General features: G+C 51.3%; 2 protein-coding genes and 1 non-coding gene across 3 annotated transcripts; 2 read left to right on the top strand and 1 right to left on the bottom strand.

The window, feature by feature from the left end:
- Positions 1-10,328: 10,328 nt before the first annotated feature.
- Positions 10,329-22,662, top strand: LOC115338021 (deleted in malignant brain tumors 1 protein-like). The gene is made up of 14 exons (XM_041121675.1): positions 10,329-10,395; positions 11,402-11,716; positions 13,168-13,473; positions 16,435-16,752; positions 17,342-17,668; positions 17,755-18,069; positions 18,427-18,741; positions 19,230-19,280; positions 19,369-19,683; positions 20,104-20,139; positions 20,427-20,564; positions 21,297-21,392; positions 22,113-22,265; positions 22,478-22,662. Exons 1-14 carry the CDS (start codon positions 10,329-10,331, stop codon positions 22,660-22,662), a joined length of 2,937 nt encoding a protein of 978 aa, XP_040977609.1.
- Positions 22,663-23,048: 386 nt separating this feature from the next.
- On the bottom strand, positions 23,049-23,121 carry TRNAF-GAA. The gene has a single exon. It is a non-coding gene; the product is annotated as a tRNA-Phe (tRNA).
- Positions 23,122-45,136: 22,015 nt separating this feature from the next.
- Positions 45,137-45,925, top strand: LOC115338025 (olfactory receptor 14A16-like). Its single transcript, XM_030006429.1, has one exon. It carries the CDS (start codon positions 45,137-45,139, stop codon positions 45,923-45,925), a length of 789 nt encoding a protein of 262 aa, XP_029862289.1.
- The last annotated feature ends 18,705 nt before the right edge of the window (positions 45,926-64,630 follow it).

Raw genomic sequence — 64,630 nt, forward strand, 5'->3', positions numbered from 1 at the left:
TGGGAGTCCATGGAGAGCAACATAAGTAATCCCCAAGTATGGAAAACAGTGGGAAAGGATAATAGGAAACAACAATAGGTGCTTCAAATGAGTATAATTGGGAAGAGTTGTTGGCAAAACCTAAGGGATGATGGAAGGCAAGTAGGTAACCTGGAGTGTGAAGGAGGTTTTCTATGGAATGAAACACAGAATAATTGGGATAGGTGGGGAAACCCACTGGAAATAAATAATCAATTTAAAAATTGGACAAATGGAACGAATATACCAAATGGTTGGCCAACCCCTAAAGGACATTATTGGATTTGTGGCAGATTAGCTTATGCATATTTGCCAAAGAATTGGACAGGGTCCTGTGTATTAGGAACTATAAGACCCAGTTTCTTCCTATTACCCATAAATCAAGGAGAGCGACTAGGAGTTCAAATATATGCAGAGGCCAATGAGTTAGGAAAAAGACGTCAGAAACGAAACCTACAAATTGGGAATTGGAAAGATAACGAATGGCCTCCTGAGAGAATTATTGCCTATTATGATCCAGCTACATGGGCAGAAGACGGATCTTGGGGCTATAGGACCCCAATATATATGCTTAATAGAATAATAAGGTTACAAGCTGTAGTGGAAATAATCGTAAATAAAACTGGAGATGCACTTGGATTAATTGCCAAACAAAATACCAAGATGAGAACGGCTTTGTATCAAAATCGCTTAGCTTTGGATTATTTGTTAGTACAGGAAGGGGGTGTTTGTGGAAAATTTAATCTTAGTAATTGTTGTTTAGAAATTGATGATGAAGGAAAAGCTGTGAATGAACTTGTAATGGAAATGAAGAAAATTGCACATGTCCCAGTTCAGACTTGGAATGGAATTAACCTAGGGGGATTATGGGGAGACTTTATGAATGGTGATTGGCTCAATAAAATTGGGATAGTTGTATTAGGAATATGTGGAGGATTGTTAATAATTCCATGTTTAATACCTTGTTTTACTAGACTAATACATTCGGTTATACAAGGAATACAGATATCTGCTGTACCTGTTGATCCAGAATCTGGAAGAGAAAAGGCCGATTCCCTAATGATAATAAAAACAAAAGAAGATCCAAGATTGATACCAATTCAGCAAGTGTTAACACGATTGGAAATGAAAACACAAATCAATACCAGAAAAAAGGAAATGGGGGATTGTGAAATATATTAACCTGATTCGTGTCAATATAAAACAACGATAGGGCCGCATGGTGAAATGTGACCCTCTCTGCATATGTAATTTTTAACCATTTTGCTTGATCTTGTATAACCATAGGCCTAAGGGAAGTAGGAGAGCATGTATATAGTTCTTGCTTCCTGCAAAAGCCATATAACAATAGGAAATGACGAAAGTTAGAAACGAAATAAAATCAGACATCAAGTAGAAATCGAAAAATACTTTACACGGTCTCTCGGAGGTAGTGGAATCCTATAGTTGCAAAAGAATTTGCAAAGGTGTAAAGAAAAAAGGGGGGGGATTGATATAGCGAACAAACTGCTTATTGCTTAATGATTGTCTCTCTGTAACTTTACATACCAAGGACTGGTGTTTGTCAAGGATTAAGCTTGTCAGAGACTGGTGCTTGGGAATGATGAGCAAGAAGGAACCAAGAGCGATCACAAGACTTAATTAAGTGTTCGATGAATTTACGATCTTGTTAAGAAGGCACAAGTAGAGGCCTTGCTTGAATAGATAAGGCCGGAAAAGATAAGAACTCCTGCCTTTGTTCCCATCCTTGTAGATAATTTAGCTTAAACTACCCATATGGTTCTATACCACTAATGAGAACTTAGATAATAAGAACACTAACAAGCACTAAAGTATCAAAACATGTAAAGGACCATACTGCGCAGAATCACCTGAGGAGGGTCAAATAGCGGACAAGTGAGGAAGACTATGGAAGGCCACCAGAGGACTCCTGAAGACCACCAGAGACCTTCAATGCGCCTGCGTAAAGGACATTTGCATATGCTAATAGTTTCCCGGAAAACTAATGAATATGTATACACATTTCTCAGGAATCTAGTGAATATGTATGTAGAACCTGTACTTAACCTGCACAATTAGACCCGACGGGGTGTGCCTTGGTAGAGCAGAGGCTCCCAGTGCACCTAGCGCTGTTTACTTGCCTATATTCATGTAATAAATCGTAAACTTTAATTAAAATCCTGTTTTGGATATGATAATTTTTCACACCGGCAATCCAAAAGAACCTGTACTATTGGTTTAATAAACTGTGCCGCTCATTAATCTAGCCTTGATAGTTCGTTAATGCGACCAAACTCCCTAAGTCTAGTAATTCTCATGTGTTGAACGTGGCTAAGCCAAGAGTGCAGTGTGCTATAAGTACATCCGTCTTTGTGACAGTTATATGACCGGGCTTATAGTGCTGAATTGGACATTACTCAGAAACTAAACCTAGCCACCCCCAGTGCCTCTGACATCTGAGGATAAGCTGGAACACAAGGGGGTTTATTTTCTGCCAAATTCCTTTGCCCTTTACCGCAACAGTGACTCCAGGACCAACCACCACTATCCCAGTGAGATTCATCTCACTTGTCTTGGAAAGGCTCATTGCCAGTTCCTCTGTCTGCTGTGATACTCATCCTTGGCTTTCTGGCCTGTGCCTTCAAATACACAGTATGGAAGAAGCATGCCTGTGGAACATCTCACCTGTGTAGTCAGAAGGGGTTCTGCAAGCATCAGCGTCATTGCCCTCTAGAAGAAGGCATTTCTCCCCTTTCAGAAGGCACAGAGCACATCTAGGAACTCTTAATACTCAGAAGCACACCCCTCCATGTTTCACCTCTCTGAACTTCCTTCACCATTTCTTTCAGCAATGACCAAAGAAGAAAAAGGTTCTTCCTCACAGGTGTTCTACTAGGAGAGAGTGGACAAGAAGGACCTTAGCCTCCCACAGTGTCACAGAAGAGCGGAATGCACCTCATTCAAAAGAGAGCAGCAGCAGTACGTTGTATTGAGGTAAAATAATAATTTGGCAAAGTTCAGAAAGTTCAATGGAATTTAACAAAGTTTTAACACTGGTTTGACAAGGTTCAGTAAGTTTGATGGCAAGGTTCACCTTACTATTTTTATATATATATATATATATATATATATATATATAACATTTATAAAGCTATAGAAACCAAATTAATATAGCCACAAAAGCATAGGTATGAAATGGATAAAACCTTCTTTAATAAGACCTAATGGACTGAAGAATTATAAGTGTGAATAGAAACAAAAGGAAAAGGGCAGGCTGGGGCCGCCCACTTCACCAGGCTGCAGAATGAGCCCTGACTGGTCTGGTGTGTGCGTGGGGGGACTTCAAGAGTGTGGAAGGGTGCCTGAAAGGTGGTGGGGCATGGACAAGCTGGAACATGCCCAAAGACTATGGCCCCTTTCTAGGACGCCTCCAGGTGGCCCCCATAACAAATCCTGTCACGTGCAAAGAAGGGCCCAGTCCTGTGAGCCAGACTGGGAGGCTGCCACATCCCAGCCCAGCCCTGCAGGGTGGCCATACAGGGTTACTGGGGCAGATTCTGGGCTTTGCACAGTGCAGCAAACACAGGCCTTGTGAGCTATGAAAATAGAAAACCAGGACCAAATGCCAACCTCAGAAGAACATGTGCATGGGGACAAAGAGGAAAAGACCCGAAGGAATCCCCAGAAAGAACCACATGAACGAGAAAAAAACAGTTAAACCAGTTTAACCCCCCAGTTGGCTGGGATTAAACCACGACAGGTGTCCTGTGCTGACCCTCACAGTATTGGTGCTGGTGCTGGTTCCTCATGCTGTAAATAAGGGGATTCACTGCTGAAGTCACCACTGAGCATAGCACTGCTTCCACCAGGTACAGAGATGGGGAGGAGATGGAGGGGGGCTTCTAGTAGGCAAACACAGCAGTGCTAACAAACAAGGAGACCACGGCCAGGTGAAGGAGGCACATGGAAAAGGCTTGGTCCCTGTTCAGAAGGGAACTTCAGCACAGCCCTGAAGATCCGTGCATAGGATACCAAAATGAAAACAAAACACACACTGTCCCGCACGACATCCTTGTCTCTAAATTGGAGAAACATGTATTTGACAGACAGACCACTCGGTGCATAAGGAACTGGCAGGATGGTCACACTCAAAGAGTTGCGGTCAACAGCTGGATGTCCAAGTGGAGAGCAGTGACGAGTGGCATTCCTCAGGGGCTGGTAGTGGGACAGGCCCTGTTTAACATCTTTCTTGGCTACATGGACAGTGGGATTGAGCACACCCTCAGCAGGTTTGCCAACGACACCAAGCTGTGTGGTGTAGTTGCCATGCTGGAGGGAAGGGATGCCATCCAGAGGGACCTTGACAGGCTTGAGAGGTGGGCCCGTGTGAACCTCATGAAGTTCACACAGGCCAAGTGCGAGGTGCTACACATGGGTCAAGGCAATCCCAAGCATAAATCCAGGCTTGGCAATGAGCAGATTGAGAGAAGCCCTGCAGAGAAGTACTTGGGGGTACTGCTTGATGAGGAGCTCAACGTGACCCAGCAATGTGCTCAGTGTGTCAAGGGAGGTGATTCTCCCCCTCTACCCAGCTCTCATGAGACCCCACCTGGAGAACCGCCTTCACCTCTGGGGCCCCCAACACAAGAAGGACATGGACCTGTTGGAGTGAGTCCAGAGGAGGGCCATGAAGATGATGAGAGGGCTTGAGCACCTCCCCGATGAAGACAGGCTGAGACAGTTGGGGTTGTTCATCCTGGAGAAGGGAAGGCTCTGGGGAGACCTTATAGCAGCCTTCCAGTACTTAAGGGAAAGTGACAAGGGGTAATGGCTTTAAACCGAAAGAGGGTAGATTTAGATTAGAGGTAAGGAAGAATTTCTTCATTGGGAGGGTGGTGAGGCACTGGAACAGGTTGCCCACTGAAGTTGTGGATGCCTGTGGCAGTACACTCCCCCCCCCCCACCATCCCGCAAGCAGAAAACAAAACTACTCCAGGCAGGGAGAAAGGGAAGGAAAAAAACCACCAAACTAAACCCTGGAGGTCTCAGGTTGAAATTTGAACTGGCCAATCGAGATGTGCCAGGTACACTGAGGTGACCCTCTTGGCCAATAGGGATTAAATGACCACAGGTCAGATTCAACAAGGCTATAAACAGGGTCCCGCCGGAGGACATGTTGGAATCAGTCCTCCTCGGAGCAGCGGGTCTGCAGTCGGGGACTCCCCCTTGGGTCGCGGCACTGCCCGAGGTAACTCCTCAAGGGAGAGAGCCCTCAGCTTTGAGGTGAGTGATATGCGCATTTTGCGTCATCACTTTTAAATCTCAAGGATTCTTTAAAAAAACAAAAACTGGTAGGAAAACACTACCTGTGCTCCCAATCCTTCCACTAATTGCCCCAGTGCCCTGAAGTCCCTTTTGATTGCCTTTGGACTTCTCTCTGCAATCTCATCACTGCCAACCTGCACAACCAGCAATGGGCAATAATCAGAGGTCCAAACCAGACCAGGGAGCTCCCTGGTAATGTCTTTTACCTGGGCCCCAGGGAGGCAGCAGACTTCCCTGTGGGATGGGTCAGCTCTGCATATTGGGCCCTCTGTCCCCCTCAGAAGGGAGTCACCTACGACAATTACCCTCCTTTTTCTTTTTTCAGAGGCTGTGAGAATGCGTGGGGCTGCCCGAGTGAGCCTAGGCACCTCCCTAGATAGGGCTTCATCTACACCCTCATCTTCATTGACCTGGTCCTCAAGTTCCAGAGCCCCATACCTGTTGTGAAGGGGCAACTGGGAACGTGAGGGAGACCGGGAGCAGATTCGCCTGCCTCCCAGAGGAGAGACCTGTATCCATTCCCCTCCATCTCTTAGATGCCTTCCTGCCTGGTGGCAAGAGGGCAGGGGAGCCTCCACCTCTTGCAGAGCCTCTATCTGCTGCCTCTGCCTCAGGGATGGCAGAGTGTGGGCCCACCAATCTGCCTCCCTCTCACACTCCCTGATACTCCTCAACCTTTCCACTTCCTCCTTCAGCTCTACCACCAGGCTGAGCAGATCATCCACCTGGTCACACCTCACACAAGAGCTGTCCCCGCTGCCCTCCATCATCAGTGATAGACTCAGGCACTCCCTGCAGCCAGAGACCTGGACAGCTGCACGTTTCCATGGGAGCTCTGTCTGCGTCACCACATTTTTCCTAGCAATGGCTTTCACCCGAGTGGCAACCATACCTGAGTCTCCCTCTGGGCCAATGCCCACCACTTGAGTAGCCTTCTCGAGCTGGGAAAGGCAGGGGGGGCTACACCCTACCTGCATGCCCTGCCTATGCGAACTGCGGTGCCACTCCCTTTCTGACGCACCACGCCCTGTTTGCCCACCCTGTTCACTGCGCTCCTGGTCGCTGGCGCTCCTCAGGGCCATTCAGATCTCTCGCAGTTCCCAATGGCAATGCCCACGCTGCGTCAGACTCTCTCGTGAGGGCTGCCTGCTCTCGACAGGTCCCTCTGCTCTTCCCCGGCGCTCCTGGGCCTCGGGAACCTCCCAGTCCGCCTCAATCTAGCACTTAGCCACCGACTTACCTTTGCCTCTGGTGACCTCGCCGCTGACTGAATGCTGCTGACGGTTACGCCAGTATCCTGTGAACCGGTCTGGGAGGCCCCCACATCCCAGCCCAGCCCAGCAGGATGGCCATGCAGGGTTACTGGGGAAGACTCTGAGCTTTCCTCGGTGCTGCAAGACACAGGCAACGCCATCTGCAAACATGGAAAAGCAGGACTAAGTGCCAACTTCAGAAGAATACGTGCATGGGGACAATACGGAAAAGACCCAAAGAGGATCTCAAAAAAGACCATGTGAACGAGAGGAACTAGCCAGTGAGCCCAGGAACTGCAAAGCGGCTTTTGAGGTTCCAAGCAGAGAGATAGGATGGTAGTAGGGAACTCCCTTTCCCCATGGAGTTATGGGGGATCTCACAGCTACCTGTAAGACCACTATGGGGTGCAGACTGGTGCTATATACATTTCCTTGTCCTTAGGTTGATAACCTGATTGAATGTTTCAAACAGCTCTGGCTGACTGAGAGAGGGGAGAGGTCAGGAGTGTGCTGGCACTTGTGAAGGTCCACCTGAGCCACACCAGCCAAATCCAGCATGCTGTGTGTACGTCCTGTCAAAGGATGGGGAAGGGGGTGGTGATGGTGGATGTAAATGTATTGAATCCTGTAGGAGCTGAGCAGGATGTAAACGGGAGGGAGCAAGGTGTGAAGATTGTACTGGGTCTGGCTGGGATGGCGTTAGTTTTCTTGTTAGCAGCCCCTATGGTGCCGAGCTTTGCCTTGGTGGTCAAACGAGTGTTGACTGATAACGCACTGACATTGTAGCTACTGCTGAGCAGCGCTTGCACAGCATCAAGGCCTTCTCTGTTGCTCACTCTGCCCCGACAGCGAGGAGGCTGGGGTGGCAAGAGGCTGGGAGGGGACAAAATCAGGACAGCTGACACCAATGGTCCAAAGGGATATTCCACACCATATGACATCATAGTCAGCAATAGAACTAGGGGAGTGCTGGGCGTTCTTCAAAGTAGAAGAAGTAATCCACTTATTAAACTCTTTTTATCTCAACCATTGAGATTTTTTTTCTCGCTTCTGTCCTTCCATTTTCCTCTGCCATCCCACCGGTGGGGAGTGAGCAAGTGACTGGGTGGGGGCTGCCACATGGGGTCACCCCACCAGACAAGAACATACACCATAGGTTGGTATGTGCTTGGGAGGTCACTGGTGCCTGAGTAGATCATAGGCTGGGAGCTGGCACGTGGCTTGTGTAAGTGGTTGTGAGATTACTGATACCTGAGTAGCTGATAGGCCAAGAGTAGGGGCGTGGCTTGTGTCAGAGCTTGTGAGGTCACTTGTGCCTTTGCATCTCACAAGCAAGCAGATAGCAAGTAGGTGGAGATGCGGTGGCCAGCTCACTGGTGCCTGAGTAGCTGATAGGCAAGAGGGAGTGTTGTGGTTTAACCCCAGCCAGCAACTAAGCACCACGCAGCCGCTCACTCACTCTGCCCCCACCCAGTGGGATGGGGAAGAAAATCGGGAAAACTAATAAAACTCCTGGGTTGAGATAAGAATGGATTAATAGAACAAAAAAGAAGAGACTAATAATGATAATAATGATAAAAGGATTGGAATATAGAAATGATGCACAGTGCAATTGCTCACCACCTGCTGATCGACGCCTAGTTAGTCCCCCAGCAGCGATCGCCCGCTCCCACTCCCCCCAGTTTATATACGAAATGTGACATCACATGGTATGGAATACCCTGTTGGCCACTTTGGGTCAGCTGGCCTGGCTGTGTCCTGTGCCAACCTCTTGTGCCCCTCCAGCTTTGTCACTGGCTGGACATGAGAAGCTGAAAAATCCTTGACTTGAGACGAAACATTCTTAGCAACAACTGAAAATATCAGTGTTATCAACATTCTTCCCATACTGAACTCAAAACATAGCACCGTACCAGCTACTAGGAAGACAATTAACTCTATCCCAGCTGAAACCAGGACAGGGAGACACATGGCTTGGGTATGTACTTGTGTTGTCACTCTGGGCTGAAGGGCTGATAGGCCAGGACCAGGTTCATGGCCCTTATAGGTTCTTGTAAGGTCACCGGAGGCAGACTAGTCCACCAGCAAGTACCTGGCAAATGGGTGTACACGTATGTGGGAGGTCACTGGTGCCTGAGTAGCTGATAGAGCAGGAGGTGGCCCATGGCTTGTGTCTGTGCTCATGAGGTCACTCCTGCCTGAGTAGCTCATAGGCCTGGAGTAGGCCAACGGCACGTGTAGGTGCTTCTAATGTCACTGCTGCCTGAGTAGCTGATAGGGCAGGAGCAGGCCCCTGGTTTGTGTCGGTGGTTTTGAGGTCATTGCTGTCTGAATAGCCAATAGGCCAGGAACAGGCCCATGTCAGATGCAGATACTATGACGTCACCTGTGGCTGAGTAGCAGATAGGCTAGGAATATGCACGTGGCTGTGTATGGATGAACTTGTGATGTCACCGGTGCCTGGAGAGCTGATAGGCCGGGAGCTGGCACATAACTTGGGCAGGTGCTTCTGGTGTCACCAAAATACTATTCAGACCACGACCAAAGACAGCTTTTTGGAAGAACCATCGTTAGCAGAAGTCCATCCACCGCGCCCACACGTGTGGCACTGTAACTCAGGCACACGCAGTGGTGGCAGTAGGAGGGGTGTGAGGTCACTGTCAGTATAAATCATGAGCACACAGCAGTGGCCGTGGGAGGACGGCAGTGTTCACATCACCGATGGCACCCCATGGCTGCGGGGCTCGGTGCAGAGCGGCCGTGTGCTGTCACAAGGGCATCAGAGGGGACGGGATCCGCCCGGCCCCATCTGTGCGAGGCCGAAGGAGCAGCCCCTCCAGCCCTGGCTGGAGCAGTCGGGGTAGGGGTGGCTCGGGGGCACCGCAGGGATGTGCCTGGGCACGGCGCCAGGAGGAAACCACAGACTTCCTCCGGAGCGCGGGGAGCGCTGCGAGGCCACGTGGGCTGTGGTTTGTGCACCTGCAGGCTGCAGCTCCCGAGCCACCCGCGGGGAATAACGGCCCCTCGGTGACATGCCGAGAGTCAGGGATATGTCTGAGCCTCTGGGCTGCATGTCTGCTGCCGGGACAGAGACATGTCCCAGCTCCAGCTCATTGGAAGGGACCTTCCGTGGGGCTCTCCAGGGAGGGACGGGCGAGCCGGCACTCGTGGAATGGAGCTCTTCCCCTGGCCAAGGCCCTTTCCCAGCTGCTGCTCCCCGCAGAGCAGGGTCTGAAGCAGGGGCAGGGGCTGTTTCCTTCCCTTCCTGACACAGCCCCCGCTGCAGTCTCAGCCCTGTGATTCCCATGGCACAGGGGTGGTTGGACACTCGCACCTGGGGCTCTTGGATGTGCCCGGAATAGGAGATGCTCAGTGCTCCTAGTCCACACGGCACGGTTCAGGGGGTGAAAAACCTGTTCCCCCCCACAACTGGCCCTGTCTTGTGACGGCCCCCCCACCACAGTGACGTGACACCTGTAGTGGAGCCATCTCTCATATATGGTCATGAATGGTGCTGGAGAAGTTCATTGGAGGGCTGGGCTGTGTCGGAGGGGAGATGGCTCCCGATAATGTCTAAAAAGGTGCTGCTGCTTCGATTGGCTCCTCCTGTAGCTGGGCTGGCATCTGCAGAGATATATTGCCCTCCTGTCATCATTGTCCCCATGAGTCCCCAGAAGCTGTGGCAGGGAGTGCGGCGCAGCAGGGATGTGCTGGCAGGACAGGAGGCTCAGGATGGGCATGGAGGGACTCCTGTCCCCTCAGGTGCTGTGGCTGCTCCTCTGGGTGCAGCTGTGCAGGGGTAAGTGCCGACTCCCTTGTCCTACAGCCCAGGGCCAGCAGGTACCAGTGTGGTTATTGGGATTTGTCTGGGAATGGGGTTTCTTTGCAGGTGCTCCTGAGATGAGGGGCAGAAGGTGCTCAGGTCCATGCACCCTGTGCCTTTCCCTGTGCCCATCTAGGTGGGCGAGAATAGCTCCTTTCCCAGGGCTCCAGTGTTCCGCGCAGCCTGTGCCTGGCTGGATTGATAGACACCCTGTCCTGGGGTACCCCTTTGGCATCCCCTGATCCCCAGCACTGTACCTCTGGAGCTGGTGGTGGCCTAGCTGGTGATGGCAGCACCCAGAGATGCCGAGGGCACTGCTGAGCTCTAGGGTACCTCGGAGGGATTGTGTGCTGCTCACTGCCCCCTTGGTCCAGGGGACCTCTGACTCCATTAGAGCGGTTTGGACCCCACAGAGAGAAGGGGACCGGGGCATTGACAGTAGAGAGACATCCTTCCTGGGGAGCTTGGCCCAGGGCATGGACTGGGCTGACACCAGGGGTGAGGAGGGGACATGGGTTGGGGAATCCTCAGAATCATCTCAGTGCTCCCTGGGAACCCAGAAAGCCCTGGGGGTGGGGCTGGGTTTGGATGGTGCTGGGGCAGGTGCAGGCTGGTGCTGGAAGCTGCAGGCCTGGGTACAAGGAGCTGTTGAGGGAGTGCCGGGCTGGGGAGTAGCGGGTGTCCAGTTCAGTGCTGGGCAGTGTGTTGGTGGGTGTGGGTGGGGGGCAGGTGGCTGTTGGAGTGGGAAGAGCTGCCTTGTGCAGTGGGATGGCGAGTGACCCAGCTGGGCTGGAACTGGGCACCCACAGCCTTGCGCAGCCCATGGGGATAGAAGGGACCCCTGCACTGCAATGGGGGCAGACTTGGAGGGGAGAGGGCTCCTACACCAGTACCTGTAATTTGGCCCATATAGGCGGTTCCCCCAGACCTGCAGTGCTGGGGTTTGGCACTCTCCTGACCCATCCCATGCTGGTGTTTGAAGGGGCTGCGGATGTGAGGCTGGCGGATGGCGGCAGGCGCTGTGCTGGGAGAGTGGAGGTGAAACACAATGGCGAGTGGGGGACCGTGTGTGATGACTACTGGAGCATGAACGATGCAGCAGTGGTTTGTAAGCAGCTGGGCTGTGGGTCTGCTGTTGGAGCTCCTCAGGGTGGACACTTTGGGCCAGGATCTGGCCCCATTTGGATGGATGATGTTGGCTGTAAAGGCACCGAGTCTGCCCTGTCTGACTGCGAACACAGAGGATGGGGTGAACATAGCTGTGACCACAGTGAGGATGCTGGAGTGACGTGTTCAGGTAAGGAGACAGCCTATTGCCCCCACCTTTGGGTCTGGGGTGGGGGAAGGGACCTTGGCTGTGTTCTCATGGAGCAACAAGTGGACACCAGAGCAGGGCCCAGTGATACTGGTCTAACTGCCAGGCTGGGACTGTCATTGCTGATGTCCCCAGTCTTTGGGGAAGGCCCAGAGGGATCCTACCCCAAGGTGATCTGACCTTGCCAGAGTGTCTCAGTCACCCTCAGTCAGTGTCTTGGGCTGCAGATGAATCGTCCATCCCTTCCCCAGGGTGTCCTTTCGACTTCATTGATCTCCACCCGTTCTGCCAGTTTGCAGCCAACAATGCTGAGGGTGCCTGTGCTGGAAACACCCGGGGGCACTTGCTCGGCACTCCACGCTTTGGAGGAACGGCATGAGATGGCTGATCCTCCTGGGTCATTCCCCTTCACAGGCATGAGTACCTCACCTGAATCAAATGGGCTTTTCAGAGAGGATGAGTGCTGGGCCCTGGGGAATGGAGCAGGGTGGCCACAAAGCCCTTCACTGCCTGTGCCCAGGGCTCGGCTGTGTGGACCAGTATTTGTGAGGGTTAGGGGCTTGGCAGCTGCTTGACTCTGGCTGCTCCCTCCTGTATCACCACAGTGACAGGCTGGCACTGGGAAATCCCTGGGGCTGTGAGAGCCCCACGAGGACATGACCCCGTGCAGGCAGCGCTGACCTACTGCTCAAACTCTCCTGCCTGCCCACGGCTCCCCACACTGCCCGATGACACGGGGGCTTTGGCAGCAGTTACTGATCCTCGTCTGTGCCTGCTGTTCTCTGAGAGCTGGCAGGGGCCCAGTGGGAGTCTCCTGCCCCTCTGTCCGGCCATCCATCTGGGTTGTGGACACCTCCACGCACAGCACTGTGTCCCTCGGCTGAGAACACCCTCCCCCCGAGCAGACATCAGAGGGATCTGCACAGGCACCAGGCATGATAGCAGCTGCACCATTTCTGTGCTCTGTGACATCTTCCGCCTAAAATGAACCTTCCAACACCCCTGGGATCAGGGGGTGCTTCTGGTTGCATTGGGGTGATGGTCCTGCCTGGCCCAAAGCTCTGCAGGGGCTGAGCAGGCTGTAGCAGTCACTATCTTCTGGGCCAGTTCTCCTGGATCCAAACTGCTCAAACTACTGCGGTGCTGGGGAGACCACACCAGGCAACACAGGGAACCTTGTGTGGGAGCAGTTTGTCTGAGCAGTACCTGTGGCTGTGAGTCTGCGACAGACACATACCCTCGGGTGCTCTGATGGTGTAAAGATGGGGTGCGTGGGGGTCTGGATGTGCCTGTGTCACCGACACTCCCCCAACAACTTCCTCTGGGATGTGCGATGCACAGTTTGGTCATGGCTTGCTTGGAGATGATGCGGGACGTGGGCATTTAACTGCCAGAGGGCTCTGGGAACTCCCAGGTGTTATGTTTTTTTCCAGGATTTGTCCGGCTGGTGGAAGGGAAGAGCCGCTGCTCAGGACGTGTGGAGATCCATGAAGGGGACCAGTGGAAAACTGTCTGTGATTCACACTTTGGTCCCAAAGCTGCTGACGTGGTCTGCAGGGAGTTGCAGTGTGGCGTGGCCCTGCCTGTTGCTGGGCCAGCTCACTTTGGAGAAGGGGTCAGTCCCATCTGGGATGGAGAGCTGCAGTGTGTGGGGAATGAATCCCACCTCATCTCCTGCGGCAGAGGGTCCTCCAGGGACCAGCCCTGCACCCACGCGAACAGCGCTGTTGTCACCTGCAAACGTAAGGACTCAGGGAGGGGTGTTGAACGCTGGGGTGAGCTCCAGCCTGAGTGGGGGCAGGTTGTGCCTGTTGACACAAGGGAAGTGAGCTATATGTTCCTACAGGCTGGCAGAGAGGTGACCTTCCTGGGGGATCCTATACAGGGCAGGGGTGGCCTGCTGCCCAAGGACAAGGAGGGGGCATGGGTTGGGAGGGCTCAGTGGGATCATCATGTTGTTCCACAGGGGACACTGAAAGGCCTGAAGGCAGAGGATAAGCTGGGAGGAGGGCAGGGCAGGTTGTGGTCCAGGGCAGCTGGGGTCTTTGGGGAGAAGCAGCAGAGTGTGCTTGGTGGGGCAGGTCTCTTCTAAGGGTGCTGGCTGGGGAAGAGCAGGTGCCCTAGGTGGGCATGGGCCAGGGGCAGGTGGCACCTGGCTGTTGGGGTAGAAGGAGGTGCCAAAGGCTGTGGGGCCACAAATGACCCAGCAGGGCCAGAACTACAGACCCCCAGCCTTGCAGTGCCCGTGAGGATAGAAGGGACCCCTGTACTGCCAAGGGGACAGACTTGGAGGGGAGAGGGCACACCACCTGGCACCTCTGATGCCACCAGGGTAGGGGTTCCCCCAGACCCACACTGCTGGGGCTTGGCACCATTCTAACTGGTCCTGTGTCAGTGTTTGAAGGTGCAGTGGAGGTGAGGCTGGTGGATGGCGGCAGGCGCTGTGCTGGGAGACTGGAGGTGAAACACAATGGCGAGTGGGGGACCGTATGTAGTGACTACTGGAGCATGAACAATTCGGCAGTGGTTTGTAAGCAGCTGGGCTGTGGGTCTGCTGTTGGAGCTCCTCAGGGTGGACACTTTGGGCCAGGATCTGGCCCCATTTGGATGGATGATGTTGGCTGTAAAGGCACCGAGTCTGCCCTGTCTGACTGCGAACACAGAGGATGGGGTGAACATAACTGTGACCACAGTAAGGATGCTGGAGTGACGTGTTCAGGTAAGGAGACAGCCTGTTGCCCCCACCTTTGAGTCTGGGGTGGGGGAAGGGACCTTGGCTGTGTTCTCATGGAGCAACAAGTGGACACCAGAGCAGGGCCCAGTGATACTGGTCTAACTGCCAGGCTGGGACTGTCATTGCTGATGTCCCCAGTCTTTGGGGAAGGCCCAGAGGGATCCTACCCCAAGGTGATCTGACCTTGCCAGAGTGTCTCAGTCACCCTCAGTCAGTCTTGGGCTGCAGATGAATCGTCCATCCCTTCCCCAGGGTGTCCTTTCGACTTCATTGATCTCCACCCGTTCTGCCAGTTTGCAGCCAACAATGCTGAGGGTGCCTGTGCTGGAAACACCCGGGGCACTTGCTCGGCACTCCACGCTTTGGAGGAACGGCATGAGATGGCTGATCCTCCTGGGTCATTCCCCCTTCACAGGCATGAGTACCTCACCTGAATCAAATGGGCTTTTCAGAGAGGATGAGTGCTGGGCCCTGGGGAATGGAGCAGGGTGGCCACAAAGCCCTTCACTGCCTGTGCCCAGGGCTCGGCTGTGTGGACCAGTATTTGTGAGGGTTAGGGGCTTGGCAGCTGCTTGACTCTGGCTGCTCCCTCCTGTATCACCACAGTGACAGGCTGGCACTGGGAAATCCCTGGGGCTGTGAGAGCCCCACGAGGACATGACCCCGTGCAGGCAGCGCTGACCTACTGCTCAAACTCTCCTGCCTGCCCACGGCTCCCCACACTGCCCGATGACACGGGGGCTTTGGCAGCAGTTACTATCCTCATCTGTGCCTGCTGTTCTCTGAGAGCTGGCAGGGGCCCAGTGGGAGTCTCCTGCCCCTCTGTCCGGCCATCCATCTGGGTTGTGGACACCTCCATGCACAGCACTGTGTCCCTGGCTGAGAACACCCTCCCCCCGAGCAGACATCAGAGGGATCTGCACAGGCACCAGGCATGATAGCAGCTGCACCATTTCTGTGCTCTGTGACATCTTCCGCCTAAAATGAACCTTCCAACACCCCTGGGATCAGGGGGTGCTTCTGGTTGCATTGGGGTGATGGTCCTGCCTGGCCCAAAGCTCTGCAGGGGCTGAGCAGGCTGTAGCAGTCACTATCTTCTGGGCCAGTTCTCCTGGATCCAAACTGCTCAAACTACTGCGGTGCTGGGGAGACCACACCAGGCAACACAGGGAACCTTGTGTGGGAGCAGTTTGTCTGAGCAGTACCTGTGGCTGTGAGTCTGCGACAGACACATACCCTCGGGTGCTCTGATGGTGTAAAGATGGGGTGCGTGGGGGTCTGGATGTGCCTGTGTCACCGACACTCCCCCAACAACTTCCTCTGGGATGTGCGATGCACAGTTTGGTCATGGCTTGCTTGGAGATGATGCGGGACGTGGGCATTTAACTGCCAGAGGGCTCTGGGAACTCCCAGGTGTTATGTTTTTTTCCAGGATTTGTCCGGCTGGTGGAAGGGAAGAGCCGCTGCTCAGGACGTGTGGAGATCCATGAAGGGGACCAGTGGAAAACTGTCTGTGATTCACATTTTAGTCCCAAAGCTGCTGACGTGGTCTGCAGGGAGTTGCAGTGTGGCGTGGCCCTGCCTGTTGCTGGGCCAGCTCACTTTGGAGAAGGGGTCAGTCCCATCTGGGATGGAGAGCTGCAGTGTGTGGGGAATGAATCCCGCCTCATCTCCTGCGGCAGAGGGTCCTCCAGGGACCAGCCCTGCACCCACGCGAACAGTGCTGTTGTCACCTGCACACGTAAGGACTCAGGGAGGGGTGTTGAACACCAGGGCTGTGGCAGGGGTTGGGGAACAGAGCAAGGATGGTGCTGGGCCAGGTGTGAGGACAGGAGGGATGATGCTATTGTCTGCAGCATGAAAATAGTGCAGAAGGAGAAGAAAGGCATGCTGTCCCTCTGGCCTCTCTGCCAGCTACTTAAGGTACACGAGCACCAACCCACCCTCTCTCCTCCTCCTCTGTCCCCACAATACACAGGATTCAGGCTGGTGAATGGCAGCACAGCGTGTGCAGGGAGAGTAGAGGTCCAGGTGTCGGGGACCTGGGGGACCCTCTGTGCCTCCCGCTGGGATCTCTCGGATGCCCATGTTCTCTGTCGTCAACTCAACTGCGGGTTTGCTGAGTCCATTCCTGGAGGACAGCATTTTGGGAGAGGGACTGGCCCTGTATGGAGAGACTCATTCCACTGTGACGGGACAGAAGCCCACCTGGGACAGTGCCCAGTGATCACCCTGGGGGCCTCATCATGCTCCCACGGGAACAACGCTGCTGTTGTTTGCTCAGGTGAGTGCAGGAAAAATGCTGCATTAACTCCATTTGCCCTTTGTGTGTGATGTGGCCACCCAAAACAGGGATCCCATGGCAGTGCAAAGCTGAATTTCTCCCTGGAGAAACCCTGGCTTCCCCAGGAGCCATCTGGAGGGCTTTGCCTGCTCAGAGTGACCGCTCTACTTTGGGAGAGCTGAGAGCTGAATGGAGGCAGGCATCTGCCCCCAGGGCAGTGGCTTAGGCCCCAGCACCACCACCATGCCTGAGCTCCTCTGTTCTCCTACTGTGGGACAAGCCCAGAGCAGGGCTGCAGGGCTGTGCTCCACCTCTCTGGCTGCAGACAACTGCATCCCATCCCCAGAGATGGATGATGGTCTGCAGAGCCTCATCCCACCACCCAGGCAGCAGGTGCCTGGGTCCCCCCAGCAGCAGCAGCAGACCTGGGTGTGAGCTGCAGAGAGGGCCCGGGTCTTGCCCTCACTTCTCATCAGCAAAAGGCTCAATCTTGTTGTGTTTGGTCGGAAAATCCCCCCTCGCCCTGCTCCCTGAAGGATGCCATGCTCCCCGGTGCCAACAGTGGCTGTGGCATCTCTGCTGTCCCCAGGCTCAGCCGGCTTTGCATCCCTGCGGCTGGTGGGTGGAGGGAGCCGGTGCGACGGACGAGTGGAGATCTTCCAGAATGGGATGTGGAGCAGAGTCCTGGATGACCAGTGGGACATGCAGGAGGCCAGCGTGGTGTGCCGGCAGCTGCGGTGTCGAGAGGCAGGGACAGCCTACAACCCCCCAAAGCCTGAGCGAGGGACGGGCCCCGTGGGGCTGCGAGGGGTCCGGTGCGCAGGGCACGAGGCCAACCTGGCCCTCTGCAACACCTCCCTGCCCGAGAGTGCACCGGCGGCAGGGGTTGCGGAGGACGTGGGAGTCATTTGCTGGGGTGAGCGGCGCTGCACGGGCCCCCCAGGTGATGGGGTGGGTGGGCAGCCGGCCCCTGACAGCACCTGGGGTTTCTGCCCACTACAGGGAGCCGGAGGGTCCGGCTGGTAAACGGGTCCGGGCACTGTGCTGGGAGAGTGGAGATCTACTACCAGGGCATGTGGGGGACTGTCTGTGACGATGGCTGGGACCTGTCTGATGCCGCCGTCGTTTGCCACCAGCTGGGCTGTGGAGGGGCGGTGGAGGCAGCCGGCTCCGCTCACTTCGGGGAAGGCTCCGGGCAGATCTGGCTGGATGGCGTGAACTGCTCTGGGGCCGAAGCTGCTCTCTGGGACTGCCCTGCCAGGCCCTGGGGGCAGCACGACTGCGGGCACAAAGAGGATGCGGGAGTCATCTGCTCAGGTCTGTGGCGGGAGCTGTAGTGGGAGCCTGGCTCTCACGGAGTCCAGGATAGAAGGAGAGCCAGACATGGCCAAGGCTGTCCCTGGCTGCCTCTGAGCTCCTGGCCGAGCATGTCCTGTGGAAACGCATGCATGGGTACCCTCAGTCCCACTGAGGGTCCCTGGGGAGCTCAGCCGTACCCGAGGATTATCAGGAAGGGCAGGGGTGTCTGTCCATCAGGGACTTCTCTCTGCCCTTGTGTGCAAGGGGGACGTGCTGGCCCTGGCCCGACCCAGCTGTGGGCCTGGGGGGTGCAGAGGTGTCCTGGCTCCCACAGCCTCAGACCAGCCTTTTCCCCCTTGGTGACTTTCCTCCCAGAGTTTGTGGCCCTGAGGCTGGACAACAGTGATGGCTGCTCTGGGCGCCTGCAGGTTTTCTACAACGGGACGTGGGGGAGCATTTGCTCCAACTCGATGACTCTCAACACGGTGTCACTGGCATGCAAGGAGCTGGGCTGCGGGGACGGAGGATCCCTGGAAACACAGCTGCCTTATGGAAGGGTGTCTGGCCCTACGTGGCTGGATTACGTGCAGTGTGGGGAGAAAACCAGCTCCTTCTGGCAGTGTCCCTCTGCTCCCTGGAACCCATGGTCGTGTGAAGACCTGCGAGAGGAGACCCACATCACCTGCAATGGTAACTCTGAGCCACCTGGACACCCCAGTGTCACCCCAGCTCCTGTTCCCTGCTGGGTATGGCCAAATGCAGAGAAAGAGCTTGGAGGGGCTTTTCCTTTCCATGTCAGTCCCTTCTGCTGCTGGTGGCAGAGAAGCGATCACAGCCACACACCTCCAGCAGCAGTTGCCACCCAGGTTGCCAGCAGCGCCTGGGGGAGGCAGAGGCATCTCCAGGTGAGGTCTCAGAAGATACCAGACAGGGTTCAGAAGAACCTCCCCTCCATACACACGCTCCTGCTCCTCTGTTAAACAGGGACCTTTTGGGGCTAGAGCAGTTGGGGTCTCCCCACAGTCCTGTGCGTGTCCCTTGAATGACCAGGGTTCAGTTGCTGCCTTGATCAAGATGGCAGAGGGAGGCACAAGCAGAGCTCAGCCCTGCTCTCTTCTGCACGATCTCCCGAACCAGCCCTTTCACCACAGCGTTTCCTTCTTCAGGGAGACGCCCAGAAATGCCCTCGATCCCGCTGGCCCCGTGCCCCAACTCCACGAGGTGCACAGGTAGGGAGCTGCTCCTCTGTGGATGCTTCTTGTCTGGCAGGGCTCTACCTGCTGTCTCCGTGCCATGGGAGGTCTTTGCCTTCTCCAGACAGGGAGAAGATTCGTGCCGTGGGAGGTGAGGACGGGTGCTCGGGCAGAGTGGAGGTCTGGCACCGTGGCTCTTGGGGGACGGTGTGCGACGACTCCTGGGACATGCGGGATGCTGAGGTGGCGTGCAGGCAGCTGGGCTGTGGCCCCGCGGTGTCTGCCCTGCATGAGGCTGCGTTTGGGATGGGGACAGGCCCCATCTGGCTGGAGCAGGTGGAGTGCCGTGGGACAGAGCCATCTCTGCAGGACTGCTGGGCCCGGCCTGGGGATGGCGGTGCCTGCCGGCACAAGGAGGACGCTGCTGTGAACTGCTCAGGTGAGCGGCAGGTCTGGGACCCCTTGCTGGGGTATTGGCAGGGAGCTGGGGAAGGCTTTTTGCCCCCTTGGTCCTGGCATGGCCCATGACCTCCCAAGAGCAAGAACAGTACTACAGAGTGGAGAAGCCTGGTCCCAAGTGGGGAGCAGCCTCGGTTGAACTGGATGTCTTCTGGCCATTGCCCGTGGGGCCCTGCAGCCCCAGGGTTATCCCCTGGGCTGCCTGTGCCATCCTGCCTGCCACCCAGAGCAGAGGCACTCAGCCCTTTCCCGGCCTCTCTTTCTAGCACTACAGGAGGGGCAATTTGGGTGGGATGTGTCAGGGACATCCACAGACACACACACGGTGTGTTGGGGAGGAGGCTCCCTGATACCTGCACACCCACCCTCTCAGCCCAGCTCTCCTTTTCCTCCTCTGCAGCTACACCCAGGACAGCAGCATCCCCACCCCGAGCAGGTAACTTGTCTTCCCCCTGGGGCTGGGTATCCCCAGGGCAAGACTGGGACCCACAGCTGGGTGGAAGGGGCTCCTTGCTGAGGTGTGAAACTCCCAGGAGAAGGCACTGGTCTGGTGGTGAGGGGGATAGGGAAGGTTGTCATTTACTCATCAGGGTAGAAGCTTCTCCATCGCTCATCCCTGCAGCCCTCCACCCCCTGCTGCCTTGTGTGATGGGGGTCAGGAATGGTGCTTTTTCCACCTCACCCAGGCCTGGTGCTGGCCTTTCCATATTCTTGCCCACACAGATTCCCCCCGGGGCCGTCTGAGTGGCAGCGGGAGAGTCTCAGTGCCCGTCATCATCTGCATCATCCTGGGGGCCCTTCTCTGCCTGCTCCTGGCCCTCCTGGCTGGGCAAGCGCTAAGCACCAGGGCTGGGTGCAGAGGTTTGTCTTTCCACAGCGGTCCCAGGGGGAGATAGATACCTCCTGGAAGGGCTGCAGGGTGTGAGTGAGGGGCACAGGCAGAGCTGGGGGGATGAGACCGTGTGCTGCCACCAGTCCCATGCACCACCCCATTGAGTGCCTGGCCGTGGGGCACCAGCAGCAAGGGGTGGAGAGAGCCCAGAGGTGGGGGGAGGTAGCGATGGGGCGAGGAGAGAAATGGCAAAGTGGGGCTGGGGGAGATGTGAGCAGAAGGAAGATAGCCAAGGCTGGCAGTGCTCTGGGCAGTGCTGGGGGGGTCTCTGGGACAAGGAAGATGATGGGAGGAGTGCAGGGCAGCAGGGTCCATCTCCGTGGTGTCAGGCCCCCAGGCCGTTCCCTCTGCCCAGCCCTGCCCACCCCCTGGCTACCCTAGACCCATGGGGCAGATAGGGGAAAGCTCCAGGTGGAGGAAACATGGGAGCTGCTCCAGGGTCAGACAAGGGGGGCATGACCCAGGGGCCAGAGGGGCATGAGCACTGTCTCCAATGGGATGATGGGAGGGAGACACTGCCCCAGATAATCTCCACAGCGATGTTGCCCTCACTGGGGACGTGGCAGCTGTGCCTGGACAGTGCAGTGGGGCTGTGCCGTCGGGCCAGTCCTGGCCTGGCCCAAGAAACAGGTTTGGGGCAGCGCAGTGTGATCCCATTGCCCCTCTGCCTGTCCCTCTGCCAGCCCTACCTCTGTCCCCAGGCTCCAGGAGTGCTCAGGAGCCCTTCCCTGAGGCCCTGTACGAGGAGATCGGTTACAGCCCAGTGTGGGAGAAGCAGGCAAGGTTTGGTCGCTCAGGTGGGTGTGGGTCCTCCCTGGAGGCTCATGTGCAGGACCCTTTCCCCTGGCCCCAACCCCGGGCTGATTCCCTGAAGCCCCCCAGCCCATGGTCCTTGTGACACTGGGGCCACGTGGTCTGTGGGGAGACCATCCAGGTCCTGAGCCTGGAAGGGGAGCTTTCTGCCGAACAGCTTTGCCTGTCCCAGCGGGACAGCCCCTCTCTTCCTGCCCCTGCTCCCCATGTGACACCCGTGGAGTGAGGGAAGGGGCTGTCCTAGGGCAGCTCTGGGAGCACCTTTGAGACAAGGTTGGCCCCAGGGAGGCAGGGTGATTTCCCAGCCCTCCTCCCCATGCAGCCCCAGCTCTGTGGGTCCCCCTTCCCCAGCAGCACTGGCCACGAGCCAGGTCAGTGGGGCTCACTTCGCAATAGCCACTGTGCATCTCTGCAGGCTCCTATTCAGAGGAGTCCCTGACCCAGCTGCAGCCCTACCGTGGAGTCAGCGAGGAGGAGGATGGTCTGGGATCAGCACCAGGTACCAGAGGCAAGAAGGAGTTGGTCTCCCTGAAGACATGTGATGGACAGAGGTGTCACTCGGTGTCACCGCTAGAGATGGGGAGGACATGGGGGTCTCCTGTGGTGCTGCCAATACCCATGTCTCAGCCCTGTGTCCCTGCGCATCTTCCCTCTGCTCTGCAGGACGTATCTTCTCACTGTCACCAGCTCCCCTCTCTTTTCAGATGTTCTTGTCCCACCTGGACGTGACCCAGCAGATGGTTATGATGATGCCAGGGAGGTTTCTGATCCCGTGGAGGATGTTGCCCCTGGGCAGGGAGAGAGGGAAATGTCCAGGGAGCCAGAGGAGGGAGCAGAGCCCAGGGATGCACCTGGAGGTGAGAGGGAAATTTAGCACTGCTGGTTCCTGGGGTGCCATCCCTGGTGCCACCCAAGTCACTGCTGTCCTGACACCCCAGCTTCCTGTGAAGGGGGATACCTGTCCTGGGAGTTTTCCTGGGAGGCACTAGGGGTAGGAGAAGGAGCAGGGAAGAAGATGATGTAGAGACCCCATGGGCCAAACTGCATTGTCCTGCCTTGCTGCTTGCAGGGGCCAGCCTGCGCTCCTGGAGAAGTGCTGGGGTCCCTGGAGCTAAAGGAGAGACATGGCCCCTGTCCCTGGGGAGCCTGGGCTATGATGATGCTGAAGAGGTGTCTCTGGCACATCCCCCTGAGGACACAGCAGCTGTGACACCGGAGCTCTGTGCACAACAGTCCCAGAGCCCCAGGCCATGAGAGCCCATCCCTGCTGTGCAGCTGGGTGCAGCCAGGAGGGAGAAGAGGTCTGTGGAGGTGGGAGAGCCGTGACCACCAGGGAACCATGTCCCTTGGCCCATGGGCAACACAAACCACCTGGAATTTCCTCTATTTTTATTCCCATTTTTATGCTGTGCATCATCTTTGTTCGTAATAAAAGTCTTTGGGGGCTTTGACCTGGAGCTGGTGCTTGCCTGCCCAAGTGTCAGGGCATCTTCCTGAGGCTGATCAGGAGGAGCAGAGAACAAAGTCATGGAGGTGGGGAAATGGGCATGCCTTTGGGACAGCAGGCGCAAGGGCCAGGGCAGGCTGGAAGAAGGCAGGCAGGCAGGCAGCCTCTGCAAAAATCTACAGGAGCAAATCATTGCTGAAGCCCGGGGTTGAACCAGGGACCTTTAGATCTTCAGTCTAACGCTCTCCCAGCTGAGCTACTTCAGCCCTGCCCCAGCAGCCCTTGTCCCAGTTCCACCCCTGCCAGGCCACAGGCTGACACACACATGAAGAGAGCTCCTTGGGGACATTCCCAGGGAAAAGCTGTGCCCAGCGCCGGGCAGAGGGGACCTGGCCTCTCCCAGCCTCCATGGCCAGGTAGACTCCAGGTGTGGGGTGGGTGCCAGCTTACAGTGGGAGTGCCAAGATATGTGTCTGGCCTCAGTTACAAAGGTGAGTGGTGAAGGCAAGTGGGCAGGCCAGGCACACGCAGCGGCCAAAGCTGGAGGTGGAAGAAGGGTGGGGTTGGTGGAAGACCTCTGTCATAGGGGAGAGAGGGCCCAGGGGAGGCAGAGCTTTTGCTGGTGCCATAGGCTTTTGCTTCCTTCTTGCATGAGCAAGAGTGTACTGTTCAATGTTAGGAGACCATATTTAGGGGGAGAGAAGGCTTGAAAACCTCCAAGGACTGGGACTGCACAACCTCTCAGGGCAACCTCTTCCAGTGCGTAAGTGACCTTATGGTTATGACCTCATGGACCTCATCTCCTCCCTGAACATTCTTTCAACTTTTGTCCCTTGCCTCTCATTTTCCCACAATGCACCACGACGAAGAGCCTGGCTCTCTTTTCTTAACTGCCTGATAGGTACTGAAATGATCCTGTGAGGTTTCCCGAAGCCTTCTCATCTCCATACTGAACAGTGTTCCCTCAGCCTTTCCTCAGGTGGAAAGGTCTCCAGCCCCGTGCACACCCCGACACACCTGACTGTATTGGTGGCCCTTCACTGAACTTGCTCCAGTTGATCAACGTCTTTCCTGTACTGGGGGCAGGAGGCCCCAAACTCAGTGCAGTGCTGTGCATGTGGTCTAGCAAGCAGTGAATGGAGGGGGAGAATCCCTGCCCCTCATCTCCTGGCCATGCTTCTGTTCATACAGGCAGGCTGCTCTTGGCCGCAGGGGCTCACCGCTGACTCATGGGCGGCTTGTTGTCCACCATGACCCCCAGGGCCTTTTCTGCTGAGCTGCAACCTACCCGGGGCAGTTGCCTAGGGTTAGGCCACCCCAGGGGCAGGACTTGGCATTTCTTCTCTCTGAAATCTAGAAGGTTCTTTTTGCCCCACTCTGCCAATCTGTCGAGGTTCCTCCAGAAGGCAGCACTCCAGCATATAGACTGGTCCGCACCTCAGGTTTGTGTCATCTGAAAACTCTGTCAGCTCCTCCAGGACAATGATAGCATCATTAAGCCCCAGAAGAGACCCTAATGCATCCAATCAGTCTTTTACTCACCTCTTTGCCCACCTGTCAAGACTGTAGCTTCCTAGCTTTGATATATGAAAATTGTGGGAGACTGTGTGGTGGGTTGACCTTAGCTGGCTGCCAGAGGCCCAGGTAGCCACTCTCTCACTCCTCTTTGTCAACAGTACAGAAGGAGAAAAAAGGAAAAACAATGCTGAATTGCTTGTTATGAAATCAGGGACATCACTTCCCAATTCGTCATGAGCAAAACAGACTCAACAGGAGGAAAATTAACTTATTTAATTACCAATTCAAATAGGGTTGGTGTCGTGGTTTCAGCCCAGCTGGTAACAAAGGACCACGCAGCCGCTGGCTCACTCCTCCCCGCTCCCCTCTGGTGGGATGGGGAGGAGAATCAGAAAGGAGAAAAGAAAAAAAAACCTGGAACCTCGTGCATTGAGATAAGGACAATTTCCTGGGACAACACAAAAAGAGAAGTTACAACAACAACAACAACAACGGTACTAATAAAAGAATATACAGAACGAGTGATGCAGAGGGCAACTGCTCACCACCCTGAACCCAATGGTCCGTCACTTCCCCCACTGAAATCTGAGAGCACCCCCCAGCCCACTCCCCATTTATATACTGAGCATGATGTCACATGGTATGGAATAGCTCCTTGGCTACTTCAGGTCAGCTGTCCTGGCTGTGCCCCCTCCCAAGTTCCTATGAAAGTTAACTCTACCTCAGCTGAACCCAGGACACCAATAGCCTGGAAGAACTGATGGAGTGCACTCTTGTCAGGTTTGCAGATGCGGCTAAAGCATGGAAGAGCCAGACAGCTCAGCTCATCCACAACCTTTCGCTCACTCCTCCCCAGTGGGATGAGGGAGAGAATCAGAAGGGTAAAAGTGACAAAAGTCATGGGTTGAGATAAGGACAGTTTAATAGGTAAAGCAAAGCTGTGCATGAGCGCCAAGCAGAATACGGAATTAATTCACTCCTTCCCATCAGCAGGCAGATGTTCAGCCATCTCCAGGAAAGCAGAGCTCCATCAAGTGTAACAGTTACTTAGGAAGGCAAACACCGTAGCTCTGAATGTCCCCCCTTCCTCCTTCTTTCCCCAGTTTTTATTGCTGAGTGTGACATCTAATGGACTAGAATATCCCTTTGGTTAGCTGGGGTTAGCTGTCCCAGCTGTGTCCCCTGCCAAATTCGTGTGCACCCCCAGCCACCTCGCTGGTGGCGTGGTGTGAGAAGCTGAAAAGGCCTTGATGGTGTGCAAGCACTGCTCAGCAGTAAACTAACACATCCCTGTGTTATCAACACTGTTTTGGTCACAAATCCAGAACACGCAGCCCCATATGAGCTGCTATGAAGAAAATTAACTCCAACCCAGCCCCAAAAAGGACAAGCTCCGCCTCTTATTCCATTCTGCTTACAGCATGCTCAGGTCTCACACTATCCAATACAGCCTCAGTAACCATCACCCCGCTTCCCAGCCTTTCATTTAAACACAGATATCATTCCCTTACTCTATGGACCACCCTTGTAAAATGGCCACAAAATGTCCATTGAGTTCATTCAGTCCATGGCTTGGGTTCTGTCTGTTACGGTGCTCACTTGGGACAGTGTTGGTCTGCCTGCTGATCCTGACCCGTGAGCTCACAGAAGGCCCACCACCTGTCCCAAGGCAGAGATCCATGCTAAAGGGCATCTCCCCCTCCTTGCCTTACAAGCCTGTCCATCCCTGGCCACACTCCTGCTGTGTGTTATCTCACACCGTCTCTGCTCTCCACATGAGACTGTCGCTCACTGTAACCACACACAGACGTCTAATTCCTCCTCTTTGCTCAGCACGCTGCGCACATCAGTGCACTGACACTTCAGAGAGGTGCCCGGTAGCGCTGATTTCCCTGAGGGATATCACAGGACCACAAAACTACAGTAGAGGTTTGAAGGGACAGGACTGGACCCAGTATTGACCCCTGCAGTGCACCACTGGTGACTGGCCTGCAGCGAGACCTTGTGCCACTGATCACCATCCTGTGGGCCCGCCATTCAGCCAGTTTTCAATCCACCTCACTCTCCGCTCATCCAGCCTCTGCTTCAGCAGCTTCTCTATGAGGATTTTATGGGAGACAGTGTCGAAAGCCTTACTCATCTACCAAGGCAGCCATTTCGTTGGAGAAGTTTATCAGGTTATCAAATAGCAATGGCATTTCCTTTCATCGGCTGTGCTCTGGACCTCTGTGGTGTGTCAGTTGGAGTCTGGCACTTGGAGGGCCATGATGTTATGCCATTGTATACCCCATAGAGATTTGGCCACCTCAAAGAAGGGATGATAGGAGGGAAGTGCTACCAATTCTGGACATTGCTTGATAGCAAAGAAATAATAGTGGGCTCTATCCAACCTCTCCAACCCCCACTGCTCTCCACTCTGTTTACATATGAAATGCAGATGTCAAATGCTTTAATATAAACTTGACCTGAGAACAGTTTCGCCATTCAAAGTCTTCATAGGTAATGCATTTCAGAAATGACTGTATAAATCTAGATTTATGTAGAGGGAGAGAAAGGGTCATCAGCTTGCTGTTCCATGTCTATGGCCAATAGAGAAAGCAATCCTGAGGATTGATAGAAAACCCTCAAAACTCTGAAAATGAAGACTTCTTACACACTTATTACCCTCAGCACTTTTCTGCATATGCTTCAAAGTGTACCCATCATCTCCATTGAAGGGTTGATGCAGTTTCCCACACAAGAGTGGCCACTGCCTCCAAGATACCCTGACGTAGCTGAAGACCTCATGCGGGACTGGGAAATGTGTGGCAGGACCAATGGCAGAACTTCTGGAGCATGAGCTGGTGGACAGGCAGGGTGTGTCAAAGCCTCTTGGCTGAGACAAGTAATTTCTCTCCCTTGACTAGAAAGGGAAGCCTGGGCAATTGCACCCAAGGTGTCTAGTGTTAGCAGTGATCCCTCTCATCCCACCTTTCACCTACATGGAGACACCTCTAATTTTCCACGCAGGGAGTGAAAAACAAGTGTGTCTAGATGATGCAGAGTCTGCTTGAAGACGTTCCTGTAACCCAGATATGTTGGGGTTAGTGCAGATTTAGCTATTCAAAAGGGAGCATTTCACTCCCTTTGTCTCTTTGCTTCCCTCTGCGAATCAAGGAAGCTCGTGACTTCCATGTGTGACATGCTGCGTGCAAAAGATCGAGAATGGACAAACAAAGAAAGTCCAGGAAAGGGAATGTTTTGGGAGGTCTTGGGATCTGTGACTAAACACAAAATGTGTTTTCTGTTGGTCTAAGGTTATCCTCTGTAGGAAGCAGGTTTCAATGGAGGTAATGTGGACTTAATACCTACCTGAGGAATGTCTTTTATTATGTATTGAACCATGCCTTCCTTTGTTTTCATAAGTTGGCAATTGAGAAACACCCTTCTGTGTCTGTGTGCCACTGGTTCTCCAAGTAGAACAGGTGGGAATTGGTGCCCATGGGATGAAACACACAGCTACAGACTTCAGTGGAGAGTGCCCAGATTGGAACAGGGCTGGTCCAAGTCCCAGGTGGTTGATGAGAGACATGGTAGGTTGGGGGTAGGGATGAAGACTGACCATAGGTTGTGGAACATAAAGGCTCTGGATTTTCACATCTATTCACACTGTATTAAGAGATGCACAGGAGTAATATCAATTAGAGATTGCTGATATCAATTCATGTACAAGCAGAGAAATAATGTGGAGAAAAAGAAACCCTTTCTTGTTGTTGTTTAGTGTTCGTATCATTTCACTTTGATTACACTCCTGAAACTGCTCTAATTAACCACATCAGAATTGAAGGCTTAAAGGAAAATGATGCACAGTGACTTGACTTGTTAGGGTGTTTTGCATGTTAATGAGCCCTCTGGTGCTGGCTTCCTGAACTGCAGATCCTGAAAGACTGAAGAAGCCCCTAGAGAAGTAGAAGTCAGCAGCAAGCCTCCAAGTTTCCGAGCGTGTTAGTGGGCCCCAGTGAGGGCCATCCCTGAAAAGGCCATGGAGGGAATGACCAGACAAGGGACTGTCCCTGGCAGCTGGTGAAGCAGGAAGTCAGAGGCACTGCTTAGAGGTGGAAAACCAAGCATGGAAAGTGGCTGTGAAAACCCTTGATGTGTTTCACCAAGCAGGACAGTCAAGCCCTGACCCCCATCCTCTGGGAAAGGGGTCCCATTACCTCCTGGGATGTTTGCATCTCTTCCAAGGAGCAGTGAGATGTGGGGGTGTGCAATGCTGAGTGCAGGACAGGATCCACAGAGGGTGGGTGAGGAGGCAACAATGCCCTGGGGCTGTAAGGACCTGGTGTCTTCTCTTGGGCCTCAGTGGAAGAGACAGCAGCCAGGGTGGAGAGGATAAGGATCTCAGTTGTGTTGGCTGGTGGTGATCTCACCTGCTGCAATGCCCTCAGTCATGCCCACTGCAGGCTGTCCTACACTGTCCTATGCCTGTGCTGGTTTCCCGGCAGACTTTAGCTACGTCCCCATTTCCCCACCGCACTCGGACCCTGGGATCTCCCAAGCCATACTGATGCCCTTCTGTCCTTACTGGCTGTTGCTTCAAACACAAAGCTGTGGTTAATCAAGGATTGGTCAAGGCCTGTGAGTTGCCCACAACCTGTCTGCCTTCTTCCAATACCCTCATCATGCTCCCCTCGCACCCAAACTATCACAGTCCCATGCTTGCTTGAATCTTCTATTTCTCTCTGTGACGTGCGGAAACGGACTCCACAATCAGTGAGATTGTAAAGTAGGTATGTTTATTCAGCGCTGGGCAGCACGGGGGGTAGTCCCACCAAAGTCGTGCGCACCTGATGCGGCAGTTCGCTTCAAATTTATACAGTCAAGTGTTACATATACATGAAGTTTCGCAATACGCCTGTACATAGGCATGATCTATCCCCGCTTCATATTAAAATTAGTTCCAAAAGTCACAAGGCCGGTCTTGGCTGGTTTTTGGGGTGGACTGCTGCTTCTTATCAGGGACTATCTCCTGCCCCAGCCAGCCTCAACAATGCAAACATTAAGCATCACTTCTCATCCCCTTGGGCCACGTCTACCTCTACTGAAATTTCTTTAACTTCATTATAAGCTAGATAATTATTTAACAGTTCTTATCTATATCCATATATCTACTATATCTACTAAGGTTCCTTTGGCTCCCCGTTTCAGTCCCCCCTTTTCTAGAAAATAGTGAATTCTTTTACTATATCTAATTCTAGTACTTCTAATGCATTGCTTCCCTATCTAGCATTCTTTCAAAATATTTATTGGACTCAAGTCTTCGTCGCAACTGATTCTTTTTCCATTCACCATAGGAATCTCCTGTGCTTTGGAAACACCATAAGCTGCATTGAATTGTTGTACAAAGGATTATGAGCAGAAAAATTATTGTTATTTCTGTCACAAACAGTTGTTTTGGCCATGTTAAATTTGGCAACCAGGAAGTTAGTTTTTCCCATATTTCAGAAAATCCCCATGACGTGTCAGCCATAGTGATAAGATGTAACTCCTTAGAAATTTCCCAAATATTTTCAATATCTGTCTCTACTTGCTGTCTTTCATTTAAATAAGCACAACAGCTTTGATTTATAAGTACGCACACACCCCCTTCCTTTGCGGTTAACATATCTAATGCAAGGCGATTTTGTATCGTTATCTTTGCCAAGGAATCAATTTCGGCTTGTAATTTTCCTAGAGCGTCAGCAGTAGTATTGGCTAAAGTCTCGACCACCGCTGATACATTGACTATTGCTTTTTCCAGTTCAGATACTCCAAGCAGTGGGAAAAGCTATCGTACCACACTGTGGAATGTGGTGTCTCGTTCTATAAGAGGGTTAGAGGTTCTTTTAGTCCTCGTGTGGTGCCATGGGGATCGGAATATTCCCTGTAATTTTCCTAAGATAGGGAGTGTTTGTGGGATTATTATTCTCTCTGTGCATTCTTCCCACCAATCGATAGGTAAACTCTTATGTGCCTCCCCGTTTGCACAAAGGTATCAACGCCCGTCAGGGAGATTACAATTGGACGGCTCCCGAGGAGGAGGAACATAATAACTCCCTGTTACATTTCCCATCCGGTATTAGCTATCCCTGTAGAGTGTGATTCATTACATCGAAAGCAAGTTCCATTCAGTGTCCCAAGAAAACTAGAAGTGTTGGCATAATGGGGGCGCATCATTATGGGGTCTCCCCCTCTGCCTCTTTCCATGTCTTTTAATCTCCAAGACCAATTGTATCGATCATTATCATGTGGGTCTCTGCTATCCAGATCAAGTTTATACTTCACTATAGTTCTGGAACCATTTCCATATAAACAAGTATAGTTGGCAGTTCTATTTAACAGTGTTTTAGTGCTGTTTGTTCTGAGGGGGACACCAATAAACAGGAAGGTTTCTCCTTGTCTGGGTATTAAGGTACACATCCAACAGCTTGATACATGAATATCCTTTGCTAGCTCCTGGTTATATCTGACAAACAGGTTTTCATCCCACGCCTTACACAGAGTCCCTACAACTCCCCATATTACCGCGTAAAAACTAAATGTCCATAGGGTTTTGTGGTGACTTTCCATGGAGTTTTGGGTGTCTTTTTCATTCTGGTGTGATGAATCCAAGCATCCTGTTCCTTGATTCTGATTGCAGTAAAGGAGGTGAGCAGTACTTGGAATGGTCCTTCCCACTGTGGTTTTAGGGTTTTATCTCTTGGCTGGTGGTGATGGCGTATCCCGCATGTTGATTACCATTTAGGAGGTAACTGCTTCCGCCTGTGAACCAAGTTTCCCCGCTTTCCATGGGGCTGTCTTTCAGGTCTGGGCGGCTGGTGTATGTTGCTTTGATGGTTTCCAAACAGTCATGATGTTCCGGTTCTCCTGTGTTCCTGATGAGAAAAGAAGCTGGGTTGACAATGTTAGTGACTACAATCTCCACATCATCCTGCTCTACCAATATAGCTTGATATCTCAGGAATCTTTGTGGAGAGAGTCCGCCCTTTGCCTCCAGTACTGTTGATACTGTATGAGACACCAAAACAGTCGTTTTCTGGCCCAGAGTAAACTTTCGGGCTTCCTGTATATTCAGTATCACAGCCGCAACCGCCCGCAGGCATCCAGGCCAACCTTTTGCAGTCGTGTCTAACTGCTTAGAGAGGTAGGCAACTGCCCGTCGATATGGACCCAGGTTTTGTGCTAATATTCCCAGGGCTATGCCCTGCTTCTCATGGGAGTAAAGAAGAAACGGCTTACTCACACCTGGGAGTCCTAAGGCCGGGGCCAACATCAAAGCCTTTTTCAGTAGCTCAAAGGCTCGTTCGGTCTCCTTGTTCCACTCAAGGTGTTTCTGCTCAGTGGCTGTCAACGCATACAGTGGTTTAACAAGCAATCCATAATTATAGATCCACAATCGGCACCACCCTGTCATTCCCAGAAAAGTCCGTAGTTCTTTTACTGTCTGAGGTCTCCGAGTTTGGCATATTGCCTCTTTACGGGCCTGTCCCAAAGTTCTTTGTCCCGCACTAATTTCATAGCCCAAGTAATTCACTTTGCATTGCATTACCTGTGCCTTTTTCTTGGATACCCGGTACCCCTGGAGTCCCAGGAAATTCAACAGACTCACCGTCCACGTCATACAATCTTTCTCTGTTTTGGTGGCGATCAGGATATCATCCACGTACTGCAACAGCTTCCCCTCCTCAGATGGGGCTTCCCAGGATTCTAAGTCTTTCACAAGCTGATTGCCAAAAATGGTAGGACTATTCTTAAATCCTTGTGGCAACACCATCCAAGTGAGCTGGGTCTTTCGACCACTCTTGGGGTTTTCCCATTCAAATGCAAATAATTTTTGGCTGGTCTCATGGAGAGGGAGGCAAAAGAAAGCATCCTTCAAATCTAAAACAGTAAACCAAGTCAATTCAGGTGTTAATACGGTCAACAGGGTATATGGGTTTGCCACTACCGGGTAAAGATCTTCAGTTATCTTATTCACCGCCCGTAAGTCTTGGACCACCCGATACGACCCATCGGGCTTCCGAACAGGTAATATAGGGGTATTGAATTAAGACTCACACTTTTTTAGTAATCCCAACTGCAAAAATTTTTCTATCACCGGCTGGATTCCTTCTCTGTCTTCTTTCTTTAGGGGATATTGTTTAATTCTTACCGGCTTTCATCCTTCTTTGATCCTAACTTCAACAGGTGGAGCACTTTTCGCTCTTCCAGGTGCATCAGTAGCCCATACCCCTGGGTACACTTGGTTTAAGATGTCCTCATTAATGCTTCCTTCTACGGGCAGACTGGTTAAGGTTAGGCTCAATATTTGAACATATTGCTGAACTTTTACCTCCAGAGTAATTTCTCCCTTTTTGAATACAATTTTTGCTCCCAATTGTTCCAACAAGTCCCTTCCCAAAAGTGCCTTAGGGGAGTTGGGCATATATAAAAATTTGTGAATGCCCCACTGTTTTCCTAATTTATATTCTAAAGGTTTACAAAAATATGCCTTTGCACTTTGGCCAGTCACTCCTTTCACCATGACATAATCATCTCCCAGGGGCATCAAAGCTTGGTTCAGAACCGAGTATGTTGCTCCTGTATCCACCAAAAATTCTACCTCTTGTTGTGTTTTCCCTAGCTTAATTATAACCAGTGGATCTGCTAGGGTAGATTCCCCAGGTTCCCGTCAATCTCCCTTCACATGGGCTACTGTTCTTCCTGTTTGAGCCCTCTGATCCTCCTTGTTCCTTGGGCATTCCTTTTTCCAATGACCAAATTTCTTACACAAAGCACATTGATCCTTGCCGAGTCGGGGCAAGTCTCGTCTAGGCCCTCTTCCTCTTTCTTCCTGGATAACAGCCAGTAATTTCTTTTGCCCTTGCCTATATCCTTCCTCTCTGTTACTAAATACTCTCCATGCTTCATCCAATAATATTTCTAAATTCCTACCCGCTGTAGGGCATAATTTCTGAATTTTGCGCCTTATATCCCTTGTAGATTGACCCAAAAACAGGGAGAATAATTGTTGTATTCCTACCTCTGACCCAGGATCTAGCGGTGTGCTGTGGCGCATTACATCCCTCAATTGATCCAGGAATTCAGATGGAGACTCGGAAGGACTCTGTTTGACTGCATATAAAGCTGACCAATTTATAGTTTTGGGGATTGCTTTCTCCGTTCCTTTTGCAATTGTATTGGTTTTGTGTGGCAAGGTTTTGGTAGCGGGGGGGGGATTACAGGGGTGGCTTCTGTAAGAAGCTGCTGGAAGCTTCCCCTATGTTCGAGAGAGAGAGCCAATACCAGCCGGCTCTAAGACGGACCCGCCGCCGGCCAAGGCCGAGCCAATCAGCGATAGTGGTAACGCCTCTGTGATAACATTTTTAAGAAGGAAAAAAAGTTGGGACAGGCAGATTCGGCAGCCGAGAGAGGAGTGAGAACATGTAAGAGAAACAACCCTGCGGACACCAAGGTCAGTGAAGAAGGAGGGGGAGGAGATGCTCCAGGCGCCGGAGCAGAGATTCCCCTGCAGCCCATGGTAAAGACCGTGGTGAGGCAGGCCGTCCCCCTGCAGTCCATGGAGGTCCACGGTGGAGCAGATATCCACCTGCAGCCCGTGGAGGACCCCACGCCGGAGCAGGTGGGTTCCCGAAGGAGGCTGTGACCCCGTGGGAAGCCCGCGCTGGAGCAGGCTCCTGGCAGGACCTGCGGATCTGTGGAGAGAGGAGCCCACGGAGCAGGTTTTCTGGCAGGACTTGTGACCCCGTGGGGGACCCACGCTGGAGCAGAGTGCTCCTGAAGGACTGCGCACCGTGGAAAGGACCCATGCTGAAGCAGTTCGTGAAGAACTGCAGCCCGTGGGAAGGACCCACGTTGGAGAAGTTCGTGGAGGACTGTCTCCCGTGGGTGGGACCCCACGCTGGAGCAGGGGAAGAGTGTGATGAGTCCTCCCCCTGAGGAGGATGAAGCGGCAGAAAATAACATGTGATGAACTGACTGTAAACCCCATCCCCATCCCCCTGTGCTGCTGGGGGGGTTGGTAGAGAATCTGTGAGTGAAATTGTGCCCGGGAAGAAGGGAGGGGTGGAGGGAAGGTGTTCTGAGATTTGGTTTTCTTTCTCATTACCCCGCTTTGGTTGATTTGTAATAAAGTGAGTTAATTTTCCCCAAGTTGAGTCTGTTTTGCCCGTGACGGTAAGTGGTGAGTGATCTCTCTCCTGTCCTTATCTCGACCCACAAGCTCTTTGTTATATTTTCTCTTCCCTGTCCAGCTGAGGAGGGGGAGTGATAGAGCGGCTTTGGTGGGCACCTGGCAACCAGCCAGGGTCAACCCATCACAGCAATCCAATCCTGATACCCCTGCAATCTTTCCATATGTGCAGATCTATTAACATCCCACTTTGGGTCTTGGAGAGGGAAATATTCCTTAATGTCCCCTCCTGTAATCTTATAATGATCTTCAGCAGGTTCCCTGCTGTTTTTAAAATCAGCTGTTTCTCTGTCTCGGTCATATATTCCAATAATAGCTGTATATCCTTCCAGTCAGGGTTATGCTGTTTTACAATAAATTGGAAATGTTTAGTTACACTTACCGGATCACTCCTATAATCTTTTGCAACCTTTTTCCATTCCGCTAGGTCAGCAGTAGAAAAGGGTACTTTGATTAACATTGTCTCACCATCCGGCCCCACCGCCTCTCGGAGAGGTGCTTGTAAAGCTGTTGAGGTAGTTTTCTTCCTAGTATGGGAAAATACAGGGCTGTTCAGGGAGGTCGGAGTTCTATCCGAGTCTGCATCCTGTTCCTGTGATCGAGGGGGAGGCTTAAACAAGTCAGTTAGATCTTGTTCTGGTACCTGATGGATTTTATTTGCCTTAGTACGTCTTTGTCCAATACTACGTGCCGAACAACACCGCCTCAGTTTACCTCTAAGCTCCTTGTTGTTCTCTCGCTCAAGTGCAAGCACCATGGGGTCCTGTGGGGGTACCATTCCACAGTCCCTTTGCCACTCCGGATGATTTCGGAGGGTGAAAAACATGTCTGCATACGAAACCTCATCCCATTTTCCTTCTCTCCTTAAAAACAGCATTAGTTGTAATAGAGTATTATAATCTATTGACCCATTAAGTGGCCACTTAGCATCACCTTCTAACTTATACAACGGCCACCATTGATTGCAGTATTTAATAAGGCTCTTTTTATTTTCCGGACTTCCAGTCCCAACAATATCTTTCCAGGGGGCAATTACACAACCCAGAGGACTCTTCCTCAATATTCCCCCTTGATTGTTTCCCATTTTATAACTTCTCCTTTTAATAAGCTTCCATGCAAATCATTTCTTACACCTCTTTATAGTTTTCTCCCAGTTTTCCTCCCACACATCCTGAATTTCCGGGGTTAAATTTTCCTTTCACACACCAATTTCACTATTTCAGCTACCTTTCCAACCACAAACTGAGACAAGGGGAGTCAAAAGAATCTCAGTAGACATAATAAAGGGGGATGAAAGATGATGTTTAGCGCTTACATTGTTGAAATTAGCTGACATAGAGACAGTCCTTGATAAGAAGAGCTGGTCCTAAGAACCAGCCAATAAGGTAAAGACAGTTCCTGATAAGAAGCAGGAGCAGGCCCCAAGAGCCAGCTAAGACTGGTCTTGCGGCTTGGGTGAATACCAAGAAATCACTGAGCCTGCGCAAGAAGAAAGGTTACTACCGGTGACGAAGAGGAGTCATCTATCTTCATCTCTGCGACCACCAGACGACCACCATAAAGTGGCACTGCGCAAGCGCAGTTGAGAGGAGACTATGGAAATGACCTCTCGGAGCTAATTTTAATATGAAGCGGGGACAGGTCATGCATATGTATAGGCGTATTGTGAATATGTAACACTTGACTGTATAAACTTGAAAGTAACTGCTGAGTCGGGCGCGCACGACTTTGGTGGGACTACCCCCATGCTGCCCAGCGCTGAATAAACATACCTACTTTACAATCTCACTGATTGTGGAGTCCATTTCCGCACGTCAAAACAATCTCCACTATATACGTAGCCCGTCCCCTCTTATCCCAGGGAGTCCAAACCCGACACTCAGGGCATTCAATATCCCCTCCACAATCTATTTGCAACCTCTGTTTGCACCACACACATTCCAGGGCATATGAGGGCATGCACTCATTTCCTGGATGTAAAAGACACCATTCAAATACCCATATTTATGCAATGCACCATACAGGGACTTTCTTATACCAACACCACAAAATGATTAAGATAATCCAACTCAAAATTACAATTACAATGCTAACATATAAATTTAAGTTCCAAATTATCAGGGAATCACACTTTTGTTCGTCTCCGGCCGTACCCCTTGTGGAGTTACGAAACTGTGGATCAGAACTCCACACATGCTCTGCAGCTAATCTGCGTCTCTTTTACTCAAACATTCAATTCACATTTTTAGACATTTACATATTAACAAGCATATATACACATATAAATCTCAACATAACATTTCCACATACTCACACAAAATCTTTAACATTAAATTTCCAAACATTCACATCATACAATCATCGCTCCAGTTGACAACCTTTCAGCAGCTGCAAAAATGTACCAAGTGCAATTGCAAGGGGGTCCACTTACCCCAAAAATGTACCAAGTGCAATTGCGAGGGGGTGCGCTTACCCTTCTCCTGCCTCTTATATACCAGTCATCTACAGGTCCGTCCTGGCTCCCGATACCGGGATGCAGCGGTCACCCCAGATTTGCTCGATCTACCCCCAAGATGGCTAGCGGCTGCTCTATCGGTCAGCAAATCCCCCTTGTTACCATACAGGGTACCCTCCTCCTATACGGGGACTACGCTGCACGCCAGATGTCTCTGCGCGATTTACCAGCTGCCCCGGCCTGTACCTTTACAGGCTCCCTCTGTGACACGTACCGTTTGGTCCGCAGCTTCAGGAGGTCATTGTCCGGTCCCGCGGTGAGCGGCTGGCAGTGGAGGCTCCTCCGAGGAAAGTGCTCGGGGCGCGTCGAGGGGCTTCCGCTCCGCAGTCGGTCCCGCAGCCGAGCAGAGAGTCTCCTGCCTGGCTCACCAAACCGACGTGCGGAAACGGACTCCACAATCAGTGAGATTGTAAAGTAGGTATGTTTATTCAGCGCTGGGCAGCATGGGGGGTAGTCCCACCAAAGTCGTGCGCACCTGATGCGGCAGTTCGCTTCAAATTTATACAGTCAAGTGTTACATATACATGAAGTTTCGCAATACGCCTATACATAGGCATGATCTATCCCCGCTTCATATTAAAATTAGTTCCAAAAGTCACAAGGCCGGTCTTGGCTGGTTTTTGGGGTGGACTGCTGCTTCTTATCAGGGACTATCTCCTGCCCCAGCCAGCCTCAACAATGCAAACATTAAGCATCACTTCTCATCCTCTTGGGCCAACAATGCAAACGTTAAGCACCACTTATCCTCTTGGGCCACGTCTACCTCTACTGAAATTTCTTTAACTTCATTATAAGCTAGATAATTATTTAACAGTTCTTATCTACATCCATATATCTACTATATATACTGTGAAAAATGATCATGTCCAAAACAGGATTCTAATTAAAGTTTACAATTTTTTACATGAATAGAGGCAAGCAAACAGCGCTGGGTGCACTGGGAGCCTCTGCTCTACCAAGGCACACACCGTCAGGTCTAATTGTGCAGGTTAAGTACAGGTTCTACATACATATTCACTAGATTCCTGAGAAATGTGTATACATATTCATTAGTTTTCCGGGAAACTATTAGCATATGCAAATGTCCTTTACGCAGGCGCATTGAAGGTCTCTGGTGGTCTTCAGGAGTCCTCTGGTGGCCTTCCATAGTCTTCCTCACTTGTCCGCTATTTGACCCTCCTCAGGTGATTCTGCGCAGTATGGTCCTTTACATGTTTTGATACTTTAGTGCTTGTTAGTGTTCTTATTATCTAAGTTCTCATTAGTGGTATAGAACCATATGGGTAGTTTAAGCTAAATTATCTACAAGGATGGGAACAAAGGCAGGAGTTCTTATCTTATCTGGCCTTATCTATTCAAGCAAGGCCTCTATTTGTGCCTTCTTAACAAGATCGTAAATTCATCGAACACTTAATTAAGTCTTGTGATCACTCTTGGTTCCTTCTTGCTCATCATTCCCAAGCACCAGTCTCTGACAAGCTTAATCCTTGACAAACACCAGTCCTTGGTATGTAAAGTTACAGAGAGACAATCATTAAGCAATAAGCAGTTTGTTCTCTAGATCAATCCCCCCCCCCTTTTTTTTCTTTAAACCTTTGCAAATTCTTTTGCAACTATAGGATTCCACTACTTCCGAGAGACCATGTAAAGTATTTTTCGATTTCTACTTGATGTCTGATTTTATTTCGTTTCCAACTTTCGTAATTTCCTATTGTTATATGGCTTTTGCAGGAAGCAAGAACTATATACATGCTCTCCTACTTCCCTTAGGCCTATGGTTATACAAGATCAAGCAAAACGGTTAAAAATTACGTATGCAGAGAGAGTCACATTTCACCATGCGGCCCTAGTATTGTTTTATATTGACACGAATCAGGTGAATATATTTCACATCTACTAAGGTTCCTTTGGCTCCCCATTTCAGGTCAGCCTTTGTGAGTGAGGGTCAGAGGAGGGGCCAGTAAAGGTGACATTGTGGTGGGAGTTGAGGAACCCACAGTCAGGGTGAGGAAGTGGGCACTGTCTTTTCTAAGCACCCCAAGGAAGTCTCTGGATGTAGAAGCCTGGGCCTCACTGGGGACTTGAACGACCCTGGCATTTTCTGGAAGGGGAACACGGCAGCATGCAAACCATCCAGGCCGTTTCTGGAGTGTCTTGGGAGAAGATCTTCACACAGCTGCCAGATGGGCCAACAAGGGTAATGCAAACCCAGATCTGATACTTGCCAGCAAGGCAGAGCTGGCCAGGGAACTGAAGGTCAGTGTAAGCCTCTTCTGTCATGAAAATGAAATAGTGAAGTCCCAGCTCCTGAGGGAAGTGAGGAAGGAAAATAGAAGACTGTAGATGCTGGACATGAAAGGACTACACTTTGGCCTATTCTGGGGAGTTTTGGTGGGGTCTCATGGTTATTCAGCATTGAAGGGCAGCAGAGCTTCATACAGTGCTCTTCAAAGACAGCATCCTCCAAGCACGGAAATGACCTCTATCAAAACTGAGTTGAAACTTGAAAATAAGTTCAAGGCCACCATAACGAGCTGTTACTGCTTCAGGGACAGTTAAAGAAAAAGCAAAGACAATATGTGATCACTGCTAATGAGTAGGTATAGGTAGATCTGACATTTTTTGTGTGCTCTTTGACTCAGTTATCACCAGCAAGGTCTCCCAGGCCTTGGTGCCTCAAGGCAGGACTCTAGAGGAAACCAAGCAATGGTGGGTAGGAATCAAATCAGGGGCTACTTGGGCAAACTCAAATGCTACCAGTCAAAAGGGACCAAAAGTATAAATGTGTATTTACATAGAGGGAGAGAAAGTTTCATCAGCTTGCTAATCCATGTGCCTGGCCTATGAAAAAAAAAAAGAAGGATACTTTACAGACCAGCATTAAAGTTCTGGAAATGAAGACTTCTTACACATTTATTACACTGAGGTCTTTTCTGTATATGTTTCAAATTCTACCTAACATCTTCTTCCAGGGGTTGATGCAGTTGCCCATATAGAGATGGCCACAGCCTCCAAGATTCCCAGGGGTATCTGAAGACCCCCACATGGCACTGGGAAATGAGACCCAAGGCTGTCAGGAACCTTTCTGGAGCAGGAGCTGGTGGACAGGCAGGGTAGGCCAAAGCATCTCAGATGACACAACTGATTTTTCTCCCTTGAGTAGAAATGCAAACCTGGAGAATTGCACTCAACATGTCCAGTGCTGGAGAAGAATGAGAAATGAGTGGGCCTAGATGCTGCAGAGTCTACTTGAAGATGTTCCTGTAACCCAGATATGTTGGGTTTAGTGCAGATTTGGCTCTTCAAAAGAGAGCATTTCATTCACTTTGTCTCTTTGCTTCCTTCTGTGAACGGAGGCAGCTGCTGACTTCAGCGTGTGACTCACTGTGAGTGAATATGGACAAACAGAGCCTGGGCCAGGGAGGTCTTCTGGGGTTCTTGGGATTTGTGCTTGACACAAAAATGCGTTTTCTATTGCTCTAAGACAATCCACCATGGAAAGTGGACTTCAGAGGAGGTAAGGTGGACTTAATATACAGCTGAGGAGGGTGGTTTATTTCTTATTGAACCATACCTTCCTTTGGTTTTGTTTTTTGGCAATTAAGAAACATCGTTCTGTGTCTCTGTGCAGCTTGTTCTCCAAATGAAGAAGGTGGCAACTGGTGTCAAAGGACTGAAACATGCAGCAACTGACTGCAGTGGAGAAAGCTGAGAATTGAACAAAGGTGCTTTAAGTTCCACATGGCTGGTGAGAGAAGCGGTGGGGTTGGAGGCAGGGCCAAAGACTGCCCATAGAGTGTCTGACATACAGGGTCTTGGCTTCTCTGCATATTCAGAGTCCATTAGGCGATGCTGAGGGTCAGTATCAGTTGGAGTTTGCTGGTATCCCTTAATGTGTAAGCAGAAAAATAAGAAGTGGAAAAAGACAGAATTGTTTCTTACTGATACTTGGTATTGGAAACTTTTCACTTCGACTGCACTCCAGAAACCTCTCACACTAACCACTGAGAACTGAGGAAGGAAGGAAAGTTAGGCCTGAGGCTTGGCTTGTTAGGGCATTTGGCATGTTCATGAGCCCTCTGGTGCCAAGTTCCTGAACTGCAGATACTGAAAGATTTCACTGGCCTCTGGAGAAGCACAAGTCAGCAGCACATCTCCAAGTTTCTGAAGGTGTTATTTAGTCCCACAGAGGGCCATAGTTGAAGCGATCACGGAAGGAATGAGATGACAAGGTGACTGTCCCTGGGGGCTGGTGAAGCAGGGATGCAGAGGCACTGGTTACAGGTTGAAAATCAACCCTGCAGGCAGCTGTGAATGGCCTGGATGAGTTTCATCAAGCAGGATGTTCAAGCGCTGACCCCCATACCCTAGGAATGAGGATCCTTTCCCTTATGGCATGCTCAGGACTCTTCCAGGGAGCAGTGAGATGTGGGGGTGTGTGATGATGCCGAGTGCAGGACATCAATAGGACTCCTCCCAGGCTCTGTGGAAGGTGGGTGAGGAGGCAGCAAAGCACTGGGGTTGTAAGGAACTGGTGTCCTCTCGGGCTGCAGTGGAAAAGACAGCAGCCATAGGCAAAAGGATAAGGCTTTCAGTTCTGCTGGAGGATTCCCTCACCCCACAAAGGACCCATCCCCAGCACAGCCTGTCCTACACTGTTCTATGCCTGTGCCTCTTTCTCTGTAGATTTTAACCATCACCCCTGCTTCCTCACCTCACTCTGTCCCCATGATGTCCCTAGCTTTACAGATAACTTTCTGCCCTCACTGACTATTTCTTCAAACACAAAGCTGTGGTTTTCTGAGGTTTTGCCAAAGGCTGTGCATTCTCGATAACCTGTGCAGCTTCTCCAAAGCCCTGCTAATGCTCCTCAATCAGCCAAGATGTCCCAGCCCCCAGGCTCACTTGAATCCTCTATTTATCTCCACATCCCAGCAGTAAACTGCACATCTTTTCTTCTGCTGCCTCAAATTACAAACTCAACCTATTTCACTTCAGTGTGATACCCCCCACTATTCCAGGTCTTCTTCCTGCCTTTAATGCACTTACTGCTACACCTACACAGCTCTTTCCCTGCATGCCCTTGTGTCTCACAAATCCTTCTGCTTCCCTTGCACTCATGGGACCTTAGTCTGGGATGTTTGTACACCCTCCAGACTGATGGACTTTTTCCTAAGGTCCATCCAAGTGTGGGGAGTGAAGGAAGAAAAGAGATCGAGGTCAGCTTATGGGGTATTACTAGGCACATTCACCCCCAGCAGTGGGCATTGCCCTTCTGCCAGGCTGAGCCATACACATCAGATGGAAAAGTCTCTATCATCACCCCTGTTTGCACAGGAAGGGGCTTCCTTCCTGCATCTTCCCAGGACAATCCTCCTCTTCTTCCTCCTCCACACACAGGTATCAACTCATTCCATTTCTGGGCTCAGACATGATTGTAAGGATTTCCTAAAGCCATCTGCCATCCCCTTGTTTCTCCCTGACATCCCTTGACCCATGGATCCCTTCCCTCAGTAGGTGGAAAGAAGATCCCTGCCTGTCACTCACTGGGTATCCTGACTAATAATAAGACCAACAGAGGTGACATGTAGATGTAACTTTCTCTCTGAGAGCAGAATTACACTTCTGGAAAGAACTGTCTCTCCCCAGCTGAGGGAGGGAACACCAGTGATTGCTTCAGGCTGTTTCCCAGCAGGTTCCCCTGGAGCCCCAGGGACACCTGGAGGGAGCCCAGAGCGGGCAGAGAAAGTGCTGCCTTGGGCTGGTCCTCTGCTGCTGAGCTGGGCTGGGCTCCTGGGCTGGAGGGAGCTTGTGGCAAGCAGGCAGCACTGCAGAGAGACAGCTCTGCCCAGGAGCAGTTCCTCTGCAAAGCGCAGCAGGGCTGAGGGCACTGCCTGCAGGCACCAAGGGGAGAGGAGGGAAGGGAGAGGGAGGTTAAGGGCAGTCTGGGGTGGGAGGAGAGAAGAGAGCTGTCCTGGAGAAAAATCTTGACAGCCCTTCACAGGGTAAGTCTCTGGCTGCAGGGCAATGCAGGGGCAGTTCCTGGAATGACCTCCTAAAGCTGGCACATCCCACAGCCTATGGGATCTGTCAGAGGGACTCTCACAGTTTCTGCAGTGTAGAGAAAAGGGACGTGCTTTGGAGCACAGCTTCCCTGCTGCACCCTCAGAGGGACAGGGCATGTCAGCTGCCTTCCCCTGGGGGTGGCTGCAGAGTGTGAAGGTGGGTGTGCAGCCACGGGTGCCCAGGGCTGTCCTTCAGAGCAGGGTCCCTGCACCCCAGGGGGCTGTGTGCTGGGGCAGGGGCTCTGCCACCGGTCAGGGTAAGTACTCAGCCTGCCTGGGGAACTGTAACAGCAGAGTGGGGAGAAGCTGTGGGTGGAAGAAGCAATCCCCAGCAGGGCAGGGTCCTTCTGCTGACAAGAGGGTGCTGTGTGGGTCAGGACAGCTCACAGCTCCAGATCACCCCCAGGACATTTCCAAGGGCACTTCTCAAGGGGAAGGTCGAAGCAGGGTTTACTCTAAAGTTAAGGAGCTTTCCTGAGTCTGTGTTTTCTGTTTCCTAGTTTTGGGGAATATGGGGGGAGAAAAGCAGAAGGAGCTGTCATGCTTGAACAAGTCCCTGAGACTCCTGAGCTGTAACTTGGAGTGATCAGTAATCCTGATAGGAGCCTCCTGAAGTAGAGCACAGGGACTGAGAACAACTGCCTGGCTGTGCTGGTGCCTGGGAGGTGGCATGCACAGCTGGGTAAGGGTAACTCTTTGCTGAGACTGCAGCTGCCTCTCCCCTTGCCTCTCTGAGCCAGACCATCACTGCATTTTTCCTTGTTTCCCCACTTGTCTGTGTTATTGCTATTGTTATCTTGTTCTTGCTGTCAGGCTCTCTGGGGATGGGAGTTTTAGCTGCAGAGTCACACACTGATCTTGTGGGTCCTCCCATGCAGCTGTGTCCATGGGAAGAAGGTTACAGGTGTCCAAGCCTTCCTCCAAGCTGTGGGGCTGTGGGCAATGCAGCCTGTGTCATTCCCTGGCAAATGAGCTGACTCTCCCTTCCTGAGATACCATCATCAGGACACTTGGCTACCTCCTTGGGGTGACCTTCCAAGCTGTGAGCTGCCCTCCAGGATGCAGGTCTGTCCCATAGCATCTTGGTGTTTCTGAATGCCCCATGGAGAAGCACAGAGACACCATGACTGAGGAAATGCTGTTGGGCTTGTGAAATGAACCATGTCTGTCCATGGCAACAGGTGGGGTACGGAGACCTTGAGAAAGGGGCAGACACTTGGTGTTGGACAGTGGGTCTCTCTGCTTTCAGATGTGCCTGTAGTCTTCTCAGGTTAACATGGGTTTGTGATTACCCTCCATCTCAGAAAGGTGCAAGCTACCAGGGTAGTGGGAACAAGAGACTAACAGACCAGGTCCCCTCTCTCTGCACTAAGCCACAGTCAATCGTCTTCCCTCGCAGGACACACTTTGATTTCTCTGAGTGAGGCAGAAATGATGAGGGTTTCTGAAATCCAAGATAATTAGAAGGTGAGATAGGGGAGAGCTCTAACACCCCCCTCCCCCCCCCCCCCCCCCAAGCACTCTTTTGATTGTGGTTTCTTATCCCTGGGAGTGCAGATGCTGACAAGCACTTTCACATTAGGAGCAGTTTCATCTCACCAATTCAAACACCAGGACTGACCCTCTGACCGACACCATTCCAAGAAACTAACTGCTACAGAGCAGGGCTGACTCCTTGGCAGCCAGTGGGCAGAGGTCCTGCTCCTCACAGCACACTCAGCCAGAACTCCATCCACAGAGCTGAACAGAGATCTCGCTGAAATGAAAAAACATGGTGAACGTGTATTATAAGAAATGGCTTTGATTTTGGTCAGAGAATAATGCCCTAACTTGTCACTGTCCTTTACTCCAACACGCGGAAGCTGCAGCTCTTGCACTTCTGGCTCTTCCTGGGCATCTACCTGGCTGCCCTCCTGGCCAACGGCCTCATCATCACCGCCGTAGCCTGTGACCACTGCCCCCACACCCCCATGTACTTCTTCCTCCTCAACCTCTCTGTTCTTGACCTTGGCTCCATCTCCACCACTGTCCCCAAAGCCATGGCCAACTCCCTCTGGGACACCAGGGCCATCTCCTACCCAGGAGGTGCTGCACAGGCATTTCTGTTTCTCTTTTTGATCTCAGCAGAGTATTATCTTCTCACTGTTATGGCTTACGACCGCTACGTTGCCATTTGCAAACCCCTGCACTACGGGACCCTCCTGGGCAGCAGAGCTTGTGTCCACATGGCAGCAGCTGCCTGGGGCAGTGGGTTTCTCTATGCTGTGCTGCACACTGTCAGTACATTTTCACTACCGCTCTGCCAAGGCAATGCTGTGGACCAGTTCTTCTGTGAAATCCCCCAGATCCTCAAGCTCTCTTGCTCAGATGCCTACCTCAGGGAAGTTGGGGTACTTGCAGTTGGTGTCTGTTATACATTTGGGTGTTTTGTTTTCATTGTACTGTCCTATGGGCAGATCTTCAGAGCTGTGCTGAGGATCCCCTCCGAGCAGGGATGGCACAAAACATTTTCCATGTGCCTCCCTCACCTCGCTGTGGTCTCCTTGTTTATAAGCACTGGCATTTTTGCCTACCTGAAGCCCCCCTCCATTTCCTCCCCATCCCTGGACCTGCTGGTGGCAGTTCTGTACTCGGTGGTGCCTCCAGCCTTGAACTCCCTCATCTACAGCATGAGAAACCAGGAGATCAATGATGCCCTGAGACAACTAATCACTGGATGCTTTTCAGTAGGAAGAAACTGCCTCTTGTCTTCTGCATAGTACTCACATCTCATTACAGGCCCTCCCTGTCTTCATGTGTGTTTTTTTAAGTCGATTTTATTTTTTTAGTCTTTTTTTCCCTTTGTTTTACTCATCTGAATGCTTTCCGCAAAGAAATGTCTTTATTCCTCCAGTGTCTAATTCACAGTCTATCCAGTTTTTCTCTGCCCTGGAGGCTGTGCAAATGAGCTGTTCCTTCTGTGTGTTTAAGCAAAATAAAGGGCCCTGCAGTGACTTGTTTTTCCAAGTTTCTTCCTCCAAGACCTTCTCTGCAGCTGCAGGGAGCAGTGCCTGTGTGCAGAGGGGAAGAAGAAAAGAGTCCCGGCACAGCACCACTGCCAGGGAGCTTGGTCTTTCCCGAGCTGCTCTATTCCCACTTCCATGCTTTCCTGCTGAACCCTTTGGTTGGTGGAAGGCCTGAGTGCTCTTCAAGCTTGGTTACAGTCCTGCCGTGTAGCAGGCCTGTGACCGCAGGCAAGGACAGGCAATGGGCACTTGTGTGCCAGAGCTGGCCTCCATAGCAGCATTTCCATCATACAAGGGGATCTCCTCAGGCCTTGTGCCACAGATGCCCCCCAGCCCTGGGGCTCAGCCCTCTCCACCCGCGAGGAGCTGCTGTGCCCTTCAGAGGGTCTGGGGCTGTGGGGTGACTGCCCAGAGCTCTGCCGCACCCTGTGGTGGGCACCACTGTGGGGCCATGCCAGACTGGGCTGCACTGGGGAGAGGGCAGGGGAGGTGGAGGGAGGTCAAGGGAAGTGGGGAGAGTTTAGGGGGAGGTGGTCTGGGCTGGAAAGTGCCCAGGAGAGAAAAATATCTGTGTATAGCTTGTAGTGTGTGACCATGCAGGGCAAGGACTCACACCGGCGGTTTGTGGTACAGAGGCAGGACTTGTAGAAAGTATGAAAGACATGCAGGTGTAGGAGAGAGGAGGAGTCTGGTCTGTGCCCTTGGCAGTGTGGACAGACAGGGAAGGTGGCTTAGGGCCTTTGTCACCCCCAGCATCTCTCATTGGCCATTTCCAGCACTTGCTGGTCACCCCAGGTTTACGGGTGAGTTTTGCTGTGAGGCCATCTCCAGCTTCCTGCTGGTCCAAAGGCTGGTTTTGGGGAACAGACATCCCTGCCTAGCATCTCCCCTTCTCCAGACCCTGGCGGACCCTTGAGCAGAGCTCTCTGCAAAACCCCATGTAGGACCAGGCTGCGGCAGGGCATGGGTCAGGTGCTGGGAAAGCTGCAAAGTAGGAAGATCATGGCGGAACTGTGATCTGAAGGCCATCTTTGGGATCACAATGGGGGGAAGGTCCCCACCCCTGACTCTCCCCTTTCCCATGCTGTGCCTGCACAGTGGGGTGATGGGACCGTGTATGGGCAGTGGGGCTGGGCCAGCACAGGGACACGGAGCTGAGAAGGGCCATGAAGCAGCTGCCAGGAGGTGCCATCATGGACACTTGTTCTAAGAATTGTAGACCAGAGGCTAATCACTAAGAACTCATAGCTATTTTTGTCATGTAAAAAGACAAAAAAACCTAAATAGCTTTCGTTCATCATCAAGAACACAAAAGAGTTCCCTTTCAGCACTTTTTCCTTGGTTCCAAACCTCAGGCTGCTCAGACATGGAAAGTACTACCTCAAAGCTCTGCAAACTAAATCTCTCCCACCTTCTCTCATCCATGCTTTTTTACCCCAGGACACTTCTCCTCATCATGTCAGCACACTGTCTGGTCTCTTTTTTATCTGGGTGAAGTCAGGGTGCTCCCTCAAAATGCCTTCCCTACAGAAGTCTTCTCTACCTGCTGATGCCACTTGTATAGCCTCACGCTATGTACAGCTCCATCTTCCTTCTACAGAGCTCCATGGGATGGACAGTTTTCCTGCTCCTTTCATGAGAAAAGGTGACAAACAGGAGACATCCCTTAACAGGAAGCCAGAGCCTTGGGTGTTGCTCAGCTGCTTCTTACTGGCACTTCACTCAGACTCTGTTGTGGTGGCTTTGGTGCTTTTCTGTGGCTACTCTTTCTGCAGAGAAGATCTTAAAAAGACAATGATTTCATAAAAGGTGGTCATAAAGGCCCTGTTGTAGACAACAACGTTTGCCATGAGCTCTGGAGAGAGCCAGGAAGATAGTTAATAAGCACCAGGAATATGCAGGAATCTCAAGACCTCTTCTGAAGAGTGAGCGGCTCTGAGCAGCAGTGATTGGCCATGTGTAGGGCTCAGAGCTCAGAGCATCGAGCGATGTCAGTGAGAAACGAGGAGGTGGCTGATGGCTTTAGCAAATCCTGAAACCCTCTCTGAGGCCAGAAATGGAAAGCAGTGGATGTCTGAGGGTGGGGAAGAGGAAGAGGTGTGTCCTGGGAAGACGTCAGGAAGGAAGACCCCTCTTCTGCAAGTCAGGGATGAAAGAAATTCTTCTATGATATGTGCATGCCTAGAAAATGGAGAAGGCCCGCTGCTGAGGGTGTCTATCATGCCAAATGAGCTGACCTTGCTCTTTTCCTGCTTCACTTCCCTTACTTGGATGGACCTCAGGAAACATCTATGAGTGTGGAGGATGCACAGACCTCCTGGGGTGAAGTTTCATCACTGCGGGGTAAGAGGGAAGGGTATGTGAGACACGTTGTAGTGCAGAGAGAGAGCTGTGCATGTAAGAATTCAAGTGAGCCTGGGGCTAGAGGAGCACATCTTGGGTGCTAGAGGAACATAAACAAGGCTTTGAAAGAAGCCAGGTGGGTTGCAGGGAGCTCAGAGACATTGCCTAACCCTCAGAAAACTACAGCTTTATGTTTGAACAACAGCGAGGACAGACAGTTATCGGTAAACCTTGGCATATCATGGGGTCAGAGTGAGTTGGGGAAGCAGGGGGGGGAAAGTTAAAAATCTGCAGAGAAACGATCACTGACATAGGACAGTATAGGACAGCCTGTGGTGGGGAAAGCCAAGGGCTTTGGTAGGGCTGGGACCCAGAACTGAGGTCCTTGTTCTCTTGGCTAGGGCTGCTGTCTTGTGGGCTGAGTGGTCTCCATGTATTTCAGCCCTGGCATGATTGCCTATCTGAAGCCCCCCTCCATCTCCTCCCCATCCCTGGATCTGGTGGTGGCAGTGCTGTACTCGCTGGTGCCTCCAGTTGTGAGCCCTCTCATCTCTAGCATGAGGAACAGGGAGCTCAAAAATGCCCTGAGGAAAGTGATTTCATGGACATTTTTCAATACCAGTAAACTTCCAGTCTTTTTCCACAAGTGACTCCCGTACTAGGACAATGCTTTGTTTTATTATCGTTGTTGTTATTGCTTTTTGGCGTTTCATGTTCGTAGACCAATACTTGGACTTCCCATACTTCATGTGAAGCATGAACCTCCTCTGTCTCACCTGGAGGACCATATAAAAATGTGTCTTTGTGACACTGGGTCCAAGCTGACTCCCTCATAGCATCTCTGTAACAAAAAGGGATCTTCCCTGTGCACTGCCTGATGGTAGGGCTGTTTTTCCAAGCCTCGTGTTAGGAACAGGACCGAGATACTGCACCTCCAAAAGGCCTATTGATCCGTGGTTTCAAGGGCAAAAAGCTCATTGTCATCTTGTGACCTGCTAGAGGGGTGGATTTAGGACTCACCTGTTGGTGCCTGGTGGCAGTGGAAATGACAAATGGTCACTGAGGTACAAACCCAGTCCTTTCCCACATGTGACAGGGCAGAAGACATCTTCCAGGAGGGGAATCTGTAGCTGCCTGGACATCCCAGGGGATCTCCATGGGCAGCGTGTGCCTGGGGTGTGGCCGGAGCTCCAGAAAGTGAGAGATTGCCTAGGAGGACTCACGCAAAAGTGTTAATTCCAGGTATTCACAGGGAAAGGAGGACTCTGCAATCACAGGGCAGGCAGCGGGAACCCAGCTGGCACAGGGGAAGGGGGCTGGAGAGATGCAAGAGCTGGCTGAGGAGCTCCAGGACCAGGACTGTCATGCTGCCCTGGGGCGTGGGGCTGGTGGGGGCAGAGAAGGGGCAAATGCAGTCAGTGTTGGGGATCACCTATAATATGAACACAGAAGAGCCAGAGAGTGAGTGGCCATACAGCCCAACCCTGAGGAAGGACCTTTGCTGCATGGTCACCCCTGTCTTCCTCCAGGTTTCTAGGATACCCAGCTCTACTGCCATTATTAATAAAAAGGGAACCAGTTTCCTACCAACACTCATTACACATCAAGTCCCATAACTCTTGCCACAGCCAGACTCTCATCCAAGCCCATTCTCAGACACCTCTGGCTAGATCAGGTGCTTGTCACGACAGATTTTGAAAATCTCCATTGATAGAGATCTCACCAACTGGCCTGGGTCCTTGCTCCAGTGTTTGGCTCTGAGGCATTTTTCCAAACACCGGCTTTCTCAGCCTCTCCTTGTATGCAATGTGCTCCAGGCCCCAACCATCCTTCTGGCCTCTGCAACTTCCTCTCCATTCTGTCAGGGTCTTCCTTGTGCTGGTGAGCCCCATACTGGACACAGCAGTCCTGAGGTGGCTGTCCTGTAGTGGGTTAGCCTTGCCCAACAGCCAGACACCCACCCAGCTGCCCAGTCACACCTCCAACTCAAAAGGCTCAAAAGGACAAAGAGAGAAAATAAGATGGAATAGCTCCTGGGTCACGATAAAGACAGGGAGATCACTTACTAATTACTGTCACAGGCAAAGAAGGGTTGACTTGGGGAAGACCAATTTAATTTATGCCAAGTAAAAAAGGTTTGGGTTGTGAGAAACAATGACAAAATTATTCAAGTCCATTGCCCTCACAGTTTCCCCCAGGCTCAAATTACTCCCTTGCTCCAAGTTCTTCTACTCATCCCAACCCCACGAGGAGCATGGGGGATGGTGAAGAGGGGGTTAACAGTCAGTAAAGAACAACTCTGCCGCTCTTTCTTCCTCACACTTCTCCTCTGTTCCAGCTTGGGTCTCCTCCATGGGATCCCACAATATTGGTGGTCAAGGCTATGTGGTGTTCATTTCTTTCTGTCTTACCTTTCTCCTTTATACTCACAGAATCCCAGACATGTTGAGATTGGAAGGGACCTCTGGAGACCATCCAGTTCAACCTCCTCAGGTGAGGAAGGCTCAGCTACAGTATGTTGCTCAGCACCTTATCTAGGTGGGTATGGAGTACCCCCATGGATGGAGACTCCACAACCTCTCCGAGTAGACTGTTCCAGTGTTTGACCACCCACAGAGTCAAACGGTGTTTTCTTGGGTTCAGATGGAATTTTATACCCATTAATAAGATCCCCCTCAGCCTTTTCTTCTCCAGGCTGAACAGTCCCACATCTATCGGCCTTTCCTCCTAGGAAAGATGCTCCAGTCCCTTAAACCAGCTTTGTGGCCCTTTGCTGCACTTGCTTTAGGTCAACAAGTTTGATGCACTGGGCAGCGCAGCACTTGACACAGCACTCCAGCTGTGGCCTCAGCAGTGCTGAGCAGAGGGGAAGGATCACCTCCCTCCATCTGCCAGCAAGGCTTCTCCTAATGCAGCCCAGGAGGCTGTTGGCCTTTGCCATGAGGGTGCATTGCTCGCTCATGCTCAGCTGCTTGTCCTCTGGGACCTCAAGGTCCTTCTCTGTGGAGCTGCTATCTAGCTGGTCGACCCCCAGCATGATGTCCACAGTGGGGTTGGATCACAGGCTGTCTGTCCTCCCCCAGGGACTTATCCTTCTTGAAGATGAGCTTCACCTCTGGCACAGGTCCCACAGTGCTGCAGAGTCACCTGGGACAGCAAACCCCTCTCCAGCCAGGGCTGTACAGCCCAGGCCTCTTTCTCTCTGGCCTTGGGGACTGCAGCTTTTGCTCTTGGTGGGAACCTCATTCATCGTGATGCTGCCACCGGCCATCTACACCAGCATGCCTCTGCTGAGAAGCAAAGCCTTTCTAGACAAGGGCTCCCATCACTTGGTAGAAGCTTTCCTTGTTACAAGACTGCCCTTGGCCCTGGAGCCATATCTGAGGTGCTGCAGTCCTCATGGGCATCAAAGCCCACCGCCTGGGGCACGGACAGCGGGAGCGCTGTGTACCATGGCAGAGCTGTGACATGAGTGGGATAAGCTGAGGTGAGGAAGGACAACTCCCATGGGTTATTTGCTGAATGGAGACACAACATGCTTAGGAGAGACTGACACAGAAGGTGAGAAGTGGGGGATGCCTTGTGTGATGTCAGGGCAGCTCAGATATATATGGACATTCTGAATGAGACAGACAACTGATGAGGTGGGAGCTTCTGTGTGGGTCAGCTTCTGAATAAGCCATCCAGTCTGATGCTCACCTGGACCTGGAACTCCCAGAAGAGGAAGAGCTGGTCAGGGATGTGAAGGCCAGTGTCAGCCTTGGCCATAGCAACCATGAAACTGGGGTCTCCCAGATCCCCAGGGATAGGAAGGAGAGTAGCAGAGAGCAGACCCTGCACATCAGGGAATGAGAATTTGGCCTATTGAGGGCACTGGCAGGTGGGGTCCAAGATGGCAGTGTCAGGGCGCTGAGCAGCATCACCTGTGGCCTCCACCCACACCTCTGTCCATGGGCCCAGGAGACCATTGAAGCCTAGGCTTGAGTTTCAGCCCCAGCTTGATCTATGCTGTAGGGCTACTGGTCTCCAGACACAGCCATAGACGCAGCCTTGCCTGTCCATGGACCTTGTTGATTCGGACTTGCAGGCTCACTTCCCAGCTTGATTCTTTATGGGTTGCACAATGGAAGGACTCTGTGGCCCTCCAAGTGCCAGACCCCAGCTGATTCATGGAGGCCTCGGGCCTTTCTGCTTCCTTTCTTGCTGTCATCCCTTGGTCAGGTTTTGGGCGGAGAGGAAGGAAAAGCAAGGGTGGATTCCAGGTGCCAATGACTGAAATGGGGGAGCAGAGCCATCACATGTGAAGTGATCTAAAGGCTATGCCAGTTCAAAACGGTTATCTTCTGCTGCTATCTCAGAGGCCTTAAATCTTCAGCAGGAACCTGGCAGCTCTGAGATCCCTCCATCTCCCTCTCTTGTAGCAATTAAGCTGATAGGACCCTAGTCACAGGCTTTCTTTCACTTCTCTGTGCAGCCTAAAGCACCCCATTGGTCTGTAGATATGCCAGGAAACTTGCACAAGGAACCCACTCCTGTGGACAAGAAGGTGGATGTTCCCAGGAATGTGTAGGAGATGTGGCATACCCACAGATGTGCTCAGGGAGCTGGTCAAATGCCTCGTCTCCATTTCTGTAATGGTGGCCTAGATGCCTGGGTCATGTGTCAACTCTCTCTGTGGATGCTGACATTTACTGAGCAACCTGGTCTGACCTCAGAGCTGGCCCTGCTTGGAGCTGGGCATTGGACTACAGACCACCTGAGCTCCCTTCCACCCTGAATTGTCTGATCAGCGTATGATGTAGGGACCCTCACCTCCAACTCGATCTCTTCTTGTACAGCGTGTGGCAAGGCACAGGCTCCTGGAAGGGCTGGTGGGCAAGAGACTGTTGGGGAGTCTCTAGTCCAGCCTCCAGGCTGGCTGTGACTTTGAAGATCAAAGAAGAGCTCCAAAGGTAGAGATCACAACAGCACTCCTCCTAGTCCATTTTATTTTTCCTCAGGCTCAGCCTAAAGCTCCCAAGAGGCAAGTTGTGGCTGTTGCCTCTGTCATATCATTGGCCATTGCAGAAGAGAGCTTGGCTCCATCATCTCTCCAGGTAACTGTAGGCTCTTCTTAGGTGGCCCCATGCCTCCTTCAGCAGGCTGGAGAGGCCCAGTTCCCTCACACTCTCCTCACAGCTCGTGCCTTAAGCCCCTCACTCCACCTTGGCAGACCTCCTCCAGACCTTCTCCAGTTTCTCCACTCTCCTTTTGAAATCTGAGGCCCACTGGCTCATACGACATCATCCTGCTGCCCAGGCCCTTCTCCTCAGAGCACTCCTTAGCCGGCCAGGTCTCTACCCATGCTGCTGCATGGAGTTGTTGTGCAGCTTGTGGGCTGGGACAAAAACAGATAATAGGTGAATGAAAAAAGATTAAAACAAATATAAACCCAACCCAACAGGCAATGCAAAGGCAATCACTTACCACCTCCCACAAGCAGACTGACACCCAGCCAGTCTCCCTTCAACAGATGCCTTGAACGACAGGAAACTCCACCACCTTCATCCTCTGCCCGAGCTTTAATTGCTGAGCATGACGTCATATGGTATGGAATATCCCTTTGGTCAGATGGGGACAGCTGGCCTGGCTGTGTCCCATTGCCCCCCAACTTCTCGCCCACCAGCCTACTCACTGGGAGGCAGCAGAGTGAGAAACAGAGGTGGCCTTGATGCTGTGCAAACACTATTCAGCAACAACTAAAATGCTGGTGTGTTATCAACACTGTTTTAGGCACCAATGCACAACAGAACGCCATAGGGGCTGCTACGAAGGAAGTGAACCCCACCCCAGCCAGACCCAGCACACTTGAACCAGGGTCCCAAAACGGACACAGTAGTGTACAGGTGGTTTGACAAGTGATGGGCATGGGAGACAAGTATTTCCCTCACTCTTTTGGCGAGGCTCTTCTTTCTACACTCCAGGACACTGCTGGCCACCTCCGCTACCAGGTAGTCCTGGATCATGTGGATCACTGCTGGATCGTGTTTTGCCTTCTGTCCCCCAGCACCACCAGGGCCGTTTCCTCAGAGATGCTCTCTGGCCAGGCAGTCCCCTTCCCTTGTGTAAGAGTTGGTCAGAAAATCAGCATTGTCTCAACATTGTCATCAGGAACATGAACAGTACGTTACCTGACAACGGCCTGCTTGGAGCGCAGCGGCCAATCCCAAGGACAGAACGTGCGGTACAAGGCTCCTGGAAGGTACCTGGCTAGAGCCGTTAGAGATAACCGCATAGCTACTGTCAAAAAGGATGGATTGCACCTGTTGCCATAACATCGATGAAGAAATCATAAACTCTAGATGAACTTTGCTTCATTATAATACCAAAACACACCTCCTGGTCGAAGGCTACCCGCCTCCAAGACTTACCATGCCTCGGACACTGACCCTGCACCTGCGTGATAGCCTCGCTCGAGAAGGGCGGAGATATGATAATTGTATTCTGAGAGGGGCGGAGACTCCTGAGGCAGAGGTGGAGCAAGGTGTGTTACTAAACATAAAAGCTGACTTCTGAACAATGGGAATTTGAAGCTTCCCCACCAAGGACCACAACGATCGACAACGCAGCATTAGCTGGACCCGGGACCGTTAGGACATCTTGAGATCAGCGGTGGTAGCTATAACCTCTCTTTCTTCTCTCTCTAAACTTAACTTTACCTTTCTCCCTTCTTTCACCCATCTCTAACTATCGCATGCCTCTTCACAGGCAATACAATAAAGTTTTACTGTGTGATTACTGCTATCCCCTTTGGTGTTGGTCACCTTAATTTTGCACTTTCGAGATCGTAGCAAACGAACCATCACGAGTCCACCGAGTGGACCGTGACATTAAACTGGCGTCACGGACAGGATCCTGAGAGACAGAGGGGTGCAGGTTTTGTGTGGTTTGTAACAGGGGAAGAACGTTTCATTCCAGCCGCACCTGGCCCTACACCTGAAAGGGTGAGAGGTGTCCAGAAAGCAAGGGGGGCGATTCGGGATTCCCGCACACTGCACACACCTCAGTGTATTTCACCCCAAACTCGAATTGAGGGCTCTGTCTATCAGGATCAAGTGCAAGGATCTCTTAGTGCAAAAGGGGGAACTGTCCTCATTAGATGAGGTGGACTACCAGGGGAAGTTGAAGGGACAAGCAGAGAAAGTCTGCACTTGTGAACAACTAAGTTTTGACTCCCCGAAGTGAGATTTTGGTCCCTTCAGCCACTCGGGGAAGAGGAGGGCGACGCAGCAGTTGTTGCATGTGTGGTGTAACTAAGTTTGACCTCCCCGAAGTGAGTTTGGCCCTTTGCAACAAAAATGACTGAAAAGAATAGTTATCAAAACTCTCCATCAGTAAAAAATCTTGACTCATTTTATGCACTTTTGGCAAAGTATGGAGCTCGACCCTCCCCGCCTGGGGAAGAGTGGGCTCGAGACAATTGGGCAAATTTACAGAGTGTAACAAACAGACCGAGTGATTTCTATACAGAATGAGGCTAGATCACGGACAGGCAAAGGCAAAGCGATAATCTGTGCAGTTCTTGGAGCCAGCCTGGTCGCAGCAATTGAAGACTGCTATAAGCGGCGTAGCCAGGAAAAACAAATCATAGAATCCCTTGAAAATTTGGTACAACTTTTGCAGTAAACAACCTCCAGCCTGGAAGAGCAGTTAGCAGAGAAAGAGAGAGTAATTTGCTTGTACAAACAGCAAGCAGAGGAAAAGGAGGAAGAAAATCGCTGTCTAAAAGATGCCTTGAAATAAGAACTTTCAAAGTCTGCTGAATCATTGAATGAGATAGAAATGAAGATGGAAAAGATAGGTATTTGGCAAATAAGTCAGGTATACCCCCAAAAGGAACTAGAGGAAGCAAGGAAACGCTTCAGGGAAAACCCCCAAGTGAGGCCTTTGATTAAAGCAGAACATGCTTATATAAATGATGAGGATAATGACCCACATTTTACAACTAAAGAGATACCATACACTCCCACTGAATTGGCCAAAATGAAAAGAGAATATGGTCGCCTTCCCAAAGAATCTGAAACAGAGTATGTGTGGCGTGTATCTTTAACTGGAGTGGACCAAATTCAGTTAAATGAAAGGGAAGCTAGTGGTTACTGGGGCCACAGTGTCTTTTTAACAACAGGGGATAGACGTGCCCCATGGTCCCTAACCCAGCGGGCTGCCTGTTGGGCCGGAGGGCTGAACCCCTTGGTCAGGTGGGATCCCCTAGCAATCACAGGCACAGTTGATCAATTGCTAGAAAGTGTGCACAAAGCAGCCTGCCTGCAAATGATACATGAAAGGAAGTTAGTTCCATCGATGTGAATACCCAATGATGTTGCCGGTGAATCCTGAAGTCATGACTCCTTTGGTAAAGGGACTCCCAGAATCACTCAAATCTACCGGGATTGTTCTCCAAAGGACCATAGCGTCTTTAGACCCTGTAGAAAAGTTGGAGAGCTTTATTAAAGGCAAAAGAGATGAAATTTATGTTGGCACAGATTCACCTTTTAATTATAGCTCGGCTTCTTCCCACTCAAAACATAAAAGGATGTGGACGTGGGGAGATGTAGCACAGCAATTGATAGATTATAGCAGAAAATACGGTCCTGTGAGAACTTTGGAGGAGAAACCTAAAGGAATCCGTCAAGTAGGAGCTAAAGATCTACCCCTATCTGTTAGTAAAACTGTAACCGCTCTCACTGACCCCGCCAGTGCTGCTGACTACTCCTACTCTAAAACTGGGGGAGAAGGAAGACAGCCCCTGACTCGACAGCAATGGTGGGCTTTGGGAATTAAAAAGGGAGTTCCCAGAGATGTAATGGATGGTGTACCCCTTAATAAACTGAGTAAACTGATATCAAAGTGGTATGGTCTGAAACAACACCCACAGCACTTAAGGTCAAATAGAGAAATCTCTCCTGTCATGCCCACAGCCCCCAATGCGGAGAGCACGGGCGATGGGGAAAGTCAGCAGGGAAACTAGAACCTCCGTTCCTTGGCAGTGGGCGGGGGAACGGAGGATGGATTTATATCCGACAGCTCACTAAAACTAACAGAGGAGATTTATTGATTACAGCTATTGTAGGTCCTAAGCGTGCACCCGTAACCTTTTTAATTGACACCGGTGCACAGATCTCTGCCCTGACTGAGGAAGATGCACAGAGGTGTGGGGTGATTCCCTCTAAGCGAAACGTTTGTGTCTTGAATGCTTTAGGGTCAACAGAAGTTATGAACGTTGCTCCGGTAAAGCTGATGCTGCCAGGAGAGGAAGGCACAATCACTATTAACATGGTGGTTGGGAACATTCCGACTAACCTGTTAGGAATAGATGCCCTTAAAGGAAGGGGGTGGGAGGATTCGGAAGGATTGCTGTGGACTTTCGGGACACCGCAGCTGAACATCAGGCTACTTCAAACTGCACCCCCTCTGCCATTTAGCGAAGTAACTAGTGTTAAACAATATCCCCTCCCCCTGGGAGCAAAGGAAGGTATCAAACCAGTCATGCAGGAGATGCGGGAACAAGGAGTGGTGATAAATACCCATTCTCCTTTTAACTCGCTGGTATGGCCGGTGAAAAAACCTAATGGGAAGTGGAGGCTCACAGTAGATTTTCGAAGTCTGAATGCTAACACGGGGCCTCTAACTGCCGCAGTCCCTAATATGGCTGCACTGGTAATAACAATTCAGGAGAAAGCTCATCCGATCATGGCAACCATAGATGTTAAAGATATGTTTTTCATGATACCTTTGCGACCAGAAGACAGACATCATTTTGCTTTTACTTGGGAGGGACAACAATTTACCTTTATCCGGCTGCCTCAGGGATAGAAACATTCCCCTACACTTGCTCACCACGCTTTGGCCCAAGAAATGGAGAAAATACCAAAAGCCGATGGCATAGCTGTCTATCAGTATATTGATGATATTCTCGTGGGTGGAGATAAAGAAAAGGAGGTGGGGGCAACCCAACAGAACATAATCTCTTATTTGGAGAACTTGGGTTTGCAAATTCCCCCGGAAAAGGTCCAAAAACCCTCACAAGAAGTAAAGTTTTTGGGAATTTGGTGGAAAGGGGGAATGACATGTATCCCACCAGACACCCTCACTTCTCTAGATCAGATTAAAATGCCTGAATCAAAAAAGGATTTGCAGCATGCTTTAGGGTTATTGGTATTCTGGAGAAAACATATCCCAGGCTTTTCTATCATTGCCAGACCTCTTTACGATTTACTGAGAAAAGGGGCCAAATGGGAATGGACTGCTTCTCAGGAAGAAGCAATGCAATTGTTAATTTTTGAAGCAACGGCTCATCAGGCTCTTGGCCCTATCCACCCTACAGACCCCTTTCAGGTAGAATGGGGGTTTGCCACAACAGGATTGTCAGTACACATTTGGCAACGTGGTCCTGAGGGTCCAACCCGCCCGGTAGGATTTTACTCCTGTGGCTTTAAGGATGCTGAGAAGAGATATACTGCATGGGAGAAAGGTTTGTTTGTGGTTAGCATGGCTCTCATAGAAGTGGAGAAAATTACGCGTCAGCAACCAATCGTGCTAAGAGGCCCGTTCAAAGTTATAAAAGCAGTCCCTAACGGGACCCCCCCTCCTGACGGGGTGGCCCAGAGAGCCTCGGTACGAAAGTGGTATGCCCAGATTGAACACTATTGTAACCTTTTCTCAGTGACTGAAGGAGCTTTAAAAAACTTAGCTATCCAAGAAACAGAAAGCCTGGACGGCAGCCAAGACAAACCTATCTCAGTTATTCGGGTAGCCCCTCCTTTCTCCTACAATCAGTTAGTGAATGCTTGGTTTACCGACGCTTCGGCAAAGCAAGAAGGAAAGTGTGGAAATACTGGGCAGTAGCCCTCCACACTACTACTAAAGAACAGATAATAACAGAGGGAGAAGGGAGTGCCCAGGTAGGAGAATTAATTGCAGTATGGAGCGTTTTCAAGCATGAAGCACAAACCGCTTCCCCTGTCCATATATATACCGATTCCTATTCCTATGCAGTGTTTAAAGGATGTACTGAATGGCTCCCTTTCTGGGAGCAAAATGAATGGGAGGTTAACAGAATTTCAGTGTGGCAAAAGGACAAGTGGCAAGCAATCCTGATCATTGCAAGCCAAGGGAACTTTGCTGTGGAATGGGTAGTTTCTCATCAAGTAGATGGGGGCTCGGCAGGAGAATGGAACAACAAAGCTGATGAATTAGCAAGACTAGCTCCTGTACAAAAGGACCAGATCACAGAAGATTGGGATCATTTGCTAGAATGGTTGCATACAAAACGTAAACATACGGGAGCTAAAGATCTGTATCGTGAAGCCCTTGCCCGGGGTTGGCCTGTCACTAGGGAAATGTGTAAAACCTGCATATGAGCCTGTGAACAGTGCTGGTAGGGAGGGCTGGTCTACCCCCGCGTGCCCATTTTGACACCAGGTGTACCCTGGAGTACATCTACCCCCGCGTGCCCATTTTGACACCAGGTGTACCCTGGAGTACAAGTAGCGGTACCGGTACTACCCCGGAGCGTCAGGTAGGGACGCCTGGCCAATCTTGGAGCATCAGGTAGGGAGGCAAGGTCTAGCCCGGAGCGCCAGTAGCGACAGCAGGTATACCCCTGTGTACCAGTAGGGGTACCGGTACTACCGCGCACAATCTGACAGGGACTCCAGGCCTACCCCCGAGCACCCTTAGGGACACATGTGTACCCCATAGAACCAGTAGGCGTGCCGGTACTACCCGGGAGTACCAGTGGTGGTACCGGTACTATCCCAGAGTGTCAGGTAGGGACGCCAGGACAAGGCTGGAGCATCAGGTAGGTGTTGTGGGAACATGTTTAGCTAACGGTCACAAGAGCATTCCAGATGCCTTTAGAAGGCCTTGAACAGAATAAACAAAGACAAAAATAAGAAAGATACCAATTAGAAAAACACAGGTGCACATTCCACGATAAAGAGAACTTGGCACAAACAACCTCAATTTGGCAGTTTATCTTGACCAATTAGACTGAGACAAGTCTCGTATGTTTTAGTTAGTTTAGCCAATTATGTTTTATGTTTATGCACGTGTACAGTGTTGATATAACCAATCATTAGGTGTATTTAGGCGCGTGGACAGTGCATGAATAATGTGTGCAACCAATAGTAAAATAGCTAAACGCATGTACGGATGTAACTAATGTATAAAATGATGTCTGATGCTCTAGTAAAGTGGGCTTCACCTGATCACATTGGTCTGTGTGTGTTGTCCTGTGTCTCCGCAGGTAGGTAGGCCAGGTCTACCCCGCCGTTGCCAGCACGGAGGCCTCGCCTACCCTGTCCACACGGGGAGGGAGGCCAGGTCTAGCCCGCCCTTGCCGCTAGTGAGTCCTGGTCTACCCCGTCCGGGTAGTCCGGGTCTACCCCGGTCCATATGGGACTATTAAAGGGTGAGTGAGTTTTGCTGATCACTCCTTGGTTCTCCAGTTGGCGAATCAACTTGTGGATGGGAATCAGAGAGAGTCTCGACTGGTGCGATACTGCCGCTGGTGCACCGTCGTGGTAGCAATTGGCACTTGTTGTTCTTCAACCCTCAGCAACCCCACAACCGAAGGGTCTTGAGAGAGACCAGGCAGGGTAGACAGTTGTTCAGTGCCCTCCGTCTCCAAGGCAGCTGTACCAAAAGCCCATCGATACCCCTTCGGGTCCTTAAAATACCCTCTCCTGAGATAGTCTATGCCAAGGGTACATGGAGCCTCCGGACCAGTCACAATGGGGTGTTTCTGCCATTCATTCCCAGTTAGGCTTACTTCAGCTTCCAATACAGTTAACTCTTGGGATCCCCCTGTCACACCAGAAATACAGATGGGTTCTGCCCCTTTATAACTTGATGCCACTAGAGTGCACTGTGCGTCGGTGTCTACTAAAGCCTTGTACTCCTGTGGGTCTAACGTGCCAGGCCATCAAATCCACCCTGACCAGTAGACTGGGTTGTCCCTTTTCTTCACCTGGCTGGAGGCAGGGCTCCTCTAATTCTGGTTAGAGTATCCCTTATTCACTTTTTGCGAATGTGAATCAGAAGTCCCTTCAAGAGGATCAGAAATGAGATCAGCCCTTCTACTGCATCTGGGGGACTGCTCACGGGAAACTGGAGCAGCAGTTTCCCAAGAGGAATTCTCTTTTCTGATTGCTTTTTCTCGCAACTCCCGTACCCGTGCATCTAGGACTGAGGTAGGTTCTCCATCCCACTTCCTCATTTCCTCTCCATGGTCACGCAGGTAAAAACAGAGGTTAGCCCATCATGTGTCCTTCCTACCTCCTTTCTCTTGGGCAGAGGAATGCTTACTCCTAATAGCTGCGATGCGGTTTTGTACAGGTGCGGAGGAGGTCATATCCACTTTGAATTGCTGGAACTCCCGGGACAATTCCTCTACAGCCAAGACACAGGCCTGTAGGGAGGAAGAGAGACTTCCTTCGTATTGCCAGAGTTGGACAGCCAGTTCGTCCACCATTTGTCCACAGCCTTCTTTCCAGGACATTACTGCCAATGAGTTGGCATAAGTTGGTGGTGCACTTTGTAGAAGCTTCCGCCACATGGGTTGTGTGCATTGGACTTCATCTGGCTCTGTGGGTGACTGCCCATTTTCTGGATCATTGTAAATCACCTCCAGCACATCTAATTCCCTCAGGTACTGGATACCTCTCTCCATGGTGGTCCACTTGCCTTGGTGACAGGTAACTTCATCCTTGAAGGGGTATCTTTCTTTCACACCTGACAGAAGTTGCCTCCAGAAGCTGAGGACTTGTGTTTTTCTCCCAATCGCTTTGTCAATGCTCCCTTCCCTAGAAAGGGATCCCAACTGCTTGGCTTCCTTACCCTCTAATTCCAAACTACTGTCCCCATTATCCCATCATCGGAGCAGCCAGGTAACAATGTGATCACCTGGGTGGCAGCCAAAATCTTTTCGCATGTCACACAACTCAGGGATAGAGATCGGGTGATTATTTCAGGTTCTGCCTCTTCCTCCTGTTCTCGTGATGACCCTGGTTCACTTTCATCCCTCACTAAGCGAACTGATTTCTTTGTGTGTTTCTTTTTCTGTACAGGGGCAACTGATACTGGCACAGGTTTGTTCTCTGGTTTAGCTGCAGTGCCTGTCGCCAGGGTTGGGGTAGCCATGGTGCCTGTTGCTCTGTTTTCCCTCTCTTCCCCCTGAGGGTGCTGCTTAATATCAAGCGGTGTTTGGTAGATATTGGCCAAGGCCCAGCACAGTGCAGTAAGTTGTGTGTCTCTGGAATAGCCACAGCTTTTTCCTCTCAACTATTCTACCACTTCATGAGGGTTCTGTGGTTGTTCGGGAGTGAACTTGCAAGACACTGGAGGTGAGAAGTTCTCTAGATACCTGCCCATATCCTCCCACATGCCGTGCCGCCCATGAATATCCAGCCTTGGGGCAGATCTCTGGGTGGTATTCTTAAAAAAACTTTTCTGTAGCCCTAAACAAGACCTGAAACATATTCAGGAGACATAGCACTAACAGCATGCTGGCTTGCGCATCCCAAGGATATTCAAAATTCTCAAAAGCTGTTGTAATTAGCTGGAAGGAGAAAAGGGAGGTGAACAGACAGGGGAAGTATCCCCCCCGACTTCCCCATGGATTGGGTGCGATTGCCAATAAAATCCTACAGAAGGCGCCCAAAGCATGGAAATGATCTCACTGCTGCATACAGATACCAGCTTAACCTCCTGACCAGTGACGTAATCATTTCATAAGGTGACATTGCCCAGTATAGCAAAATGATAATCCTGATCCCTCTCCCAGAGATGATAAATGTAACCGTAGGGAATACATGGAGTATATAAGAACTTACAAAACGCCACCATGTGAACAAATGAACCAACATTGTGACTAGCATCTGTTTAACTAATATAAGAAATGCGTGTAACAAATTTGTTTTAACACGCTCTGGCCAGATCTGTTGTTATCTCAAGCCTTTGTGCCCCACACTGGACGCCAAAAAGGACTGTCGTAGTTTCAGCCCAGCTGGTAACAAAGGACCACGCAGCCAGTCACTCACTCCTTCTGCCCCCTCTGGTGGGGTGGGGAGGAGAATCAGAAAGGAGAAAAGAAAATAAATGGAATCTCATGGGTTGAGATAAGGACAATTTACTGGGACAACACAAATAGAGAAGTTACGACAACAACAACGGAACTAATAAAAGAATATACTGAGTGATGCACAGTACAATTCCTCACCACCTGGAACCTGACGCTCCGCCACTTCCTCCACTGAAAGCCGAGAGACCCCCACGCAGCCCATTCCCCATTTAATATACTGAGCATGATGCCACATGGTATGGAATAGCTCCTTGGCTAGTTCAGGTCAGCTGTCCTGGCTGTGCCCCTTCCCAGATTCCTGTGAAAATTAACTCTACCTCAGCTGAACCCAGGACACCAATAGCCTGGAAGAACTGGAGTGCACTCTTGTCAGGTTTACAGATGCCACTAAAGCATGGAAAAAACAGTCAAGATGCTGGAGGGCAGAGCTGCCGTCCAGAGAGATCTAGGGAGGGTGTAGTATTGTGGGTTAATCACAGTAGGCAGCTCAGCTCATCAACAACTGCTCGCTCACTCCTCCCTGGTGAGATGGGGGAGAGAATCAGAAGGGTAAAATTTTGAAAACTCCTGGGTTGACATAAGGACAGTTTAATAGGTAAAGCAAAGCTGTGCGTAAGCGCAGTAGTTATCCCAGCCCCCAAAACAGGACAAGCTTCCCCTCTTATTCCATACAGCTTACTGCGTGCTCAGGTCTCACACTACTCAATACAGCCTCAGTAACCATCACCCCCTTCCCAGCCTTTCATTTAAACACAGATATCATTCCCTTACTCTATGGACCACCCCTGTAAAATGGCCACAAAATGTCCATTGAGTTCATTCAGTCCATGGCTTGGGTTCTGTCTGTTACGGTGCTCACTTGGGACAGTGTTGATCTGCCTGCTGATCCTGACCCGTGAGCTCACAGAAGGCCCATCACCTGTCCCAAGGCAGATCCATGCATTCCCACTGCTCTCTCTATCGTAAAGGGCATCTCCCCCTCCTTGCCTTACAAG

This window comes from Aquila chrysaetos (assembly GCF_900496995.4).
Source record: "Aquila chrysaetos chrysaetos chromosome W unlocalized genomic scaffold, bAquChr1.4 W_unloc_8, whole genome shotgun sequence".
Lineage (NCBI taxonomy): Eukaryota > Metazoa > Chordata > Aves > Accipitriformes > Accipitridae > Aquila > Aquila chrysaetos.

What these genes read in the sequence shown, in the direction of transcription:
- LOC115338025 (XM_030006429.1), top strand. Translation starts at nt 45,137, where the DNA reads ATGTACTTCTTCCTCCTCAACCTCTCTGTTCTTGACCTTGGCTCCATC.
- LOC115338021 (XM_041121675.1), top strand. Translation starts at nt 10,329, where the DNA reads ATGGGCATGGAGGGACTCCTGTCCCCTCAGGTGCTGTGGCTGCTCCTC. An exon ending in CGCTGCTGTGAACTGCTCAG is followed by an intron (nt 19,684 to 20,103) that starts GTGAGCGGCAGG and finishes CCTCCTCTGCAG; the next exon opens with CTACACCCAGGACAGCAGCA. An exon ending in AGCATCCCCACCCCGAGCAG is followed by an intron (nt 20,140 to 20,426) that starts GTAACTTGTCTT and finishes TTGCCCACACAG; the next exon opens with ATTCCCCCCGGGGCCGTCTG.